This window comes from Lynx canadensis, chromosome X (assembly GCF_007474595.2).
Source record: "Lynx canadensis isolate LIC74 chromosome X, mLynCan4.pri.v2, whole genome shotgun sequence".
In the NCBI taxonomy this organism is placed as follows: domain Eukaryota; kingdom Metazoa; phylum Chordata; class Mammalia; order Carnivora; family Felidae; genus Lynx; species Lynx canadensis.
In genome coordinates this window covers 21,627,393-21,699,265 of record NC_044321.2, presented here as the reverse complement: position 1 = coordinate 21,699,265, position 71,873 = coordinate 21,627,393, and the positions used below count along the sequence as shown (strand labels likewise).

The window sequence follows — 71,873 nt, the reverse complement described above, 5'->3', positions numbered from 1 at the left end:
GCGCGGCCCGGTGATGGGCTCCTTGCTGGCGTGCTTCTCCAGCAGGAACCGCACCAGCATCTCGGCCTTGCGGCTGAGGGGGTCTTTGCGGGCGCCCGGGGCGGGGGGCGCGGCCGGGCCCTCGGCGCCCTGCTCACGTGGCGGGCTTGCGGCGCCTGCGCCGGGGGACCCGGGGGACCCGGGGGCCGGGGCACCCTGAGGCTGCTGGGCTGCACCCGCCCGGGGGGACCCCGGGGAAGCCTCCCCAAGGGGCTCCGCCGCCGCGGCGGCGGCCTGAGCACCCCCCACACCCTGCCCCTCAACCTGGCCCTCGTGGCGTTTCTGGCCGGCGCGCAGCTTTTTCTTCTGGCGGCGTGGCATGACGACGCTGGGCCCGGCTGGCAGGCAGCGAGGACACCTGTAAGGGCGGGGGTGGGGGGCAGGAGTTGTCCTGAGAGCCTTCAGCGGGGAGAGTCCCCCTGGGCTTCGGCCAAGGCCTCCCCTGCAGGGTCCTCGAGGGCACCGCTGTGCGACCCCCCAGGGCTCCCGACGTCCCGGTCAGCCTGCCCCCTCGCCCACCCCCCCACCCCCCCACCCCCGGCCGAAAACCCTGTGGAGGCACGTGGGGGGAGCCTTGGCCCCAGGCAGACAGCCCTGCCTGGGGGCCACTCGGGTGACAGCGGGGTTCCGAACTGACGCGGGAGAGCCCTGGGTCCCGGGTTTGGGGGCCCTCTCCGTCACATTCAGGCTCGGCACGGTACTTGTGGGCCCGACCCAGGCCCCCACCCCCGTCTCCTGCTCTGAAGGCGACCCCGCCATCTTCCAGGGGACCCACGGGGCCGAAAGGAGGGAGCGCCTCGGCCCCCCACGGAGTCAGGGGGCACCTGGTGCTGAATGAACACTCGTGGCAGGCCTTCTCTGTCCTGGGTTCCTTGGGTGCTGGGAATGACGCACAATCCCCACTTGGGCTCCGGGTAGGACCTGGGACCCTCCCTTCCACTGACTGCTGGCTGCAGCTTCGGGACACAGCTCCCCCCGGCCTCACACCTGGTATTTCTTAGACGTGGCGGGGCTGTCTCAGCCTGGCCTTCCTTTCCTGGCATTTGCAGGGTTGACACGAGCGGACAGGCCACGTTCCCTCTGGTCCCCGGGGCCCGGGCCCGGACCCTACCCCCCCCCCCCCCCCCGCCGGCCAAGGTCAGGAGCGGGGACGCTGCGTCGCCCCTGTCGCGGAGTACGGAGTCCCCCCAGTCCTCACGAGGGTCCCCTCCTTCCCTCCACAGGGCCTGGGAGGGATGGCTCCCTGTGCTGAGCCGCGCCAGCGTCCAGCAGCCTGGGGCCGAGGCCTGCAATCCCTGACACCCGGCGGGGTAAGCCAAGGCACTTGGGATGAACGGCCATGACGGGGGTCTCCCAGCCCCCGGAACAGGGGCGGAACGGGCCAGCGTCTGCGTGGGCCCCTCTTTTCAGGGGAGACGGGGCTGGGGGTGTCGGGGAAACGTCCCCGCGGTGGTCGAGCCAGGGCTGCTCTCACCTTGACCCCTGACGGGACGTGGGACCCCCTCCTCGTGTTCAGCCGAGGCAGCGGCTGTCCGACCAGGCCTCACTGCCCAGCGCCGGGAGGAAGTTGGAAGGGCCACTTCCGGTCATGTGGGCCTGGCCCCCAGATCGACAGCGGAGGGGGCGGGCTCTGGGGTTGGCGTGGGGGGATGCGCAGGGGGGCTGGGCTCCAGGGGGGCTGGAGTCCCTCCCGCAGGACTCGCACGCGGGCTTTGGCGGACTCTTAGCAGCTCCTGTGAACCCTCCCTCTGCTGTGCTGTGTCCGAGGGCCTCGGCCCAAGCGTCTCGTTTCCCTCTAAGCACCCAGCAGTGGGAAACGTTTGCGGGTCTGAGCTTAGCGGCCATGGCTGGGGCTCCCCCGAGCTGACGATGGCCAGGTGTTGCCTTTGGGGGAGCCCGTGTTCCGTGTGGGAACTGCCTCAATCCTCTCTCGGTGTCTTTCCTTGAGTCCTTTCGGGTGCTGGTCGATGTCCCTCTTCTGCCTTGAGGTCGATGCCATCACTGCCTGTGACTCGGGATATGAAGTGCGGCTACACCTCTCCTGGCTACTGCTGCCAGCGGCCTTCCAGAGACGGCTGCGGGAGGACAGAGTCCTCTGTGGTCCCGTGTTGGAGGTTAGAGATGTTGCACCGAGTTCTTCACAGTCCCGGGGTTGCTCCCGTTGGTAACTGAAGCCTCTCACCCCCACCATGGTATTGAGAACCCCACAGAGAAAGTCAGTTGCTTCTTAGCCTCATAGCTCTGCCTGTGTCTTCTCCTGACTGACATCACTGCCATTTCTGAAAGCTTCTGGGATACAATTCTGGCCTGTGCATAATTACTATGATACTTGTATTCTATTTTAACACTTTTGGGTTTTTTTGGATTTTTGTATCTTTCTTTTTTTTTTTTTTTGTATTTTTGTATCATTTGTATTTTTAACATTTTGTATTTTCATATCATTTCCCTCCCAGCCTCAAGTAGGGTGTTTTTGGGGTTCCGAGCTTAGCGACTCTACTTGGTGCCCTCCAAACAGGACAGGACAGGGACTATTTTGTTCTCTCCTATGTCGCGCATGCACCTCTCATTAGTCTCTCAATGTTTCGCTTCATTTCTAATAGTTCTTTGGTTACCTCTAATTAGCTGGCCTAAGGCCAACTCCTTATACCACAGGCTTTGACTTTGTGAGCCTCCTTTCATGAATTCCTTCTCACCAGGCCACTCCTGCCTGAGGCTTCCCAGAAGTGGCTGCCACAGAACGAGAATCCTGCTGTGTGCTCCTTTCTGGGTGGAGGAGCCCATTCGATTTCTCTCAAGGAACTTGGAGTTAGCAACTCTGGAGTTCTTTCCTTTGCTCACTTCATACCTCATCACACCCCCTATCAAGGCCCTTAGGAATCCCATGGAAAAGTGGGTTGCCCCTTAGCCTGATCACTCTTCCCGGGGTTTCTTTGGCTGACATCATTCTTACTGATCATGGTTTCTGGAACCAGTTTCCACCCTTATGTGCAATTATTGTGATACTCGCTAGTAGTCTGTTTTATTTTATGCGTTTTGTTCTCGTAAGATGTTAGTTAATAAAGGCCAGTTCACATTCACTGGCATATTTTCAAGTGGTTTTTAGCACAGCCTGTGGACTCATGCTTCCAATATAAACCCCTGCTTTGGTGCAGTCCTGGTATTTCCCCTTGGTCCTGGCACTTAGGCTCTGAGGAGCTGCCTTAGGTTCCTTTATTGAAGGTGTAGAAATTCGTTGTCCCAGGGAATAGTGAAAGGGTCAAGGGCTGGACTTAAAACGTTCCCTCCAGTCAGTTCTGTCATCTGCCTCTCTTGCAGGCTACGTACTGTCCTCAGTCACACGCAGGCCTCCGCCTGCCCACATAGATACTCTAGTTCAAGACAGAGTTAGTATTCCCCAGGGGCTCATCATTTTTGTTGTTTTGCTCTTGTTCATATTTGTTTCGTTTGTTTGTTTGTTTCTTTGTCAGTTTTTCCAGGGTTGGTTTTGATTATGGGAAAAAGCAACCTGAGTTGGTGTCATTTTTGTAGCTGTAGGTAAAGCCATAAATCTGTAAATACAGTAAAGAGAATTGACACTTTGCAGTGTTCTCTTTTGTATAAATAAACATTGTAAACTGCTTTTTTGAGTACTATTTTTCAGGAGTCGATCAGTAAGTTTTTATAGTTGTCTCCTAAAGAACTTGTAGGTGTCTTTTTGTTTTTGTTTTAGGTGTATCTTGGCTATTATTGTTGTTTTCAGTGATATGCTTTCCATTACATATTGTAATTTGTCAGTGATTTTGTTGGCCAGATTCCATAATTGACTATATTGATCTTTTATATATCATCTTTCCGAAGTTGCTTATGTATCTTACTAATTTCTGTACCGGGGCGCCTGGGTGGTTCAGTTGATTGAGTGTCCCACCCTTAATTTCAGCTCAGGTCATGATCCCAGGATCTTGGGATCAGGCTCCATGCTGAGCCTGGACTTGGCTTGGAATTCTTTCGGTCTCTCCTCTGCCCCTCTCCCCCACTTGCATACTCTCTCTTTCTCTTAAGAACAAAAAAAATTAATTTTTTAAAAATCAAAAAAATAATTTCTGTACCAATTATTTGGAACTTTTTAATTAAGAGATCATATTGTTACCACAATGTCTTTTCATTATTCTTTTGTCTTATTTACTTTGGTATTCTTATTCTTGTGTGATGGTTGTATACTGGGTATTTTTTTTCATTCACTCATAGACAGTGGATTTAATACCACTTATCTTTATCTTCTCAACCCTATTGCAGTGGTTCACATTTATTATATTCACGGTAGATTTTAGAAAATGAAAATTCTTACATATTTTGAAAAATATGGAACACTTTGCAAATTTGCCTGTCATCCTTGCATAGGGGCCATGCTAATCTCTGCATCATTCCAATTTTAGTATATGTGCTGCTGAGGGGAGCACAGAAATTCTTGTCTAATGCAAGTTTGCCAAAACTTAGTATCATCAACAAGTGTTATTTACTTATATATTTTGGGGGACGAAAGGCTTTTTCTTTATCCTCATACATAGTCCTGTCCCTTTCCCCCCTTTTTTGTCAACATAGTGATTTCCATTTGGCAGTGTCTTCTAATGTTGATTCTCTGCTATACTGGAAACACTATGAATTGATTTAGGGTGTTCGTGCAAGCGAGCTTGGTTTCGGTGTTGTTTTATTGAGGGATTCTCATCTGGTCTTTGTATCAACAAGAGGTAGCCTGTTAAAATGGTTGAATAACTGCAAATCTTTTTGTATAGTTTAAAAGAATTTTCATGAGATAATCACCTTTTCCTTTACCATTTTGTGCAGTAAGCCCCAAAGCCTGGATGGCCCTGAAATATTTTGATGTTGCCTTGGGTTGGACTGCTGTTTCAGTTTCTTATTTTGTTGATTGAATATTTCTGTTTTTCTGTGGACCTATTTAATCATATATATTATTAACCTTCAAAATAAAGCATGTAGTTATTTCACCAGGAAAATGGGTTTATTTGGAAATAGAAAAGAATTTCAGTTTGGGACTTGCAAGCTATGGCACAACTCCAGGCAAGTCCAAGAACAAAGTCGAGGAATACTCTGGTAGATGGAAAGAGGAGTTGGACGGAGCTCTTAGAAAGTCCATTGGAATAAACTGGGAGTTTAAAGTGGCTTTTCATTGGCAGAGTTGTGACCGTCTCTCATTGGCTGGGATGTTACTGGGCAATGAGATAGTCTTTTTTCCTCCTGCTCTTGTGGTGAAGTCTGAGCTCTTCCTGTTGGGAATGCATGTCTACCTGTCTGCAGTTGAAGACAAGTGGTAGGACATGAGAGCTCCCCGTTCTAGCCTCCCGACCCCATTTGAAATGAGTTTTCTTTTATTTAATTTCACAATATCTTGATTAAAATGCTGCGTTTTGTAGGCATATCTCAAAGACATTGCAGGTTTAATTCCACACTACCATAATACATACTGCAATAAAACAAGTCACATGAATTTTTCAGTTCCCTGTGCATTCACACTATACTGTAGTCTATTGTGCAAATGCATTATGTCTAAAAAAAAAAAAAAGAAAAGAAAAAGAAAACAGTGTGCACACCTTAATTTAAAAATAGCTTAAAAAAAATAGCTTAACGAAAACTCCAAACTCATGTGGTTCTGCTTATGTGAGAGATTAACTAAGTAAAATTTCTAAATGCTGTTTCAGGTGTATATGCATTAAACTGGTTTTTATTCATGATGCATGAGTATAAAATATGTGTTACTTTTCTGTAATTTGAATGAAGGATACTTTACATTTGAAAATATGTAAAGTAAGAAGATGGTAATCGCCATATTGAAATTGTACTGCAAATAGCTAGGACTTAAGAAGTTGTACTAAATATTCAAAGGTGAGTGTGTTTTATGTAGTCATCAAGGATAGTGTCCCGTAGGGGAAAAAAACTTTTCAAAGGATAACAGTTCTATTAGAAGTGAGGAAAATGAGAAGGAAATTGTCTTTTAACAATTTCTGGAGAAAATTAGAGCTTGTTGATGCTCAATAAATGCCTTTTGTATCAATTAATTGACTGGTTGCTTTATATGGTAAGACAGTGAGCTGAGATATACATGGTAAGATGAAGTACAGAGGCATACCTTGGAGATATTGTGGCTTTGGCTCCAGACTACTCCAGTAAAGCAGACACTGCAACGGAGAGAGTCCAGTGAATTCTTTGGTTTCCCAGTGCATATCAAAGTTATGTTACACTATATTGTAGTCTGTTAAATGTGTAATACATTTTGTCTTTAAAAAGTACGTATCTGGGGCGCCTGGGTGGCGCAGTCGGTTACGCGTCCGACTTCAGCCAGGTCACGATCTCGCGGTCCGTGAGTTCGAGCCCCGCGTCAGGCTCTGGGCTGATGGCTCGGAGCCTGGAGCCTGTTTCCGATTCTGTGTCTCCCTCTCTCTCTGCCCCTCCCCCATTCATGCTCTGTCTCTCTCTGTCCCAAAAATAAATAAAAAACGTTGAAAAAAAATTAAAAAAAAAAAAAAAAGTACGTATCTTCATTAAGTACGTTATTGCGGGGCACCTGGGTGGCTGACTCGGTTGAGTGTCCAACTTCAGCTCAGGTCACGATCTCACGGTCCCTGAGTTCGAGCCCCGCGTCAGGCTCTGGGCTGATGGCTCAGAGCCTGGAGCCTGCTTCCGATTCTGTGTCTCCCTCTCTCTCTGCCCCTCCCCCGTTCATGCTCTGTCTCTCTCTGTCTCAAAAATAAATAAATGTTAAAAAAAAAAAAAAGTACGTTATTGCTAATGATGGCTAACCATCATCTGAGCTTTCAGCAGTCATAATCTTTTTGTTGCTCGAGGGTCTTGCCTCAGTAGTGATGACTGCTGACTGATCAGGGTTGTGGTTTTAAAGGTTAGGGTGACTGTGTCAATATCTTAACATAAGACAACAGTGAAGTTTGTCACATGTGTGGACTCTTCCTTTCACACACAGTTCTCTGTAGCATGTGATGCTGTTTGATAGTATCTTCAGGAATAGATTTCATCTCACGAAACCACATTGCTCACCCACAGAAAGCAACTCCTCATCCATTAATGTTTTACCATGAGATTGGAACGTTTCAGTCATATCTTCAGGTTCCACTTTTTTCTAGTCCCATTCTATTTTCACCACATCTGCAATTGCTTCCTCCACTGAAGTCTTGAAATTCTCATAGTCATCCATTAGGATTGGAGTAACTTTTTCCAAACTCCTGTTAATATGGTCATTTTTACCTTTTTTCATGAATCATAAATGTTCCTAATGATATCTAGAATGATGAATCCTTTCCAGAAGGTTTTCTTTTTTTAAAATTTTTTAAATGTTTATTTTTTGAAATAGAGACAGAGCACGAGTGGGGGAGGGGCAGAGAGAGCAGGAGACACAGAATTCGAAGCAGGCTCCAGGTTCCAAGCCATCAGCACAAAGCCTGACACGGGACTTGAACTCACAAACCACAAGATCATGACCTGAGCCGAAGTCAGTTGCTTAACCCACTGAGCCATCCAGTGATAGAAGCCGAGCTGTCCCAGCCTGAGTGGCAGGGCCCGGGCTGTGGACGGATTGGTGACTGCAGGGCGGCCCACGGACAGCGAAGCTTCTTGTACTCCCGCTTTTAGGTAATTCGGCCTTAAAACTACCTGGGGTATTGTCTGTCTGGGAATGGCCCTCGGCCGGCCCCCTGGGAAAAGAAGCATCAGGGAAGAAAATGAGGTTCCGCCAGAAATTGTGAGGCCTTACGTTTAGCCCTTGCCATTCCCCATGGAGACTCCTCTACTTACAGGAAGGATAGCCTCATACCTGGGCCAGCAAAGAGGGCCTGTAAAGGAGAGACATACGGATTTGAAAGCCCCACTCCGGCAACTAAGGAGTGTATCTCTGGGCACCGGTGACTTCAACCCCTAGGCCCACCTGGCCCCCAGGAGGCATTCCAGATGATGACTGAACCTAGTCAGTTAAGCTACAGAATGGTCCATTGGTTCCTAGGTGCATGGTCTCTCTGAGAATGCATGGGGCATAGGTTTCTAAGGCTTTTTCGGCCCCTTCCTGGCACCTCAGACCGAGGCGAACACATTGTTCTTCTGGCCCCATGTGGTCAGGAGGTGACGTCCCTGTAACTGTTCCACTTGAGGTGTTGAGAAATGGAGGGCCTTTCACGAGAACGGCAAAGCAAATGCTTTGTAGATTATAGATAAATGCAGATGCATAATGGAATAATGTAAGAAATTAATCTATAATCAAAGGGTATGTGGGGAAGTTAGGGGAAAATCACCATGTTATTTCTTAAAGGTCGTTTACACACAGGAGCATTTTCAAAATTAGATAATGTTAGAAAAACATAGATGACGTATGCTACAAGGAAATCACTAGCATATATAATGCCACGTTTGCTACAATAAATCGGCCAGTTCAACACACTGCGGTTGTCTGTGTCCATTTTTATTTTAGTTTTAGTTTTTTATTTTCCAGTTTTTTATTTTAATTTTATTTTATTTTCACCGACGCCGTTCATCCTTCGGGAACCCCTGGATCTGCTGGGGCTGGACTCCGGCAACCCAGGTGTCCCATCCAGAAGGTTTTCAGTTGACTTTGCCCAGATCCATCAGGGGGATCACTAGCTATAGCAGCTATAGTCTTAGGAAATGGATTTCTTAAATCATAAGACTTGAAATTTGAAAATAACTCCTTGATCCATGGGCTGCAGAATGGATCTTGTGTTAGCAGGCATGAAAACAACATTAATCCCATTATACATCTCCATTGGAGTTCTCGAGTGACCAGTTGCATTGTCCATGAGCAGTAATATCTTGAAGGGAATCTTTTTTTTTTTTTTTTAAGAGCAGTAGATCTCAACATGGAGCTTAAAATGTTGCATATGTCATGTTGTAAACAGGTGTGCTGTCATTCAGGCATTGTTTTTCTGTTTAAAGAGCACGGACAGAGTATTTTTAGCATAATCCTTAAGGGTCCTAGGATTCTTGGAAGGGAAAATGGGCTTTGGTTTTAACTTAAAGTCACCAGCTGTCCTAGTCCCTAAAAAGAGAGTTGGCCTGTCTTTTGAAGCTTTGAAGCCAGGCCTTGAGTTCGTTGCTCTAGCTGTGAAAGTCCTGGATGGTGTCTTCTTCCAAGAAAGGACTGTTTGATCTGCGCTGAAAATTTATGTTTAGTGTAGCCACCTTGGTGACTTATCTTAGCTAGATCTTGAGAATAACTTACTGTAGCTTCTACATTAGCACTTGCCGCTTTTCCTTGCACTTTGATGTTGTGGAGATAGCTTCTTGACTTAAATCTCTTGAACCAACTTCTGATAGCTTCAGATTTTCTCTTGTGCAGCTTCCTCACCTCTCTCAGCCTTCAACTGAATAGAGTTAGGACCTTGCTCTGGATTAGGCTTTGGCATAAGGGTATGTACAATGTGACAGGTTTGGTCTTTTATCCAGATCACTGAAACTTTCCATGTTTTACTATTGTGTGTTCATTGTAGTAGTACTTATAATTTTCTTCAAGGACTTCTCCTTTACATGTAAAATTTGACTGTTTGGTGCAAGAGCCTTAGCTTTTGGCCTATCTTGGCTTTTGACGTGCCTTCTTCGCTAAGCTTAACAATTTCTAGCTTTCGATTTAAAGTGGAAGACTTGGAAATAAATCTTCCCTTCACTTAAACACTTCGAAGCCATCGTGGGGTTACTAATTGTCCTAATTTTAATACTACTGTATCTCAGAATAGGCCGGCTGGATGAGATGAGAGATGGGGGGAACGGCTGGTTGATGGGACAGTCAGAACACACACAGAGCAATTATTAAGTTTGTCATCTTATATGGCTGTGATTCTCGGCGCCTCAAAATAATTACAGTAGTACGTCAAAGATCATTGATCACACTACCATAACACATATAAGAATAATGAAAAATTATGAAACATTGCGAGAATTACCAAAATGTGACCCAGAAATAAGAAGTGAGGAAATTCTGTTGAAAAAATGGCACCGATAGTCTTGCTTTCCACAGGGTTGGCACACACCTTCACTTTGTAAAAAAAAAAAAAAAAACACAGTGTCCGAGAATGACCATAAAATGGGATCTCCCTGTATATCACTTTTTATATTAAAGACATGATACTTACATCATGTTTATATTTATAGAAGCCTTTTATCATAGGAATTCTCAAACAGATAACAATAGTGTGGAGAACAGAGGAATGAATGCAATTACCAAACATTCAGCAGCAGCAATTCTCAATATTAGAGGTAGAATCTTGTTCGCATTAAAGTTTAGGTGTTTGTTTATTGTCAGGCACACTCCAGAGGTAAAATTGTGCGCTACCATTAGGAGATAGCTGATGTCTGTTTTTTCCTTTATGGTAATGTTATCAGTCATCATCTTTATCCATGAATCTGTTAGAGGCGGCAGGATGGGAATTTTCTCATTCTGTAATTCTTGAGTTTTTTTAAATCTGAAATTCTCTAGGTAGAACTTATTTGTCCATCATTTATTTATCTTGAGATCTTGGTAATACTTATTGTGGTATTTTATAATTGCTATATCTGTTCCGCACCTTAATTTTGCCTGGTTTTATTTACCTAATATCACATATAACTGCTTCTTTCATTTATGATTGTAATACTTATAAAGATGGTTAGGTAAACCCTTTCAAAGTATTAGCTTTCATTACTTGGGTCTTCTGTCCTCTAATTGATCACTTTTGCACTCATCTGTATTGTTTCCTACCTTTGCTTCTTTGCGTTGAATATGCTGTTTGGTCGTTTGGATGTTGTAAACATTTTTGTCATCAATCTAATTAATACAATAAATATCACCCGTTAGTACCACTTGGACTGTTTCCAGCAGTAGAGTACTGTAGAGCTTTATTTTCAGTGCTCACATTTTTTTTTACAAGTTGACTCTCTCTCTCTTAATGCCTTTATGATATTTTGAGTATGTGTATGTGTTTATGCTTACAGGCACTAAAACTGAAACAGAGTTATTTAGAGGAAGTTTCAAGTTGCAGAGTTCATGGGGTGGTAGGCTTTGTTATATTTTACTTATTAATGATAGAAGAAATTTGAATAAATTTAACTGTAGTAAAAGAGTTGGGGTTTTTTCCCCCTGAAAGTGAAAGTAAGGTTTGGTGTGAGAAAATCAATAAAAATAATTGGTGAACTGCAACAGATTATCCAGGAAAACAGAAAGTATTCTGAGTATATAACTCTGAGAGGATGTTTGTTTATTCAGAAGCTTTATATTTTTCATGCTATTTCAGGTTTACAGAAAAGTTGGACAGAAGTACAGAGTTCCCATATACCCGCTCAGCCCCTTACACGGTGTCTCCTGTTATTTACATCTTGTCTTGCATTAGCCTGGTGCGTTTGTTACAATTAATAAGCCAATATTGCTACATTATTAGTAGCTAAAGTGGAGAGCATACATGAGGGTTCGCTCTTTGTGTGTTGATGTTGTATATGCTTTTTTGTTTAATGTTTATTTTTGCGGGAGAGTGCATCCACATGCGCGCGCGCACACACACACACACATACATGCACGTGAGAGAGAGTGCAAGAAGGGAAGGGACAGAGGATCCAAAGCAGGTTCTGCGCTGACAGCAGAGAACCCGGTGCAGGGCTGGAACTCAAGAACTGTGAGATCACGACCTGAGCCAAAATTGGACACTTAACTGACTGAGCCACGCAGGCGCCCCTGTGTTGTACATGCTATGGGTATTGACTAATGTAGCCATCATTGTAGTATTCCATATAGTATTGCACAGAGTGGTTCCCCTGCACTATAAATCCCCTGTGCTCCACTTATTCGCCCTCCCTCCATCCCCCTGAATCCCTCATCTTTTCTAATGTCTCCATAGGTTCACCTTTACCAGAATGCCATGCATTTGAAATAATATAGTATGTAACCTTTTCACATAGGCTACTTTCACTTAGCAGCATGCATTTAGCCTTCCTCCATGTCTTTTCATAGCTTGAAAGTTCACTGATTTATATCGCTGAACAGTCTTCTACTGTCTGGGTGTACCACAATTTGTTTATCCGTTCACCTGCTGAAGGACATCCTGGCTGCTTTCATCCTTTGTCATTTATGGATTATGCTGCAGTAAACATTTGTGTGCGGGTTTCTGTATGAACATAATTTTTCAACTCGTGGTTACACACTAAGGAGTGCATTTGCTCCATTGTATGACAAAAGTATGTTGACTTTTGTAAGATTGTTAAACTGCCTTTCCATGCGGCTCTGCCGCTTTTGCGTTCCCACCAGCCCCTAATGAGAGTCGCTGTTGCTCTTCATCCTTTCCAGCATTTGGGTTTTTCTGGGTTTTAGATTTAGCCGTTCTAATTAATAGGTGTGTTGTGGTATCTCTTTGTTTTAATTCCCAATTTCCAAATTCGATGTTGTGCTAAGCATCTTTTTATTTGCTGATTTGTAGAAAATGGGTATCATTTCCTCCTAAAGAAAATGAGCCCCTCTGGGATGGTTGTTTTCTCTTCTAGAAGGTTATTAATTATTGATGGAATTTCTTTAATAGAGATGGTTCTAGTCAGAGGATCTGTTTTTCCTTGTGACTGTTTGGTAGATTTTGTCTGGCAAGGATTTCGTCTCTTTCGCCCAATTTATCAAATTGTGAGCATAAAATTGTTCTTAACATTTCTTTATTTTCCTTTTAGTGTCTTCAAAAGCACTAGCAATGGTCTCTTCGTTAATTTTGGATATTTTTTGTGCCTTTCTTTTCTTATTTAACCTGGCTAGAAGTTCATCAATTTTATTGACATTTTCAAAGAATCGGCTTTTGCTTTTGTTTTTTCTCTACTGATACTTTTATTGTCATTGAGTTCTGCTCTAATATTTATTATTTCTTTACTTGTACTTAGGATTTTAATGTGGTGTTCTTTTTCTGCTTTTCCAAGGTGAAAGTTTAGGTTATTAGATTAGATCTTTCTTACTTCTCATATATGCATTCAAGGCTACAAATGTCCTTCCAAACACTGCTTTTGCTGCATTCCACAGGGTTTTTTTTTTTTTTTAATGTTTACTTATTTTTGAGAGAAAGAGAGGCAGAGCGTGGGAGGGGCAGAGAGGAGCAGGGGCACAAAGAGAGGGAGACACAGAATTGGAAGCAGGCTCCAGGCTCTGAGCTGTCAGCACAGAGCCCGACGCAGGACTTGAACTCACGAGCTGTGAGTTCATAACCTGAGCCAAAGTCGATGCTTAACCGACTGAGCCACCCAGGTGCCCCCAGGTTTTTATATATGTATTTTTATTTCATGTAGTTCGCATTAAAAAAATTTTCTCTTGGGAGTCCTCTGAGCCATCTTTTATTTAGAAGAATGTTGTTTAATCTCCATGTATTTGAAGGTTTGTGCTATTTTTCTGTTACTGATTTCCAGTTTCTTTTGTGGTCCTATAGCATACTTGTATCATTTCTGTTCTTTACATTTGGTGGTGTTTTATGCTGCAGAGTATGGTCTTTCTTGATGTTTGTTCCATGTGAGCTTGGAAAAAAGTATGTTTTCTGCTGTTTAGACCTTCATTGATGGTGCTCTTCAGTTTAACTATACTACTAAGAATTTTCTGACTGCTGCATTTGTCACTTACTGAGATATGTGTGCTTAAGTCTCTTACCTATATTCGTGGATTTGTCTCATCAGTGTTTTTTTTCTCATGTATTTTGACACTGTGTTTTTTGGTGCATACACATTAAAGGTAGTAATTTATTTTGGAGAACTGATTCCTTTATGGTGATGTACCTCTCTTTATCCCTGGTAATTTTCCTTGATCTGAATTCTGCTTCATCTGAAATAAAAATAGTTACTGTAGCTTTCATTTGTTTTTCCTAGAAAGGTGTATCTTGTTCCATCTCTTTACTTTCTTTAATCTGTCAGTATCTTTATATTGAAGGTGGATTTCTTGTGGACACTATGTAATACGGTCTTGTTTTTTTTTTTTTAATCTCCTCCAAGAATTTGTCTTTTAAGTAGTATATTTAGACCACTGATCTTATTTTTTAATGTTTATTTATTTTTGAGAGAGACAGGGCGAGTGGGGAAGGGGCAGAGAGAAAGGGAGACAGAGAATGCAAAGCAGGCTCCAGGCTCTAAGCTGTCAGCACAGAGCCCGACACAGGCTCGAACTCAGAAGCCGTGAGATCATGACCTAAGCCGAAGTTGGACGCTTAACCGACTGAGCCACCCTGGCATCCCTAGACCACTGACTTTTAAATTAATTATTGCTAAGGGTGCCTGGTGGCTCAGTCGGTTAAACGTCCAACTTCGGCTCAGGTCAAGATCTCATGGCTTGTGAGTATGAGCCCTACGTCGGGCTCTGTGCTGACGGCATGGAGCTTGATGCCTGCTTCTGATTGCTAAATCAATCATAATTGCTAAATAGATTGTTTCTGTTACTAATTTGAGCTCTTATCTATTAGATCAAATTAAAAAATGATTTTGCCTTTATTTATTCCTTCTCTGACATTCTTGTCTCTGTACAGGTCGGAGTTTCTGAGCTATATCATGTTTCTTCTCTTTGAAGAACTTTTTAAAACAGTTTTTTGCAAAGGAGGTCTACTGGTGACAGATTTCCTCAGTTTGTGTTTGTCTGTGACTATCTTTTATTCTCCTTCACTTTAGGAGATTCTTTCTCAATATAGAATTCTAGGTTGGTAGTTTTGTTTATCTTTTTCAACTCTTTCAAGCTTTAATTCAACTCTGTTCTTGCTTGCCTGGCTTGTGAAGAGAAGGCCAATGCAGTCTTTATCCTTGTGTCTCTCTAGGTAAGGTGTCTTTTTCTCTGGCTTTTTTCCCCCCAGAATTTCTCTTTTGGTCGGTTTTCTACAGTTTGAATATGATATGTCTAGATGTAGTTTTTGTTAATCATACTGCTTGGCGTTCTCTGAGCTTTTCATATCTGTGGTTTAGTGACTGTTGCTAATTTGGGAAAATTCTCAGTCAGTTTTATTTCATATATTCTGTTTCTTTCTCTCCTTCTCCTCCTAGTGTTCCCTTTACATGAATATTATACCTTTTGTCATTGCCCGCAGTGTTGGGCTTTTCTCTTCCATCTTTTTCATTCTTTTTTCTCTTTGCATTTCATCTGGAAGTTTCTCTTGACATGTTTTCAAATTCATTCATGTTTTTATTCAGCCATGTCCAGGCTTTTGATGAATCTTTCAAAGGCTTTCTTCATTTCTCTGGTACTGTTTTTGATTTCTAGCCTTGCCTTACGATTCTTAGTGATTACGTCTCTCTGCTTACATTACCCTCAATTTATTCTTATATGTCATTTCCCTTTTTCCATTATAGCCCACAGCATATTAATCATAGTTATTTTAAATTCCTGATATTATGGGGCATCTGGGTGGCTTGGTTGTTTAAGCATCCGACTTCGGCTCAGGTCATGATCTCACAGTTCGGGAGTTTGAGCCCCGTGTCGGGCTCTGTGCTGACAGCTGGGAGCCTGGATCCTGCTTAGGATTCTGTGTCTCCCTCTCTCTCTGCCCCTCCCCTGCTCATGCCCTGTCTTTCTTTATCTGTCTCCAAAACAAATCAAAAAATTTAAAAATATGAAAAAATGTAAATTCCTGATACGATAATGCCATAATGTCTGCCATATTTGATTCTGGATCTGATGTTTGCTCTCCCTCTTCAAACTCTGTTTTTGTTTTTTGTTTTTAGTATGACTTACAATTTTGTTGTTGTTGAAAGCTAGATGTAGTAGGTGAAAGATATTCTGATTTTCTGGCCTGGAGTTAAGCAGTGTTTACTGTTTGCTATAGCTGCACTTGTCAGAAACAAAATTTTCTCTGGTTTCCTTCTTTTCATCTTCTCTGTTTTCTTTTCTTTTTTTAAAGTTTTTGTTTTATTTTTTAAAGTTATTTATGTATTTATTTTGAGAGAGACGGAGACAGTGCAAGAGGAGGAGGGCAGAGACAGAGGGAGAGGGAGAGTATCCCAAGCAGGCCCCACACTGCTAGTGCAGAGCCTGACCCAGGGCTCGAACGATGAAACCACGAGATCATGACCTGAGCCGAAACCAAGAGTCAGAGGCTTAACGGACCGAGCCACCCAGGCGTCCCTTATCACCTCTGTTTTTCTTAAAGAAGATGGGACATGTACAATTATTTCCCTTGCATTCCTTTTTGACTATATAGGAGCTGTGCTGATGTGGTAGTAATGTCTGGAACATGGGGGAGTGTTCCATGATCTGATGATTCATTCTCAGTTCTGTCGTGAGCCTGTGCCCCTGGGCTGTGACTTCACAAGTGCTTCTCAGTTTTTTCAGTCCTTCAATGAAACTGGAAGTGAAGAGGGCCTATTTCTGGTATTTCCCTTCCTCCTCTTGGAAGGCTAGAGGGGCTAGGGTTGGCATTTCCTCTCCCCTAGATGGTTAAGGCTCTGGATAAAACTCTACTCGATTAGGCTCTGGTAATAATTTCTCTGTAGGCAAGCCTTCTTATGAAGGCTTTGGGCAGTCTTGAGGATGACTACTTGTTCCTTTCCCCTGCTGGAAGTACAGTGACATTTTTACCTGACTTTTCTTGTCACTCTAAGAACCTGCTAGGGCTCCTAGAAGTAAAACTTAGAAAAGTTCAGGGGTCCCTATTAGACTAGGCCCACGTAGAGCTTTTTTTCTTTAATTTTTTAATGTTTATTTATTTTTTGAGAGAGAGAAAGAGTGTGAGCGGGAGAGGTGCAGAGAGAGAGGGAGACACAGAATCCGAAGCAGGCTCCAGGCTCCGAGCTGTCACCACAGAGCCTGATGTGAGGCTCGAACTCAGGAACCATGAGGTCATGTCCTGAGCCAAAGTCAAACTGTGAGGTCGTGACCTGAGCCAAAGACAGACGCTTAACCGACCGAGCCACCCAGGCACCCCATACGTGCCTAGAGTTTTTAACTCGAGGCTAGTCTCCAGCGAGTCTCCAGCAGTTTGTGAAATACACTTTAAGTGTTCCGTTCCTGGTACCAGCTCCAGTACTGCTTTCTGCTCCTGGACTTAGGCTCCTGTGAGCTGTGATTCTGTTTCAACTGGTCTCTCTCTCCACTTTGGTGGGGACAGCCATTAGCCTTGTGACCTCAGTTCTCTGATGGATCTAAGATGAGTTGCCAATATTCACTTTGTTCATAGGTTTTCCTCTTGGGAGGAGGGGTGTGACCAAGTGACTTCCTTGCATGTTAGACTGGAAATGGCAGGTGACCACGAAAAATCCACTCTCAAGCTCATTTTGTTGGCCAGAATTAATTTCCTTTCATCTTTGGGACTTAGAGGGCTTTTTTTTGTTGTTGTTTTGGCCGACTATTATATGGAGACTAACCTCAGTACCTAAACCTAGCCTGCAATCCTGCCACTTTGCTTTCTCCACAGGCCTTTTGAAACATGGCAGATTTCTTCTTCAAGGCAAGCAAGATAGCAAGAGCATATCTGATAGTAAAGTGCTGTCTTATGCAATGTCTGTTATCAGACGAGTGTTGTCATACCTTTGACATGTAACTTAATGTGATTATGAGAGTGACATCCTAACGCTTTTGTCAGAATCTCTTCCTCAGATACCAGGGTATGAGTACCCAAATGCATGGCTACGAGGAGGCAGGGAATCACGGGCCCCCTGAACAGTTCTTTCTGCCACAATCTGCCCGGTAGGCCCCATTGTTTCATGTCCCTTCCTGATACCAAATACTTCTCACCCTTCTAAGATCCTCAAAGGCCTGATCCAAGGACATCACCTCCAAATTCCAAGCTTACATTTTTTAGTGTTTTTTTATTTATTTTGAGAGAGTGCACAAATGAGGGAGGGGCAGAGAGAGAGGGAGACACAGAATCCGAAACAGGCTCCAGACTCTGAGCCGTGAGCACAGAGCCCGACGCAGGGCTCAGACTCAAGGGCCGCAAGATCATGACCTGAGCTGAAGTCCACACTTAAACTTTGCACATGGTTCTGACAGGCGGTGGGACAGGTACACAATGCCTACCCACAATGCTCCAATTGAAACATTCTCCCAGTTTCTCAGGGAATCATGTGTAACTGCTAAGAGCTACTTTGCTTTCGTCTCTCACCTCAGAGACACACCATTTGAGGTTTTGGCACCAGTCCACCACTCCCATAGCCTTTACCTGTTGGACCACAGGGTGAAACTTGAACTGCAGTAACTGGAGAATGGCAGTTACTGAACTCCTGAGCAGACTTATCTCAGGAAATTTACTCTTAATTGCTCTTGCTTATGTTCCCACCTTCTATTTTCTTCTTTTAAATTATCCTTGTGCACTCCCATAATACCCCACCAATTTCCACTTGCTCTTATCACAGAAATCCTAGCATCCCCAGAAATAGCGTGGTGTTTTCCAAAAAAGCAGGTATTCCCTTAACGGTGAGGGAATGAACGAGTCGATGAACATATTATCTAATTTAGTGAAATTTAATTTCTCCTGCATTCTTGAATAAGCTGAGTCAGTCTGTGTGTGTGTGTGTGTGTGTGTGTGTGTGGGTATGTGTATGTTTAAATTTTCAGAACAAACTGAATGTTTAGGGAATTCAAGAGTTGAGCATTCATTTTTTGCTTTCTCTCTGTTTCTTTAGCATGACAGTTTTACTGTTCGGTTCGTTCATATTTCCAAAGAAGCAGTTGCTCAATTGCCATATTATTCTGTTTAAATCACCAAATAAGATGGAAAATTTACCAGTTTGTTATACAAAACAGCATAGCTCCTACTCCTCAACTTGATGCACAATGGTAAATGTGTGGTCAAAGTAGTGATTCATAAGCTTACATTCTGAAGCTGGATAAATTTTCTGTTGAAAGGAACAATGTTGAGAAACTAAGTGGGAAGAAAGAAGGATAGAAAGGAAGAATAAAAGGAAGGAAGGAAGGAAGGGTGGAAAGAAGGCAGAAAACCCTCCAAGTTACCCAGTAAACCAGGAGTATGATGGTGATCTATGTGTTCCCTCCTGCCCGACAGCAGTCCTTCTCTACGTCGGAGGTGGAAGGACCTATTCAATCAGGAAGCGAAGAACCTGCCTCAAGACTTCAGTAGGGGTAGAAAAGCTTCTGGCCATGACCCTGGGCCCTGCCCGAGCCCTGGCAGTACCATCGGCAGCTCTGGCTCAGGCTCTTCCTTCCCCATCTCCCAAACAGTTGATATTGGCGTAGCAGAAATGGAACCATATCATTGTCTTTGGTCAGAGATTTCAGGGCTTTCATCTTGCTGGTTTCTTTGAGCTCTTGGGCCCCACAGGAATTCACAGCATGTGGGATCACTATCAGGAGCATGCTTGAACCTCCAAGTTTCTTTCTTGTACCAAATGTCTAGTCATGAGTTTTCTGGCTTCTCTGCAGATGAAGGGCTTTCTCCAAGCATATATCTACATAATATTCAGGAATTCTCAGATCTCTCCTCATTGGTGCAGTTGCTCTTCACAAAGGTCATGCCTAGGAAGGTCATCAGGAGACCAGCCTTTGGCAACCCCTGGTAGCACTCTAATTCCCATCACGGGTGAAATCCACTGTGCTAACAAGGGCATCGCTTACTTGGGTCAGAATCCTTCAAGTCAAGGGCAAAGACCAACACCATGCATCGGAGGCTCTCCAGGGGATCCCGGGAAAATGGTCCCTGTGCTTTTTGTCAGCCTTTTTTCAGCATGTGTGCTTTCTGGGATGGGCTCTTTAATTTTATATATGAGCAAAAGGAACTGAATCACCTAAGCTGACTTCTTGGTTTAAGGGTCTCTGCGTGAGTTCTCTGTGGCAGATGGGGCTTATGAAGTGCTTCATATCATTTTCACTTCTGCTACGTGACGCATCAGCGGTCCTGTGGGTGGTGGTTGCGGGAATGTCAGAGGCCTGGAGATTGCTCTCTTTCCTAATGGCAGGCAACTTGTGGCAATACCCAGAAAAGAGGGGCGGAGGAAATGGATGATGCTTCTTGTCTTACTGCCGCGCCCTGACGTCCCTCCAGATCCTGAGTACCACCTCAGCGAAAGCTGAGTACAGCTGGCCTCTGAAAGCAGAGGCAGGGATGTAGTAGTGCTTATGCTCTGAGGTGTTTTGTTGTGTTTTGTTTAAACGTTTATTTATTTATTTGGAGAGAGAGAGCGAGAGAGCAGGGAAGGTGCAGAGAAAGGGAGATAGAATCCCAAGCAGGCTCTGCACTGTCAGTGCAGAGCCAGATGTGGGGCTCACCCCTACAAACCATGACCTCTGAGCCACAACCAAGAGTTGGGTGCTTAACCAACTGGGCCACCCAGGTGTCCCTATGCTCTGAGGTTTGTGGTCACTTTAGTCCTCCATCATGCAGATCCTCATATGTGATTACTGCTCCTTGACTACAACTCTCTACAAGCTCTGAGATTTTGCTCAAGTGGACCCTTTGTAAATAATAGGTAGGATCCCAGGCTAGAGATGAAGAACCTGCAACAAAAGGCATAGTGCCCAGGACAGGTGACAGGCTGTGTCCTAGTCCATTCGGGCTGCTATAATAATATACCAGACTGGGTAGCTTATAAACAACAGAAACTTTTCAGGTCTGAAGGGTGGGTGTCTAGGGTCAGGATGACAGTATGGGTGGCTTGGTGAAGGCTATCTTCTGGATTGCGGACTGCTGACTTCTCACTGCATCTTCACATGGTGAGGGATCTCTCTGGCGCCTTTTCTTAAATTTTTTTTTTTCCAACGTTTATTTATTTTTGGGACAGAGCGACAGAGCATGAACGGGGGAGGGGCAGAGAGAGAGGGAGACACAGAATCGGAAACAGGCTCCAGGCTCCGAGCCGTCAGCCCACAGCCTGACGCGGGGCTCGAACTCATGGACCGCGAGATCGTGACCTGGCTGAAGTCGGACGCTTAACCGACTGCGCCACCCAGGCGCCCCATCTGGCGTATTTTCACTAGAGCTCCTCCCTCGTGACCTAATCACATAGGTTTCAACGTAGGAATGTTGGAGGTGACACAAACATTCAGGCCATAGCAGGCTGTCAGAAAATAAACAGGGTTACCTGTCCCTTCTCTTCAGCCACCAGACTTGGTCTCTCTACATATCCTCTGTCTAAAAAAAAACTTCCTTTATAAAGGAAAAGTGCCAAACCAGATGATTCTGTGAGCTCTTGATGCTTTGACATTGTTTAGCGTTGCAATGTCAAGCACAGTGGCTTTGTTTGACCCTCAATTATAGTAAGTTATATACAGAATACTAAGAAAATCTGCCAACTATGTATGTGAGGGATTTTGTGTTCCTATATACGTAGACATCATCTCAAAAATTCCACGAAAAACTATTTAGTCTTACCATGTGATTCCCTGTGATAATAACTATTCTGTTTTTCATCCATTCTTTATACTTTATTGAAATGATAATTAAAAATTTTGGTATTTAAAGAGTTCTCAGATGTTATTTTAAAAAAAATTTTTTTTTTCAACGTTTATTTATTATTGGGACAGAGAGAGACAGAGCATGAATGGGGGAGGGGCAGAGAGAGAGGGAGACACAGAATCGGAAACCGGCTCCAGGCTCCGAGCCATCAGCCCAGAGCCTGACGCGGGGCTCGAACTCACGGACCGCGAGATCGTGACCTGGCTGAAGTCGGACGCTTAACCGACTGCGCCACCCAGGCGCCCCAGATGTTATTTTTTTAATGTTCATTTATTTTGGAGAGAGAGAGCGAGCGAGCACACAAACTGGGAAGAGGCAGAGACAGAGGATCTGAAGCAGGCTCCATGCTGCCAGTGCAGAGCCCAATGTGGTGGGGCTTGAACTCACAAACTGTGAGGTCATGACCTGAGCTGAAGTCGGACTCCTGACCAACTGAGCCACCCAGGTGCTCCTAAAGAGTCTTCAGGTGTTTGTTATATTCTCTGGAGTCAGAGGGTCTCCACTACCTGAATCCATGGTATGTACAGGCTGAGGTGCTGTCTCTGATTGCTTTAGTATAGCATGAAATGCTAGAATGCTACGTCATTAGTGTAGTGGAAATTCAGTGTTCCAAGGCTCACTGGGAAGAAGAGAGAGCAGAACTTTAAAACCTTGTTTTTGAAATATGAAATTTATTGTCAAATTGGTTTCCATACAACACCCAGTGATCATCCCAACAGGTGCCCTCCTCCATGCCCAGCATCCACTTTCCCCTCTCCCCTACCCCCTATCAACCCTCAGTTTATTCTCAGTTTTTAAGAGTCTCTTATGATTTGGCTCCCTCCCTTTCTAACTTTTTTTTCCCCTCCCCCGCCCCCATGGTCTTCTGTTAAGTTTCTCAGGATCCACATAAGAGTGAAAACATATGGTATCTGTCTTTCCCTGTGTGACTTACTTCACTTAGCATAACACTCTCCAATTCCATCCACGTTGCTGCAAAGGGCCATATTTCGTTCTTTCTCCTTGCCACGTAGTATTCCATTGTGTATATAAACCACAATGTCTTTATCCATTCGTCAGTTGATGGACATGTAGGCTCTTTCCATAATTTGGCTCTTGTTGAAAGTGCTGCTATACACATTGGGGTACAGGTGCCCCTGTGCCTCAGCACTCCTGTATCCCTTGGGTAAATTCCTAGCATTGCTACTGCTGGGTCATAGGGTAGGTCTATTCTTAATTTTTGGAGGAACCTCCACACTGTTTTCCAGAGCAGCTGCACCAGTTTGCATTCCCACCAACGGTGCAAGAGGGTTCCCGTTTCTCTACATCCTCTCCGGCATCTGTAGTCTCCTGATTTGTTCATTTTGGCCACTCTGACTGGCATGAGGTGGTATCTCAGTGTGGTTATGATTTCTATTTCCCTGATGAGGAGTGACGTCGAGCATCTTTTCATGTGCCTGTTGGCCATCTGGATGTCATGTCTTCTGCCCATTTCTTCACTGGATTATTTGTTTTTTGGGTGTGGAGTTTGGTGAGTTCTTTATAGATTTTGGATACTAGCCCTTCGTCTGATACGTCATTTGCAAATATCTTTCCCCATTCCGTCGGTTGCCTTTTAATTTTGTTGATTGTCTCCTTTGCTGTGCAGAAGCCTTTTATCTTCATGAGGTCCCAATAGTTCATTTTTGCTTTAAAACCTTTTCTTGATCTGATCTTATCCTCTACCTTCTGTTGCAGGCTCAGAGCAAGCACAGCGTACGGCATGCCCCTCCGCCCCACCGTCAAGTGTTTTTGCACCTAACTTTAGATCCCTAAAGAAGGCTTTGATCACTTGTACTTCATCAAAAGTAAAACCCTTTGGGGCGCCTGGGTGGCGCAGTCGGTTAAGCGTCCGACTTCAGCCAGGTCACGATCTCGTGGTCCGTGAGTTCGAGCCCCGTGTTGGGCTCTGGGCTGATGGCTCAGAGCCTGGAGCCTGTTTCCGATTCTGTGTCTCCCTCTCTCTCTGCCCCTCCCCCGTTCATGCTCTGTCTCTCTCTGTCCCAAGAATAAATAAACGTTGAAAAAAAAAATTTAAAAAAAAAAGAAAAAAAAAAGTAAAACCTTTTGCTTTACAAGAGGCACTTAAAAACAGGTAACAGGGACACCTGGGGGGATTGGTCAGTTAAGCGTCTGACTCTTGATTTTGGCTCATGTCTTGATCTCACGGTTCATGTGTTTGAGCCTCATATCAGGCTCTGTGCTGACAGTGTGGAGCCTGATTGGGATTCTCTCTCCTCCTCCTCCTCCTCCTCCTCCTCCTTCTCCTCCTCCTCCTCCTCTCTTTGCTCCTCCCATGCTCTATCTCTCTCAAAATAAATAAACTTACTTAAAAAAAATAAAGACAGGTAACAAAAACCATAAACAAGAAGATTTGCGCATGTTTGCAAATCACCTGACAAAAGACTTGTACCCAGACGAAACAAGAAAGAATATGTCAAATGGCAATAATAAAAAAAGAGTCCAATTAGAAAATGTGTGTGGAACTTGAAAACATTTCACAAAAGAGGACCTGTGAATGGAAAACAGGCTCATGCTGATATGTTCACCCTGAGTGTCCATTAAGGAAATATGAATTCACGCAACACTGACCTGCAGCGACACGCCTACTATAACAGTGAAAGTAGAAACCCCCGAAAATACCAAGCAGTAGTGAGGATTGCAACCAGTTGGATTTCTCGTCCATGGATGGTGAGAGAGTAAAATGATCCAGGATCTCTACAAATCAATTTGTCAGTTTTTTTGTAGTCAAATACACTCTTACCGTACGATCAAGCAGACTTTTCCTAGGAATTTAAAGAAAAGAAATGCCAAAGCATCCCAGACAAATGTACATAGCAGCTTTATTTGTAGCTGCCCAGGATTTAAGATAACCCAACTATCCTTCAATTGGTGAATGTATAAAAGACTGAAGTACATCCATACAATGGAATCCTTAGCATTAAAAAGAGAACCAATCAATGATACATGAAACATCCTGAATGGATCTTGGGACTATTCTGCTGAGCAAAAAATGCGACCTGAATATGAAATCTTACATACTGTAAAATCCCATTTATGGAATCTTCTCAAAATGGCAAAACTGTAGTGATGGAGAACAGATCCATGGTTGTCAGGTTTTAAGGTCTGGGGAAAGGCAAGACTTCAAATGGAGAGTGTTGGAGACATTTTATATGGTGGGAGAGCAGTTCTGCATCCTGATTGTGGTAGTGGTTATATGAATCGATACATGCGAGTGGCAGGCACCTGGGTGGCTCAGTCACTTAAGCGTGCAATTTCAGTTCAGGTCATGATCTCATGGTTCGAGAGTTTGAGCACCGCATCGTGCTCTATGTTGATGGCTCAGAGCCTGGAGCCTGTTTCGGATTCTGTGTCTCCCTCTATGCCCCTCTCCTTCTTGCACTCTGTCTCTCTCAAAAGTAAGCATTAAAAAAAAATGAAAAATACATGTGGAAAAAAAACTTAGGGAACTCTCCTCCCCTGTCAAATAGGTGCATGTTAAAATTGGCAATCTGAATTAGATTACAATTTAGTTAATAATCTTGGGCAGCAATGTTATTTTCTAAGTCTTTTTTTAAGTAATCTCTGCACCTAACATGGGGCTCAAACTCACAACCCCAAGGTCAAGAGTGGCACGATCTATTCACTGACTGGCTAGATGCCCCATTCAGGGCCTTGATAAATGTACGACTCTACGTAAACTCATATATCAGGCTAAAGCTGGGGAAAAGGAACTTATGTATGTATGTATGTATTTAAGAGAGCGCAGGTAGGGGAGAGGAGCAGACAGAGACAGAATCCTAAGCAGGCTCTACTCTCAGCGTGGACCCCGACACAGGGCTCAATCCCATGACCCCCATGACCCTGGGATCGTGATCTGAGCTGAAATCAAGAGTCAGACACTTAACCAACTGAGCTACCCGGGTGCCCCGAGAACTCGGTTTGTACTATTTTTACAACTTCTTGGCGAGGCTAAAATGATTTTATCCAAAAGGTTTAAAGTACAAGGGCTGTAACTCACGGTACACTGACTGGTGTCCACCAGTGTCCAGTTCTCCCCTCACAGGACGACATTTACAGGCCTCAGTGCAATTAACTGGCCACCTGATGAGAATATGCTTGTGATGGAGCCACTGATTCAAAGCAAAATGCAGAGCCCCACAAAGGCAGCCGGATATGATAACATTGTGTGTGTTAACATAGAAAGAGAGGCAGGGAATCATCCCTGAGCTTCAAGAGGTGGGAAAGGTAAAAAATTAGAGTATCTGCTAAAGGCAGAATATACCAACTTCCAAAAAAAAAAAAAAAAAGGAGGGGGGACCCTGGGTGGCTCCGTTGGTTAAGCGACCGACCTTGGCTCAGGTCATGAACTCACTTTCGTGAGTTCAAGCCCCATGTCAGCCTCTGTGCTGACAGCTCAGAGCCTGGAGCCTTCTTCGGATTCTGTGTGTGTGTGTCTCTCTCTCTCTGCCCCTCCCCTGCTCGCACTCTGTGTCTCGCTCTCTCAAAAATAAATAAACATTTTTAAAAATGTAGAGAAAAATAGAGACAAACTTACCACCTGTACCTTTTCTGGAGCAGCACTCTTACCGTGTTGGTGTCGCCAGCCTTGGATGCCACATTCTTAGTCCCTCAAGAGATCTCTGCACTCAGCAGTGACACCTCAAACAGGGAAAGAGGATTTACATTTTACAGTAGATCCTGTGAAGCCTGTGTGGATGCTTTAGAATCCGTTTTCTTAACTATCTACTTCATAAAGTCACGGCCATTACCGTAACACAGACGGGGTTTTACATCTCCTTTTTCCACAGCCACATAACCTTTTTCTGGGATGCATTTCCTCCTTCTGGACACAAGAAAGATGAAGCTAGCCTAAGTGCCCTCATTTAGGAAACTGTAGGGCAGGAAGGATTGTGTCCCGTCAGGACACTTGTCAGGAAGAGCTCTCCCACAGGAGGAAGGATGGGGCCAACGTGGGAGGATACAGGCAAAAGAAAAGTGAAGGCAGGGGAGCCTAGGAGATGAGGAGAGTCTCCTCAAAACCTCGGCAGAGTGGGAGGAATGTCACTTGGGAGACAGACTGGCTGGTAAGGTACACAGTCCGTGCGTTCCTCTGAGCCACCGAAGCCACCGGTGGGTGTGAGCCGTGCTTCTGGGGGAGAGCCGGGAGGCTTGCTGCACTCCCTGGGAGGAGGAGGCCAGAGCGGTGTACGTGTCCCTATGGGTCTCCTCCTCGTATGTTTAAGGAACCAAGGGAAATGGATCTCTCTCTTTTTCTGTTTCTCTTTCCTTCACTTTGGTAGGATTAAAAAGAGCTGTACCAGATAATGATTTGAATTATCGTTTTATGGGCCTTAGAAATTACTAATAAATATTTTTTTATCTCCTTTTCACATCGGATATTAGAAAGGATAGGACCAAACCTAGGACCCGAACAAACAGGGGTACATAATGAACATTTTATGTACTGCCTCCTTGTTGAATTCAGCTTGGCATTTCTCATTAAAAAAATGTAGGGGTGCCTGGGTGGCTCATTTGGTTAGGTGTCTGATTCTTGATTTCACCTCGAGTCATGATCTCGCGATTTTGTCAGTTTGACAATTTATGTGAATTGTTACATCCTTAAATTGTTCCTGGGACTAATAGGACTGAATTATATTGATGAATAAATCAAGCAGTGTTACAAAGGAAAATTAAAATGTGTAATAAAATGACATAGAAACATTTTTTTAGAGGAATACAGATGTAAAAGATGCAGTTTTAGATAGGAGGAGGATTGTCATACCTTGATGTTCAAATCAGAATAAAATGAAGATGAGTTAGGAACTTTGTGAGAGATGGGTTTTCGGGGACATGGAATCTGAAAATCTAAAGTCAGTCTGAGAAATTGACAAAACAGAATATTGAACAGACGTTATTTTCCGTACGGCAAAAGTAAGGATTCTCCCCATGTTCAACAAGGACTATATAACACAGAAGTTACAAGGAGGGCAAAAATGACAGAACGTATGTTATAATCATGTAAAATAATAACTGCTATATGATCCACTAGGAATGTGTAACTACGTAAAAGAAAGAAAGGGGTGGGTTGCCTGGGTGGCTTATTCGGTTAAGCATCCAATGCTTGATTTTGGCTAAGGTCATGATCTCAGGGTTCGTGAGTTCGAGTCACGATTTCATGGTTTGTGAGTTCGAGCCATCACTGGGCTCTGCGCTGGCAGTGTGGAGCCTTCTTGGGATTCTCTCTCCCTTTCTCTCTTTCTCTGCCCCTCCCTGGCTCACACACACACACACACACACGCTCTGTCTCTCTCAAGATAAATAAATAAACTTTTTTTTAAAAGTGAGAATGGGCAACATATTTAGATCTGCAGCAAAGGCATACTAAAGAAACAAGATGATAAATTGGAAAGAGAAGGAAGAGTTTCATTTGCAATTATGAGAAGCTGGTTTAAATATATAATGGTATTACGGAAAATACTGGTGTCTCTTCATTCTTTTTTGCCGTTTTTAGAGAATACAGGCAAAGTTTTAAAAAGAAAAAGTAAAATAGTATGAGAATTGCACAGTAAACTGGTATTTATATGCCTCGTGTAATGGAAAATCTGCAGAGTCACCTTTGGATCAAAAGCATGCCGTAAAACTTAGGAATTGATGAGTTCTGGGAAGAAAGCCATGGTTCAAAAGCTAGGAAATAAAACATGTTCACTGGAGAAGAGAGAATATAATTCTTTAATAAAGGAAAAGAAAATAACATGGAGCACATAGTACAATGGGGAGAAACTTAGGCATAAAATAATATGAAATTATATCAATGTGAAAAAAATCATTAATGCCTTTGTTACCAGGACAATTTTTGAATGCAAACTTTGTAGCAGAAGAATGTCACAACCAGAGCAGGTATGTGGTGTGTAACTAACCACTCAGAAGGTGACAACATTGAAAGTAGAGGAGAAGAGTCAAGTAAGTCATGAATCTCACTTCTCTTTACATGGTGTTTACTTTGTGAAAGATACGCACATGTTAACTTAGGAAGCATCGTCTTAAATAATAGTCTGTGATGGAAAATATACTTTACTGACATTGTTCTCATGAAAGTCTCTAAGCAAAAAAGTAAGTACATTTTTCAGTTACTTCTTGGAATTGATGGCAGCACTGAAAATATTACGTGTTTTTAAATAGCACAATTTCTTTATATAAGCCTGGATAACAAAGATAGAAACACAACATGTGTAATACTGAAAGCAATCAATGTTATTTGTTGTTGCCCTGTTAGTTGTATACAGTCATTCCTGTAAATACTGAAAATAGTAACTGAATCCGATCATGTCCGGGAAGATTTGTGTAAGATACATATATAATTTCTGCTTCTGAGATATAACTTAAAACTTTCTGGAGGGAGTCTGTTAAGTTGTTTGAATGGACATAGCCTAATACTTGGATTTTAACTTTTTTCCTAATTATTGAAAGGTTACATCAGAGAACGCGTGTTTAGTTTTGGTGTCGTGATGGTTAGATGTATGTTTCGGTTTACCTGGGCCATGGCGTGCCGTGGTCAAACATGATTCTGGGTGCTTTTGTGAGAGCATTGTGGGATGAGATTAACATTAAAATTTGTTGACTGAGTAAAGCAGATTGTCCTTCCTAATGAGGGTACTCCTCATAGAATCACTTGAAGGCCTGAATAGAACAAAGTATGAAAGAGAATTCCTCCTGCCTGATGTTTCTGAGATGGGGCATTGGTTTTTTCTCATCTTTAGACTCGAACTGAAATGTCAGCTCTTCCGGGGCTCCGTCTGGTGGTCTTTACACTGGAACTGCACCTTCTGCGACCCTGGGTCTCTGGCTTGTTGACTCCTCCTGCAGATCTTGGCACTTGCCGGCCTCCATAATCACGTGAGCCAATTACTTATAATAAAACCCGATAGATACATAGATGCATAGATAGATACACAGAGATGTATATACATACACACACACATACACACACTTCCTATTGGTTCAGTTTCTCTGGAGAACCCTGACTAATGTCGGTATATAAATCATATTTTGAATATTTAATAGTATTTTATAAACATAACGGAAATGCATGTGTGTTTTATCAGTGTTGGAAAATATGGAAGCCATAAATAATACAGTAATCATGTACCTTTCCACAGAAGGAGAGGAACATTTTTTTTATTTTGCCATGCATGTTTAATGTTTATACTCTACTAGTTATATGTATGTAAATGTGTCTCTATGAATACACACACACACACACACACACACACACACAGACACGGGCGTGTGTTCCACAGTCTTTCTATTCAAATTTTATTCTAATGTGTTTTATTTTTTTTTAATTTTTTTTAATGTTTATTTTTATTTTTGAGACAGAGAGAGACAGAGCATGAACGGGGGAGGGTCAGAGAGAGAGGGAGACACAGAATCCGAAGCAGGCTCCAGGCTCTGAGCTGTCAGCACAGAGCCCGACGCGTGGCTCGAACTCATGGACCGCGAGATAGTGACCTGAGCCGAAGTCGGACGCCCAACCGACTGAGCCACCCAGGTGCCCCTATTCTAATGTGTTTTAAATGTTGATGGCTTGGAGTTTGAAGGCACTTGTTTGTCACACAAATGTAGTTTTTAAATTTGGACTATACTACTTATGTTTTTGGAGAAGATGAAATACTAGGAGATGGATCTGGCCACCTGCCAGAAACAACCAAGAAAACAGGAAAAAGTGCCAAAATGTATATGACAACCATTTTCAATACCATGGCCATCAGGCCAGGAAAGACAGTGACTCCCAAGAGATTGAAAAGAAAGAAGGTGAGCCTAGAATTGCGCCAGCTTGCTGCCTCGAGCCCATAGCGCACAGACTGGCAGTTCAAGTGAAAACCTGGCAGTTCAGGAGTTGAGAAGAAGAGACTGAGGGTCAGGGGAGAACCAGGAGGCTAGAGTTCACAGGACAAAGTACCAGAGTGAGAGAGCTACACAGAAAAAGAATTTCCGAGTCCACATGGGCTACTTCCTGCTCCCACAAGTCAGAAGGGAAAACTGTATCACGCCCAGGGCATCAGAGAGAGGACATAGAGAGTTGTTTCTGTCATAAAGCAGGATTAGTCGTAGATTTATGTTGCTTTGAAAGTACCTAACCTTTAGAGCAAAAATGGAAAAGATATGAGTGTTTCTAAGAAACTTACCTGAGTTACAGAATAAAGTTCTAGAATATGTAGGTATTGACAAAACAATATTCAGCACACTTGTGCTTGATAAGTGTGAACAAGGCCAAATTCACCATGTTTGGCATCCAGTCAGAAAGTGCCAGGCATGCAAAAAAGCCGGGAATATGTCCACTAGTGAGAATAAAAACTAATCCCTCAACATTTATCCAGAAACTATATGGCTAATAGAAAGAGTAGACAGTGGGGCGCCTGGGTGGCTCAGTCGGTTAAGCGTCCGACTTCAGCTCAGGTCACGATCTCACGGTCCGTGAGTCCGTGAGTTCGAGCCCCGCGTCGGGCTCTGGGCTGATGGCTCGGAGCCTGGAGCCTGCTTCCGATTCTGTGTCTCCCTCTCTCTCTGCCCCTCCCCCGTTCATGCTCTGTCTCTCTCTGTCTCAAAAATAAATAAACGTTAAAAAAAAATTAAAAAAAAAAAAAGAAAGAGTAGACAGTGACATCAGAAGAGTCATAACTATATTCCATTTTTTCTGAGAAACAAGAGTACAAATACAACATGTTAAATAGAGACACGTAAGATAAAGAGAAACACAAATGAACTTTGTGGTACTGAGTGCAATGTCTGAGATAAAAACACACATTTTTGCACGAATGACAGAAGTAAAGATAAGTGTATGTTAAAATCACAGTATATTTTTATAGTACATCTACATATCTAAAGGAAATGAAAACATTAACTCAAAATGTTCTCTGGACTCCCATGTTCAATAACTGAGACATGGAAGCCACCTAAGTGTTCACTGACGGATGAATGGATAAATACAATGTAATATATGTAAAATATTATACACTCATAAAATAAAGGAAATCTTGTCGTTTGCAACAACACGGATAGTCCTTGAGGGCATTACACTACATGAAATAATTCGGAGAAAGACAAATATCATATGATCTCACTTACATGTGAGAATCATTAAAGAAAACAACTCCACCACGAAAACGGTCCCAAATGAATACATACGGAGGACAGACTGGTGGTTGCAGAGGCCAGAAGTGGTGGTAAAGGTGTTCAAGAGGTACAAACTTCCAGTTACAAAATAAATAGGGGCGCCTAGATGGCTGACTTGGGTAAGCGTCCATCTCTTGGTTTCAGCTTGGGTTGTGATCCCAGGGTCACGTGATGGAGCCCCACATCGGGTTCCACACTGAGCATGGAGCCTGCTTAAGATTCTCATTCTCTCTCTCCCTCTCTCCCCCTCCCCCTGTGCCCCTTCCCCACTCATGCCTGTGCATGCTCTCTCGGAAGAAAAAAAAAAAAAAGTCCTGGGAGGGCAAAAGGATCATACGATCATTTTTAGAATAGTAGCTGCTACAGGCTAATTTTATTCACCATGGAGGATGTTGCTGAATTTACTAGGCATGATGTAAAGCAGGCAATTGTGATTTCTCTTTATTGTTTGTATTATTTTGCTGCAAGAACCTATGCACTGTTATCTTGGTAATTGAGATATTTAAACAAGCCTAACAGAAATAGCAGCTGTGTGTTAAAGTAACCGCTAGCTGGTGTGACAGACACACATGAAATCTGAATGGCTTAATGGAATGAAGGCTCCTTTCTGGATGTGGGTTGGAAGGGGCTTTGTACTATCACCTGACCCAGGGATTCAGGCTCCTTCCATCATCTAAATAGAGAATCTTAGCGTTTGCCCTAGAGGGGAAGAACAGAGTGTGGAGGTGGGATACTGTCTGTCAAATGTCTAGACCAGGCAGTGACAAAAAATGCTTCTAGTTACATCTCAGTGGCAAGCGTAGTCATGTGACCCTAAGTACAAGTGAACTGGGCAGTGTAGCCTACCAGTGTGCCAAAGAGGAGGGCAAAACACCTGTGGTTGAGTGGTTGTAGTCTCTCCCATAAGCTTACATAGTAGCTATCCTGTAAAGGAGCAGTTATTAGAATTTATTATGAGACCAACCCCCTCCATTCCTGGTGGAGTTTCTGGCGAGGCTAAATCTGCCTTGGAATTCACAGTACAAGATCACATCACGTTATCAAGAGGATCCTGTAAAGCTTCAGCAGGGAAGGACCACCCTCTCTCAAATGCTTCTTTCTGGACTAACCGTAAGTTCCGGATTCTCAATAGGAAAAGAATGTTCTCTTTTCATTGACGTTTGGTCAAAACCTTAACTTGTGAGTCTGGGCAACCCTCAGCATGACTGAATGTGCCGAACACTTTACAAGTGCTGTTAGGCACAAGGGAAAACCAGGATATTCCTCTGGGGCGAGCAGTGAGATAAGAGGCAGCAGAAGGAGGACGGATTATTTTAATCTGTGCTGTTCAGTCTACCAGGAAACCATTTTCCTCTCCTAGATACACTCTGGGTTCTGACGAATTCTGCCATGGTAGGTGTTTGCTGCATAGTGAAATCCATGGTCTCTCCTCATGCCCAAATTGCGAGGGTGGCTTTGGTTATTGACCACTTAGTTAAGCTCGCTCATCAGTGCATTTGTTCAGAGGCCAGTCTCAAATAACACACCATTAAAGATATACTGCATGTATCAGGATGCTTTCAAAAACCTTTTCTACCTGTAGGATCATATCCCCAAACCGGTAGCTGTGCGAAAGCAAACTCTACTCACGAGCCCACTTAGGGCCTGTTTTGAGAGTGTAGTGAAGAGACACAGGGGTTCTAAACTTCAGTGGCTAAAGTGATCTTTTACATGGATGTGTCTAAACCTGTCTATAATCACCTTTTGTATGACAGGCTCTGTGGCTATCATAGAGGTTCTGGGTTTGATTGGGGTTTTTTTGGTTTGCTTAATTTTTTTAAATTTATTTTCGAGAGAGGGAGACAGAGCCTGAGTGGGGGAGGGTCAGAGAGAGAGGGAGACACAGAATCCGAAGCAGGCTCCAGGCTGTGAGCTGTCAGCATAGGGCCCGACGCGGGGCTCCAACTCCTAAACTGTGAGATCTTGACTTGAGCCGAGGCCGGAGGCTCAACTGACTGAGCCACCCAGGCGCCCAGAAGTTGGAATGTTGTAAGTCAGGAGGAAGGCAGGTGATTCTGGACCGGCTTTACGTTGGCCACAGGGAACGTCCTTTAGAGAAAAAGATGGCGAAGAACTGCCAGCAGGTCAGCTTCCAGAGTTGGACAGCGGGTCACGCTAGGAATGACCCAGGAGGACATTCTAATGTGGCAAAATGCTGGAACTGAACAAAAGCCTGCACCTTGGGCCGAGTCAGCTCTCAAGAAACCCTGGGGTGAGGGAGAGCAGAATCCTAGTAAATGAAGCCCACAGACAATCCCTAAATTGTGGTTTATTCTCCTACTCACCTTCCTTCCTTAGGCCTGCTTCTGATGTTTGGCTACAAAGTCTTCTTATTGCCTGTGAGTCATTGTGGAATAAGAGGAGCCTAAGGGGGAGGCCCTGAGGGAGGAGTGGCACAGCGTGGGCTCCAGAGCAATCAGACCAGGCTCTGCTCCCTGTTCTGTCCCTTCATCAGCCACCTGAACTGGAGAATATTTTGAGTTCTTCCTCTGTTAAGTGTGTTGGATAAGATCCAGCCTGCAGGACTGTTGGAACTGTCTGTAATGTGTGTGAAGCACTCAGTAAGTACAGTGATGGGCAAATATTGGGTCTCTTACGAATGACCATTATTACTCTGAACATTTTGGTTCCAGATGATACCACCCACTTCTTTGTAATATTTTTGTTTGCTTTGATCCAGCATATGTCAGAGATGATGCACTGTACGATAGAGAACACCAAAATAGCCAATAGTTGCCTGGCAGGAAAATTGTCCTGCTAGGCCCCTCTGCTGAATGGGGCCTCCCCTGTTAGGCCAAGCATTTCATGTCCCCTAGAGCATCGATAGCTCTATTAATTGCCAGCCTTATGAACTTGATATCTTGCAAGTTATTTATCTGTAAAAGGAGTCTGGCAAACCCTGTCTTGTCGGAATGTTGGAATATACACAATATATTGTAAAGCACTTGGCATATTTATTGGGGAATACTGGATCTTTACTGATTGATAGTGATCATGTGATTATTTTGAAACCCCCAAATTACCAAATCCCAAGTAATTTTTTAAAATTAATCCAGTAGATACTAGAAAATAAACACTGTTCTTCAACAAATATTCTTTATTAAGCTATGATATTCCAGGGCAGATATCTTTTAATACTAGAAAACCAAGACTAAACACAACAAGGCAAACAAATAATTGAACACATTAAACATTTTAAAGTTTATTTTTTTTTCATGTACTTTGTGACCTCATCTATTTTCCTGTTGTATTCTTTCACATCTCCTTGAATCCTGTTCTGGTACCATGTCATCTTGTCTGGATATTGAACAAAATACTGAATATATTTGAATTCCTTTACAAATAGCAAAACTGAGACTTTAAAACCTTTTGAAATGCAAAAAAATGTGAGCCTAATGTTGGTCATACCTTCATATCTTGAAGCAAAGTAAACTTTATCTTAAAAAGAAAAACATTTGAAAAAACATTAAATATCTCGAGCTAATATGTATCTGTGTATTTAACTTTACCTAAAATATAATTATGTGAAGATCAAAAAGAAGATAGGTTTTGTTAAAACAAAGCCACTTAGACCCCCACTACTTAAAATGTTCAACTGAAGATTTCTTAACTGTTAGATCTACTTACTTCCCTCCAGCCCCCCGACTCTGCACTACCTGGAAGGTCAAGGGCCCCCTTCCGCCCCGAGCAGGAGGAGCAGCCGCCCCACCCGCCTCGCTAGATTCGGCGGCCGCGGCCGACCCGGGCCCGGGACGGCTCCCCGGCTCCCGAAGGGCCCGCAGCCTCGCCGGCGGAGGCCACCGTGGCTGCGTCTGTGGGGCTCTCGCGCGCCGCCTCTTCCAGCAGGGCCTCCTGGTACAGCTGGGGGAAGCAGCTGGGCACCGTGTCGTTGATCTTGGCCAGCACCTGCAGCACCTCCATCTTGCTGGTGTGGGCGCGGGCTCTCGGGCCCCACAGGAACTCGTAGCGCTGAGGTTTGCTGCCCGGCACGTGGCGGTACTCCAGGTACTTCTGGCGCACCAGGTCTTGGGTGATGAACTTCCTGGGCTCCCCGAAGATCGGGTGCCTGCGGCCCGCGTACACGCCCAGCACGTTGAGGAACTCCCACACCTCCTCCTCGCTGGCGCGGTTGCCCTTCATGAAGATCACGCCCAGCAGCGCCAGGACCAGGCCGCTCTTGGGCGGCCCCTCGTCGCCGCCGTCGCCCTCCAGGCCCGGCTTGCTGACCAGCGCGTAGGCCCGGCCGCCGGCGTCGCCCTCCCGGAGCTCGAGGCCGAAGAGCAGCTGCAGGCGCTCCGAGGTGCGCCTGAGGATCTCGGCCCAGTGCGCCTCGTACTTCCTGCTGACGATCTTCAGCAGCGCGGCCCGCGTGATGGGCTCCTTGCTGGCGTGCTTCTCCAGCAGGAACCGCACCAGCATCTCGGCCTTGCGGCTGAGGGGGTCTTTGCGGGCGCCCGGGGCGGGGGGCGCGGCCGGGCCCTCGGCGCCCTGCTCACGTGGCGGGCTTGCGGCGCCTGCGCCGGGGGACCCGGGGGCCGGGGCACCCTGAGGCTGCTGGGCTGCACCCGCCCGGGGGGACCCCGGGGAAGCCTCCCCAAGGGGCTCCGCCGCCGCGGCGGCGGCCTGAGCACCCCCCACACCCTGCCCCTCAACCTGGCCCTCGTGGCGTTTCTGGCCGGCGCGCAGCTTTTTCTTCTGGCGGCGTGGCATGACGACGCTGGGCCCGGCTGGCAGGCAGCGAGGACACCTGTAAGGGCGGGGGTGGGGGGCAGGAGTTGTCCTGAGAGCCTTCAGCGGGGAGAGTCCCCCTGGGCTTCGGCCAAGGCCTCCCCTGCAGGGTCCTCGAGGGCACCGCTGTGCGACCCCCCAGGGCTCCCGACGTCCCGGTCAGCCTGCCCCCTCGCCCACCCCCCCACCCCCGGCCGAAAACCCTGTGGAGGCACGTGGGGGGAGCCTTGGCCCCAGGCAGACAGCCCTGCCTGGGGGCCACTCGGGTGACAGCGGGGTTCCGAACTGACGCGGGAGAGCCCTGGGTCCCGGGTTTGGGGGCCCTCTCCGTCACATTCAGGCTCGGCACGGTACTTGTGGGCCCGACCCAGGCCCCCACCCCCATCTCCTGCTCTGAAGGCGACCCCGCCATCTTCCAGGGGACCCACGGGGCCGAAAGGAGGGAGCGCCTCGGCCCCCCACGGAGTCAGGGGGCACCTGGTGCTGAATGAACACTCGTGGCAGGCCTTCTCTGTCCTGGGTTCCTTGGGTGCTGGGAATGACGCACAATCCCCACTTGGGCTCCGGGTAGGACCTGGGACCCTCCCTTCCACTGACTGCTGGCTGCAGCTTCGGGACACAGCTCCCCCCGGCCTCACACCTGGTATTTCTTAGACGTGGCGGGGCTGTCTCAGCCTGGCCTTCCTTTCCTGGCATTTGCAGGGTTGACACGAGCGGACAGGCCACGTTCCCTCTGGTCCCCGGGGCCCGGGCCCGGACCCTACCCCCCCCCCCCCCGCCGGCCAAGGTCAGGAGCGGGGACGCTGCGTCGCCCCTGTCGCGGAGTACGGAGTCCCCCCAGTCCTCACGAGGGTCCCCTCCTTCCCTCCACAGGGCCTGGGAGGGATGGCTCCCTGTGCTGAGCCGCGCCAGCGTCCAGCAGCCTGGGGCCGAGGCCTGCAATCCCTGACACCCGGCGGGGTAAGCCAAGGCACTTGGGATGAACGGCCATGACGGGGGTCTCCCAGCCCCCGGAACAGGGGCGGAACGGGCCAGCGTCTGCGTGGGCCCCTCTTTTCAGGGGAGACGGGGCTGGGGGTGTCGGGGAAACGTCCCCGCGGTGGTCGAGCCAGGGCTGCTCTCACCTTGACCCCTGACGGGACGTGGGACCCCCTCCTCGTGTTCAGCTGAGGCAGCGGCTGTCCGACCAGGCCTCACTGCCCAGCGCCGGGAGGAAGTTGGAAGGGCCACTTCCGGTCATGTGGGCCTGGCCCCCAGATCGACAGCGGAGGGGGCGGGCTCTGGGGTTGGCGTGGGGGGATGCGCAGGGGGGCTGGAGTCCCTCCCGCAGGACTCGCACGCGGGCTTTGGCGGACTCTTAGCAGCTCCTGTGAACCCTCCCTCTGCTGTGCTGTGTCCGAGGGCCTCGGCCCAAGCGTCTCGTTTCCCTCTAAGCACCCAGCAGTGGGAAACGTTTGCGGGTCTGAGCTTAGCGGCCATGGCTGGGGCTCCCCCGAGCTGACGATGGCCAGGTGTTGCCTTTGGGGGAGCCCGTGTTCCGTGTGGGAACTGCCTCAATCCTCTCTTGGTGTCTTTCCTTGAGTCCTTTCGGGTGCTGGTCGATGTCCCTCTTCTGCCTTGAGGTCGATGCCATCACTGCCTGTGACTCGGGATATGAAGTGCGGCTACACCTCTCCTGGCTACTGCTGCCAGCGGCCTTCCAGAGACGGCTGCGGGAGGACAGAGTCCTCTGTGGTCCCGTGTTGGAGGTTAGAGATGTTGCACCGAGTTCTTCACAGTCCCGGGGTTGCTCCCGTTGGTAACTGAAGCCTCTCACCCCCACCATGGTATTGAGAACCCCACAGAGAAAGTCAGTTGCTTCTTAGCCTCATAGCTCTGCCTGTGTCTTCTCCTGACTGACATCACTGCCATTTCTGAAAGCTTCTGGGACACAATTCTGGCCTGTGCATAATTACTATGATACTTGTATTCTATTTTAACACTTTTGGGTTTTTTACACGTTATTTTGTATGCATATACATGCATTAACACACACACACAATGTGATGTTTTCATAGATGCATACACTGAAATGGTGATCACAGATTGTTCCACATATCACCTTCCATAGCTACCATTTTTGCATGTGTTGTGACAAATTCTGCCGTTTTCAATAACATGGATGAATCAGTAGGGTATTACGGTAAGTGAAACTGGCCAGACACCAAAAGACAAATATTATAATGATTTCAATTATATTTGGATTCTAGAAAGGAAACAGATATATATATAATTCATAGTAATAGAGAATGGTTGTTACCAGAGGCTGGGGTGGGTGACAGAAGAGGGGAGATCTGATAAAAGGGTACAGTCTTTCAGTTATGAGTAAGATCTAGAAACCTGTATAGCACAGTGAGTATAGTTAATAATTATTATTTACCTGGAATTTGCTAAAAGACTGTATCTCAAGTGTTCTAATTTTATGTGTGCCTTATAGTGTATTCAGATGACCACAAAAATAAAGGCCCAGTCCTCACCAACAGAAGAGATTTCAGGTAGTTTTTAGGACGATCTCTGAACTCACTGACTCATACCACGTCAACTAACCCAAACTTTGGTGCCGTCCTGACATTACCCCATGGTCCTGGCACATGGGCTCTGAGGAGCTGCCTCAGGTTCATTCACTGAAGCAGCAGAAATTCACTATCCCGGGCACAGTGCAAAAATCAAGGCTACACTTCAAACCTTCCCTTCCCACCAAGTCTGTCTTCTACAAACCTGTCTGAACTTCAGAGCCTCCTCCCACACAAGTACTAGTTCAATACATACTCAGTACCCCTCAGGGGTTTCTCAGTATTGTTTTACTGTGATTGTTGATATTGTTTTGTTTATTCCTTTAGTTTTTCCAAGGGTTGATTTTGGGCACAGGAAATAGCAGCCCGAGATCAGTTTTCATCTTGGAAGCTACAGGTAAGGCACTAAATCCTTCAATAATTTAAGGAGAATTGATATCTTTCTGAAATTCTCTTCCCCTGAATAAACATATTTTACAGCTCTACGGGGACATTTTCTTTCTCTTACTCTATCAGTACATTTTTTAGTTGCCTCCATAAAGATCTTCTGCAGTGTTGTGAGGTTTCATCTTCAGTACATTTTAGATACTGTTGCTATTATAAATGGCTTATTGTCCATTACGTGTTCTAATTCGGTGTTGATTTTGTGTGACCAGGCTTCCGATTTTGCTATAGTGATTTTTTTTACACACTAGCAATTTGATGATCCTTATATATTTGAATGTTGCATTTGCTTATTACTTTGGATATTTAAAAAAAGTTGTTTTAACACTTATTGATTTTTGAGAGAGAGACAGAGTGCAAGGTGGGGACGGGCTGAGAGAGAGGGAGACAGAATCTACAGCACCACGTGTCAGCACAGAGCCTGACGCAAGTCTCGAACTCACAAACCGGGAGATCATGACTTGAGCCGAAGTCAGATGCTTAACTGACTAAGCCACCCAGGCGCCCCACTTGGGATATTTTAGTTATAAGATGAGATTGGTACTATTATCTGTTTATTTTTATTATTCACATCTCATATTTATTTTAGTATTCTTGTGCATGGCTGTGTCCTGCTATACATTCACATCCAAAATCATTCTTAGAAGTTTACTAAAAGTTACTACCATGAAATTGTGCCGAATTTTTATCAAAAGCTTTTTCTTTATCCCAGCACGTTGTCAGATGCTTTCCCTCCCACTAGAGTAGTGAATTCTGGTCCATTTTTTTGATGTTATACAATCGTTGCATCCTTTTGGCACATCTTCCTTCTTTATTGACCACTGTACTGCACATATATGCCATGAAGTTGTTTATGTTACTCGTCTCTGGGAGTGAGCCGAGCTCAGGCACTCTTTGTTCAGTGTATCTGGATATGGTCTTTGTATCAAGGAGAGCTAACGCATTAGAGTGGGTGAGTCATTTCCCTTCTTTTTTTGTATGGTTTGGCAAAGTTCATATAAAAGTTTTACTCATTTCTCCTTCACCATTTGGTGTAAGAAGACTTCAAGTTTGGCTGGCTCAGGAACGTTTTGAGGATACCTTGCGTTTTAGCTAAGTTTTCTGTTTCTTTATGGACCTATTTAGTCATTTATGTTTCGCTGAAAAATATTCCATTTCTCTTGGATTTTTAAATTTTATGTCATGCTCTTCAAAGTAAAATCAGATTATCATTGAAATTCAAAAAACATGTACAACACAGTACAGAGAATAGTGAACCCAGTGTACCTGGCACTCAGCATCAACAATACTCTGTAGAAACAGGAAGATGCCTTATCAGATCTAACTTTGTTTATTAGTAACACTACTCCAGAGGGGACCCTGTCCACTTCCACGATGAGATACATGATGTCTGTGATCCCCTTCGTGGTGGTGTTGGCAATTAGGAGCATCACCCTCATTGATTAATCCATTAGGGGCTGCTGGACGTTAATTCGATCATTCCTTTGTTTCTGTTAGCTAAAAGAATTGTCTAGGTAGAATGTTTTCCTTTTCCACCGTTCATTATCCTGAAATAATGGTAGAAGTATTGATAGTGTTACTTGCAGCCTGTAAATCTCTTCTACATGTATACTTTGTAGAATTTTATGTAATATCCCTTGTTTCTGCTGCTTTTTTTTGTAATTGACAAAACCTACAGAAGGTGTTACAGAAATATTTGCGAAGAACCAGCTTTCATCAGTTGGCTCTGCTGTCCTAATTTCATCATTTCTGCATTTCTCTTCATTATTTTCTACCTTTTAATTATCTGGGTGGAATATGCTGCTCTTTTTGTAACTCTTGAGTCATTTGGATATTTTAAGCATTTTTTTCTGATAAATATATTTAGTTCTATCAAATCTAAGCACTATTTGGGCTATTTCCCCCAGGTACTACTGTAGAGCTTTAGGAGTAGTGCTTGAAAAATTTTAACGTCCAGTAAGTGTCTCCATTATAGTCCTAGAATTTTTTAGTGTGTTTGTGTGCACACACATATGTGCTAGACCTAAGGTTTTCCTAGGAAGGAAAGGATTTCACATGAAAAAAAAAATCAATATAATTGGTCATCTGTATTAGGGATTATCCAGAGGTTACAAAGAGAAAAGTACATTTATTGAAGGACCTTGGAGCTAGGAAGGTAATACAGTCACTGAAGGAGAAGCCCCCTGCGTTAGAGAGGAAGAAGATGAAAAATTCTGGGCACTTCCATCCCCCTGATCTCTCACCTCCATCTGTTGCCGGTCCTTGGCTTAACTGACCTGGCATCCAGGTGTTGTGTGAGCAGAGGAAATAGCAGTCGGACATGTTCCAGAAGAGAACACAGGGCTGCATACCTCGTGGACAGATGAGATGAGGAAAAGTCACATCTACATGGCTAGAGAGTGGTGTTTTATCAAATTTATCACTCATTCATGATAAAAGAACATATGTTATAGTAAAGGGTATCTGAAAACAATAGCTAAACTGTTATATCAGTAAAAGTATTGGTAAAAGATCAATATGTAAACATAGATTTTATCTGTGCAGCGACAAGCAGTTTGACCATGAAATTAAGAAACTATAACTTATAAATTACTGTACCAAATATCTGGCACTTATATATGTATTTATATGTAAAATACATGATAAAAATGAAACATATACAGCTGCTATATAGGAAATTAATGAAAATCTAATAGAGGATTATCATGTTCATAGAGTACTCAATAGTAAACATGTTACTTCTCCCCCATATTTAATCTACAGTGTATATTAATACCCAGTCCCCCCCGTCAAAAGAAACTATATAGATTTTTGTATACAAAACTTGACAACCTGATTCTTAACTTTACTTTCAAATGACCAAGTGCTCTTGATAAACATAGAAAAATATGAGGACTTACTCTGTTAGATATTGAGAATTATTTAAAAAACAACTGTAGTAATTGGGGTGCCTGGTGGCTCAATTGGTTAAGTGTCCAACTTCAGCTCAGGTCCTGAGCTCCTGGTTCGTGGGACAGAGCCCCAGTCAGGCTCTGTGCTGACAGTCCAGAACCTGGAGCCTGCTTCGGATTCCGTGTCTCCCTCTCTCTTTGTCCTTCCCAGAGTCTTGCAGTCTATCTCTGTCAAAAATAAGTAAACATCAAAACAACTGTAGTAATTAAAACTTTATGCTGTATTTGCCACTATAAACAAATAGACCAATAGAGCTGAATAGTGTCCCACAACACCCACTTACACATACACTTCATATTATTAAAACTGTCACTGGGGCGCCTGGGTGGCGCAGTCGGTTAAGCGTCCGACTTCAGCCAGGTCACGATCTCGCGGTCCGTGAGTTCGAGCCCCGCATCAGGCTCTGGGCTGATGGCTCAGAGCCTGGACCCTGTTTCCGATTCTGTGTCTCCCTCTCTCTCTGCCCCTCCCCCGTTCATGCTCTGTCTCTCTCTGTCCCAAAAATAAATAAAAACGTTGAAAAAAAAATTAAAAAAAAAAAAACTGTCATTGCAGAGGAGAGAAAGAACAGGTTTTTTTACTGAGATACGACAGTGGAACATCTGGAAAGGCAAACTGAAAACTGACACAACTGGAACGCTTCCCTCATGCTGGACACAAAATGCAATTCTAAGGGGGATTAAAAAGCTCCCACTCCATATATTGTAACCATCCCAGTGAGAAGAGCACAAAGATTTTGTATATTCTATCAACTAGAAAGACACCAGCATGGGTCAAGTAGGACATTTGGAGGCAAAGAGATGAAAAGACTTGGGGACAGCAGGCCCTTGAGTAACAGAAAGACTGGGGAAGGTGTGAGCTGGAGAGGACGAGAAGAAACGGCAGCTCTTTGAGCCCTCTGTGTCCTGCTTATTTGGCCTGGATGCCATCCCGGGCCTTCATTTTCAGAGAGTAGTACTCCGGTACTTAGCACTGGCTTAGAAGAAGACTCCCTGGGTCAGTGCTCCGTTCATTCCACCTCCCTCTGTGCTAGTCCCCGACCGACCTGTCAATCTTGGGACCTTCAGAAAGCCTAACCTGGACAGTAGCGTTCAAGACAGTAGTGACCAGGGGTACAGCACTGATGACATACTGAAGAGAACTAAGACGTTGTTAGGAACTCAGAGACAGGCCTGGCTTGTGCAGATGTGATGGGAGCAGTGTCCTACCTCCTTCTGCACCAGAATGAGGACTCCTGCTATGGGGGGGGGGGGCGGAGAAAATTGGGAGCCTGGGATACTCCCCCCTCCTTTTTTTTTTTTTTTTCAACGTTTATTTATTTTTGGGACAGAGAGAGACAGAGCATGAACGGGGGAGGGGCAGAGAGAGAGGGAGACACAGAATCGGAAACAGGGTCCAGGCTCTGAGCCATCAGCCCAGAGCCTGACGCGGGGCTCGAACTCCCGGACTGCGAGATCGTGACCTGGCTGAAGTCGGACGCTTAACCGACTGCGCCACCCAGGCGCCCCTCCCCCCTCCTTTTTTGTAACACTCTTTTGAGTGTGGTCGTCATACAATGTTCCATTAAATTCAGGTGTACATTGTAGTGAATTGACAAGCTTATAGATGATGCTGTGCTCACCACAAGTATAGCAACCGTCTATCCCATGACATCACTATTACAGTATCAATGACTAGATTCCATATGCTGTGCCTTTTATTCCTATGATTTATTTATTCCACAACTGGAATCCCTTAGTTCCCCTTTACCCATCCCCCACCTCCTCCCCTCTGGCAACCATCCGTTTGTTCTGTTTATAGGTGTGATTCTGCTTTTTATATGATCATTGGTATTTGAATTTTTTTTTAAGATTCTACTTATGAGTGGAATCATATGGTATTTGTCTTAGTCTGAGTTTATTTCACTTAGCATAATACTCTCTAGGTCCATCCGTGTTGTCTCAAATGACATCCTTTTTTTTTTTTTTTAATTTTTTTTTTCAACGTTTTTATTTATTTTTGGGACAGAGAGAGACAGAGCATGAACGGGGGAGGGGCAGAGAGAGAGAGGGAGACACAGAATTGGAAACAGGCTCCAGGCTCTGAGCCATCAGCCCAGAGCCCGACACGGGGCTCGAACTCACGGACCGCGAGATCGTGACCTGGCTGAAGTCGGACGCTTAACTGACTGCGCCACCCAGGCGCCCCTGACATCCTTTTTTTTAAAAGAAAACATTTATTTATTTGAGACAGAGAAAGAGAGAGAGCATGAGCAGGGGAGAGGGAGAGAGAGAATCCCAAGCAGGTTCCGTGCTGTCAGTGCAGAGCTCCTCGAGGGGCTTGATCTCATGAACCATGAGATCTTGACCTGAGCTGAAATCAAGAGTCAGATGCTTAACCGACTGAGCCACCCAGGTGTCCCTCATCCTTTTTATGAATAAGCATATTACAGTGTGTGTGTGTGTGTGTGTGCATGCGCACCCCGTATTTTCCTTATTTATTTGTCTGATGATGAACACTTAGGTTGCTTCCTTATCTTCACTGTTGTAAATAATACAATAAGCAGGGGCTGCATATATCGTCTTGAATTAGTATTTTTGTCTTCTTTGGGTAAATCCACAGTTGCTGTCCCCTTTTGCATTCCCACCGACAGCACATGATGGTTACTTTTTCCCCACATCCTCCCCAACACTTGTGATTTCAGCCATTTAACAGGTGTGAGGTGATCCCTTGCTGTGGTTTTGATTTGCATTTCCCTACTGATTAGTGATGGTGAGCATCTTTTGAGGTGTCTGTAGACCATCTGGATGTCTTCTTTGGTAAAATGTCTATTGAGGTCTTTTCGGGCCTCTCCCCATTCGTTTGCCCATGTGGAGTTATCCTGCAGAGTCTATTTATCAGGGGCGACCTCACACAGAGAGCCACGCCGGGGTTTACGGTACTTAGGGTACAAGGAGGAGATCTGTCTCCTTGTTGTCATCAGGGCTAGTCTGAGCCGAGGGAAGTCAGGAAACAGCGAGTGATGGTGATTCCACGGTGATGGCGGGCAGACAGCTGTGGATATGTTCACCGTGAGTGTTGCCTCCTCTAGCAAGTGTACTCCCACCAGTCGGGGCAGGTTGTGCCCCGGACGTGTGTAAATGGGGACTTTCCACCGTCTAACTGGTATTTGGAATTGTAGTGAGAAAGACTTTATTCTGACAGTCTATCCTTCAATGTGCAAAGACTCACCCAGAAACAAGTCTACAGGGTCTGAGGTTAAGGGGAAGTGGAGGAGGAGGACGCTGTGTTGGTTATCTCATTGACACACTCAGGATGGTAGGCAGCTCTCAGCCCAGAACAAGGCCTGCCTTCACCTTCGGTTAGTGGATTTCCCTGCACAAGGGGACTAAGGCCTAACTTTATTATGCTAATAACAAAGAACAGCAGGTATGCTAATTAATCACCTGCTGTGTTTGAGGACACAGGTTCTTGTACCTTATGCGCCCTAGCCTGGGTCCACTTTTACATCTTAGTCAAGATTCTGCCTACACAATTCCCATGTCATCCACACACCAGGTAAACAGGAAGGCATTGACGATAAACATTATGGAGTCATTGAGAACTTGAATATAAGACCATGCCCTCATGTGAAGGCACCAGGATCAAGAGTAGTTGAACTAGTCACTTGGAACAAAGCAAATAAAAAAAAGGTGTTAAGCTGGGGCACCTGGCTGGCTCAGTTGGTTGAGCCTCCGACTCTTGCTGTCGCCTCAGGTTATGATCTTGTGGTTCATGAGATCAAGCCCTGCACTGGGCTCTGCACGAGCCTGCTTAGGATTCTCTCTCTCAAAATGAATAAATAAACTTAAAAAAAAAAGGTGTTAGGCTGATAAATGTCAATATGCAAAAGTTAACCAAAAGACCATATGATTTCCATTTTTCTTCAATATGAGAAAAACCAACCCTTCCTATTGGGATCAGCAGTTTTTTGTTTGTTTTTGTTTTTTGAAGGGAGGGTAGTCACTTAGTGGCTATGAGAAGCATGAGAGCTGGGCTGCAATCTGAGGTAAGAGGCAGGCTGTGGACTGTAAGGCCCACACGACCTGGTGTACCTGACCTAAGAGGTGGGGCCTCAGGGCCCACCCAGCAGGTACTGGCCCCTAAAAAATCGATTACTTATGAATAGAGGCATCAGAGGACAGAGCAGATGTCACCCCACTCATCTTGGGGTGCAAATCGTCTCCGGCCCCAATATATACAGATAAACCAATGCTGTCTGGTATTCAGAAGGCTTGTCGTTGAGGCTTAAAAACAGAGTCATGTACAGTAAAAACTGGAAGTTCGAACTGTGCCCTTTGACAGGAATCTTTTTTTGAGAGAGAGGTGCACATTTGTATGTGAGTGGGCAGGGGAAGATCAGAGGGAGATAGAATCTCAAGCAGGCTCCCCACCCAGGGCCAAGCAGAAACAGGGCTGGATCTCACACCCAGAGATCATGACCTGTGCAGAAGTCAAGTCAGATGCTTAAGTGACTGAGCCACCCAGGAGCCCCTGACAAGTGTCTCTTAATAAGATTTTGATACTAGATAATGGCCATGGGTGTCTGTTTCACGTGTGGGAAAAAGTCTTTGGAGCTGTTATTGAAGGGCCTAAGCCCTCATGTAGATGTTACTTCTGTGACTAAGGGAAACTCAGGAGAAATACAACTCTTAGTTAAAAATTTAGATCACGAGGCTCTAGAGTTAAGCTCCCCTTAGGCTTGGATTGGGTAATATTTTATAAGGAATTACTAAATACTACTCAGATAGTTAATTATTTGAAAGCTTAGGCAATAAAGCACCACAACAGTTTGTAAAATTAATGTATGATGAAGTTTCACACGTTGATAATCAAGAATATGCTTTGACTATTAACTATTAGTATGATATATTTAAAGTTTTTCCCCCAAGGCAAATAATGTACTGAATTTATCCTACCTTATTCTTATAATTGCATCGCTTTATAATTTACTAACGACTTGTTGGCTGTATAGATGGCTGCAATTTGCCCAGAGAAAGGTAGAAATGGCAGTGAGATGATTTCTAAAACTGTACTTCTACTGGTTTTCAGTAACAAAGGGGGGTATTATCAGGGTAAGTAAAAACTAAAAAGTTTTATTCTTTTTGTGTCGAAAGGGAATGAGACTTCCCCTGCCTTTTTTTTTTTTTAAGTTTACTTATTTTGAGAGAGCAGGGGAGGGGCAGGAGATCCGAAGCAGCCTCTGTGCTGAAAGCAGAGAGACGGATGTGGGGCTCAAACTCAGGAACCGTGACATCATGACCAAGCCAAAACCGAGAGTCAGACGTTTAAGCAAAGGAGCCACCCAGGCGCCCCTGACCCACCTCTTTTTAAATAGCACTTACTGTAGCCTTTAGAAGAAAAAGGTTTTCTATTTACACTTTTTCTAAAGAAGCTTCTTACCAATTTTACATCCCAGAAAAGTACATTTAGGAAGAAATATGTGTGACCAATGGAGACATCAAGTCCTCTTACTTGGGGATTAGTTATCTTTTCTCTTAAGAACATGTGTATAATGGGTTGTATCTGCGTGGCAATATAGAAGAGTAAGATTTCTTTTTGGCTTTGTCTGCTTGCCTGGGATGTACATCCTAGTCTGGCTTAATACTTATTCATTAATAAAACTTTGTTCTTTCCCACATGATAATGTTGAATGTTACCTGAGCCCTCTGATCCGGGAAAACAGTCAAATTGAGGCAGTTCGCACGTTCTTTGTGTTCCAGGAAACCGCTTGCTTCAAAGATCCATCCTCCATATCACTTAGGTAAGACTCAGGGCGCTCCTTTGTTTACCTCTGCAAGGCCAGACACAGATCCTCAAAAATCCCGTTCTTGGCCTCATAAATAGTTAGCTCAAGTGCTTGTCGACACTGATCCCATTGAAACAAAATGCTTATTAGCCCAACATTGGTTAAGCTTCTCTTCCCCTCCATGCCCACCCTCACCAGAGCCAGCTACAACCCTTCTTGTGAACAGGCTGGCCTCAGAGTAAAATATTCTCTGATCTTCCATCCATTCACACCACCCTCTGTCCTGCTTCCCTGTATCCAGTTCTCTCTAGCTTTGTGCACTCCTCTCTCCAAAAGGAAAACTCTTTTTGCCTAACTATTGCTTGACATTCTCCCTACTGTAGTTCCCTTTCCACCTTTGCATTAATTCTTTATGAAGAAAGGTCTCTCCCTACTCAGTCCAATTGGCTTTTATTTTATATATATTTTGTGGAGACAAATTTTTGAGTCCGCATAATAGTGTGTTTCTAATTATTTACCCAACACTTATAATGTGATGTAATCATGGGGATGACATCTGATCGCCTTCGTTATAAGGGGATTGTGTCTGCCACAGTCCACCCTGTGGGGCCCAGTATCTCATGTCCCTACTTTATGCAAAACTTGCCCAAGATCCCAAAGTGTCTTATCCCATTACATCAGCTCGAAATCCAAGTCTCATCATCTAAATCTCTAAGTGTAGCTGTAGATGAAGAGGCTCTTGGGAGGAAGTTTATTAAGCAGAGTAAAACCGTATTTGTGGACCTCAGAAGCAAGGAAACAGGTCATCTGTCCTGACACATCAATGTGCACTGGCAGGATCGGAGACACTCTTGTTCAGAAATAAGCAAATGGGAGGTACAAGAGGCAGTGGACAGTAGCACTTCTGAAATACCATTGAGTAAATATTGTCAGTTCCTTATTAGATTTCAAAGCCTACGGATCATTTCCCTGGCTATCACCTCCATCTTGTGGGTTCTTGCATCCACCCTTGGAGCTAAGTAATCTCTATGCCCAACATGGGGCTCTAACTCACAACCGTGAGATCCAGAGTCACATACTCTACCACCTGAACCAGCCAGGCGCCCCTTATCTTTCCTTTTTTTATGGAAGATAGCATGTATTTGCAGTTGAGAATATAAAACAATTACTTCACTCACCGTGATCAAATGCATGAGACAAGTACTTATAGCATCTACCTTGCTTCTTCCCCCAATGGAAACTTTCTTTCTAGTTTATCCGGAATTCAAGAGTAACTGGTGGGGGGGGGGGGGCGGGTGCCTGAGTAGCTCAGTCAAGCATTTGACTTTTGATTTTGGTTCAGGTCATGATCTCCTAGTTGTGGGATGGAGCCCTACGTTGGGCTCTGCATTGAGAGTGGAGCCTGCTTACGATTCTCTCTGTCCCTATCTCTTTCTCTCAAAATAAACAAACATTTAAAAACATTTTTAAAACAGAGTATGAAGAGCCATTCTACATTTTATTCTTTAAATCTCTCTATGCTGAGCCACACAATCTGAGGGTCTCCCACAGCCTGACCTCACCTACCACATAGCTAAGGTTGAAGCATCCCTTCCACTGAAAAACTGGTTTCCCAAATGTCCAGAAGGACACTTAGCTGCTCTCACCTGGAATTGAATCTCTTCCATCCTTTTTATACTACCCTGACACAGCTTCCAACTGCTCTTAGACACAAAATCCATAGCGACCCAAGAATACCTACATGTCTTCCAAAGAGCACATGTTCAGTGACTGTTTAGAGAATAAATGAGCCAATCAACATGTTAACTAATTCAAGTTTTAATTTCTCCTACTTTCTTAGATAAAGCTAAGCCAACTCACATATGCATCTTTTAATTTTACAGAGCGATGGACTGAAAGTATTAGGAAGCCATGAGTCAGCGATCTTTCAAGCAGAACAAATTTCCAGAGAAACACCTACTCAATGCAGGCAATATCCTGTTTGAGATCCTAAAATAAGGGGGAAGAGTTCCCAAGTTTCTTTTGAAATTACTGATCTCCTACTCTTAAACCCGACACCCAGCAATGAGAGTTCTGGCCCAAGATGGCAACACGGAAAGACTCTGAACTCACCTTCTCCTTGGAGACACCTAATCTACACCTACTTATAGAACAGTTCCTTCCTAGGCAGAACTAAGAGTTGACTGAACATCTTCTGCATAACAAAAGACCACAAAGAGAATGGCAAGAGAGAAGAAGAGAGGTAGTCTATTGTTTGTGTGCTGAGAGGGACACTGTAGTGTTGGTGGGGAGGGAAGGGGAGAGAAAACACGAAACTATAGTATAATGTAGTATCTTTGTGTGGAGAAGGGAAGGGAGACCGTAACGTGTGTGCATAGAGAAGGGAAGGCAGGAGATGCCGTACGTGTGGTAGGGGAGGGTGGTAAAGAAAGTTCGTGTATAGGATGTATGTTGGGGGCAATAAGCGACAGTATAATGTGTGTATACGTGGAAAGAAGGGCCAGGAGCAGACAATGTAGTATGTGAGTGTGGAGGGGGAAAGAGAAGGGATAGTGGAGTGGGGGGGAGCAGAGAAAGAAGGAAAGGGATACTGTGGTGTCTTGTGTGTATATAGGAAAGGAGAGAAGTGAATAAATAGGGTAGTGTGTGGTTTGGGGAAGGAACAGTGTATGTATGTGTGGTTAAGGAAAAGGGAACAGAATGGATGGGGGAGCGTGTGTATGTGTCTGTAGGAAAGGGATAGCATAGTGGTACGTGTGTGAAGAAAGGGAATCGCAGGGAAGGGACAATGTGTGTGCAAAGGAAAGGAGGGGCGTGGAATGCACAATTTAGTGGGGGGGGCAGGGATACTGCAGTTTGGGTGAGGGAAAATGGAAAAGTACATTGTAGTGTGTGTGTGCAGAGAAGGGAAGGAGTAGTGGGGAGTGTGTGTTGTGCGGAAGAAGGGAGGAAAGGAAAGCTAGAGTATAGGGTCTGCGTAGAAAACAAAAGGTGACACACGAGAGGGAAGGAATAGCACAGTCTCATGTATGTGGGGAAGGGAAAAATGGGAAGAGAGAGTAGTTCGTGTGGAGAAGGGAAGGGAGAAGAACAGCGTAGTGTGTATATGTGGGTGGATGTGGAGAAAAGGTGGGAAGGGAAGACAAGTTAGAATATGTGTGTAGGAAAAAAGGAACATAAAGAAAGCGAACGGAGGGGATAATGTAGTGCGTGGAGGTGGGAATGGATAGTGTAGTGTGTGACTGTGGAAAGGAAGGGACGGGGTAGTGTGCGGGGGAGAAGGAGGGAGGAGTAAAACAAGTACATGGAGGATAGTGTGGTGTGGGGAGGGGAGGGGAAGGGAGAGAACAGAGTAGTGTGGGTGAGAGGGAATGGAAGGGGAAATGGGAAAGGACAGTGCCCTTGTGTGTTAGGATGAGGGGTGGGAGGGTAGGGTGTGCATGTTGAATGGAAGGGAAGGAGACAGGAAGTGGAGTGGGTAGAGAAGGGAAAGGAAGGGATTCTTTCTGCACTCGTCCACACATGCACACTAGAACTCTTCTAGGGGAGGAAAGGAAAGGGAGAGGATAGTGTTGTCTGTGCATGTAGAAAAAAAGAAGGGAAGAGAATAGAGGGAATGGGCCACAGTAGCTTGTGGGGAGAAGGGAAAATGAGAAGAGGCCATGTAGTGTCTGGGGGGGGGTTGTGTGGAGAAGGGAAAGGGCAGTGCATTGTGTGTGTGCAGGAATACTATAGTTGTGTGGAGGGGGGAGGAGGGAGGGATAAAGCACAAAGAGAAGGAAAGGAATGACAGGGGTAGTGTGTATGTGGCAAGGCAGGGAAGGGAAGAGATGAAAAAGGAAAGTGCAGTGTGTGACAAGGGAAGGGAAGAGAAGGAAATGTGTAGTGACAGGAAAAGGAGGATGGGAACGGATACTGTAGCTCGTGTGTGGAGGATGGGAAAGAGGGGAAAGTGCAGTGTGTGGACACGAGGGAAGGCGAGGGAAAGGAGAGAGACGGGAGGGGATATTGCACGCACACGGAAGGAAGGGGCAGGGAGAAGATGGAGAGCAGAGCCCTGTGCGTGTGTGGACACAGAAGGGAAAGGGTAGTGTGGTGTGGTGGGCTGCTAGAGAAGGGAAGGGGTGTGTGTGGGGAAGGGAACCCCGAGACGGCGGTGTTCAACCACAAACTACAAAAACTGAAAAAACCACTTTGGAAAGCCTCATGATATTGATATGGGAAGGAATAGTGGACATTGTAAGTGGCCTTCCTCAAACCTCCAGGACTTGACTCTTTCCGGTCTCCACATGGGCTCTCGGGCCCCACAGGAGCTCGGGGCATGGTGGATCTCTAGCCGGCACCTGGCGGTACCCCAGGTACTTGTGCGGCACCAAATCTCTGGTAGTGAGCTTCCTGGGCTCCCAAAGAAATGCCTCCTCCCAGCCTACGCCCCCATTACATTCAGGAATTCTAGATCTGCTCCTCAGTGGGGTAGTAGCTGCCCTTCATGAAGCTCACAGCCAGGCGAGTCATCCGGAGACCAGGCTCAGGCAACTGCTGCCACCATGGAACCTCCCACCCGTAGTGACATCTAGTTTGCTGACAGGGCCATAGAAGTGCTCGACAGAATACACTTCTCTGAAGTCCAGGCAAAAGCCTAGCTCCATGTGTGCAGAAACAGCCCACAAGGTCACCAGGAAGCGGTCCTTGTATTATTTTCATCGTGTCTGACTTGGTAATGCACACTGGCTTTGCATTTGAGCAAAAGGAACCGCACCGACAGAGCTACCGTCTTGGTTATAAAGTCTCACCGCGACGGCACACACACAAGTATCTACCAATTCTGTGAGTTAGTGAGAATGCATGCATCTGTATATATACACCATCTCACGAGTTTGCTGAGAAAATACTAGCCTTACTAAGTGTGATTTACACTACATGGAAATAATAATAAAGGGCCGTACTGACCTCTAAGGAGGTTTCAGATGTGTGTACATAACCCCGTGGATACTGATACCAGTGGTCGCTGGCGCTCTCTCACCTTCACACAATGAAGCAGTCGGAACTGGTTATCCCCGGACACACTGGGAAGATAGAGGGGCAGAACTTTAAAAATTTTTTCCTCTGTTGATGTTGTCATATGCATTTATTGCAGGCTACAGAACCGAACATCTTTAAGACGCACAGCTCACCTCTGCCGCATAGTGGGGGAAAATATTTGCAAATCACCTATGTGATCAAATATTTGCATCTTCCTGCACACACCTCCCCCCGCCTCCCAAAAGGTCTCTATATTTAACAGTAAGAAACAATCTAATTAGAAATTAGGTGTATTTGTGAGTTCGAGCCCTGCTTTGGGCTCTGCACTGACAGAGCAGAGCCTCCTTGGGATTCTCTTTCCATCTCTCTCCTCCCCTCCCCTGTGCTTGCTCTCTCTCTCAAGATGAATAAATGAACTTAAGAAAGAAAATGGGCCTAAGGCTTAAACACACCATTCACCAAAGAGAATATATGGATTGTAAACAAGGAGATGAAAAAACACATATCATTATCCATTGGTAGAATGTAATTTTAAGCCACGATGCCATACTACTACATACCTACTTGAATAGGTAAAATAGAAATTACTGAAAATCTCAAGTGCTGATGAGGATATGGAACAGTTACCTAGATTTGTCACTCATTGATGGTGAGAAAGTAAAATGGTCTAGGATCTCTGGAAATCGATTTACCAGTTTCTTATAAACTTAAACATATACTGGGGCACCTGGGAGGCTCAGTCGGTTAATCATCCGACTTCGGCTGAGGCCATGATCTCATGGCTCGTGAGTTTGAGTCCCACGTAGAGCTCTGTGCTGACAGCTCAGAGCCTGGAGTCTGCTTCGGATTCTGTGCTCTGTCTCTCTCTCTCTCAAAAATATAATGGTCATTAAAGAAAAAAATTAAACATATACTTACTGTATGACAGAACAAGCCCTTTCTGAAAATTTACCCTAGAGAAATAAAACTAAGTGTTCACACAAGACACCAAACACAAATGAACATAACAACTGTATTTGTAATAGCCCCAACTACAGAGAACTCCAGTTTCCTTCAATGGCTAAAGGGATAAACTGTTGTACTGGGAATCCCATTCAGCAAGCAAAAGGGATATAGTATTTCTCCTCTCCACTTGGGTATCTCTCAAGTACATTATGCCAACTGAAAAAGCTCATTTCATAACATTATGTAGTTTTTAATTTCATTTGTCTAACACTTTCCAAAAAATGATACTAACATAGACTAGGTCAGTGGTTGCCAAGGATTATAAAGAAGGAACATTAAAAAACAGAACTACCCTATTGTCCAATAATCAGCCTACTGGATATTTACCCCCAAAATATAAATATACTAAATCAAAGGGATACACGCACCCCGATGTTTACTGCAGCATTATTTACAATAGCCAAACTATGGAAGCAGCCCAAACGTCCATCGACTGATAAGTGGATAAAGAAGATGTGGGGCACACACACAGGAACATTATTCAGTCATAAAAAGGAATTAAATCCTGCGTCTTTAATGACACAGACGGAGCTAGAGTATCATGCTAAGTGAAATAAGTCAGAGAAAGACAAATACCATATGATCTCACTCATGTAGAATTTAGAAACAAAACAAATGAGCAAAGAAAAAAAAGAGACACACCAAGAAATAGCCTCTTAACCATAGAGAACACACATGGTTACCAGAGGGGAGGTGGGTGGGGGGATGGCCGAAATAGAGGATGGGGATTAAAGAGTACACTTATCATGATGAAAAAATATAAACAAACCCCAAAAGAAGGAACATAGGGAGTTTCTCTGGGTTTCTTAGGAATTTCTGTGTCTGTATTCTGGTAGGATTCATACAGATTTATACAAGTGAAAAAAGTGTCTTTAGTTATATACCACACCAAAGAAAACAAAACCTAACAAAAAGGAGCGATTGCCTGTTTGAGTCTGGTGAAATCCGGATTTGACAGCAGTTAAATACTACTCTATCAATGTAAATTTATGAATTCTGGTAAATGCACTATCACAATGTAAATAGTTTTGTTCGACTGAACTTTGCTGTAAGAGCCACAGGAACTCCCTGCACTAGTTCTGCAATTTTTATGTAAGCCTTACATTATTTCAAAAGAAAAGCTTTTAAACAGGGAGGCTGTAACTTCTACAATTATTCGTGACCACCAGTGTGGTCCAGTTTTCTGTCCTCAAGGGACACAATGTCTGGGGTCGATTGCAGTTGGTTGGGCCAACTGATAATAATATGCTTCTGACAGATGCAGTGACTGAAAATAAAATGCAGAGCTGTGTAAAGACTGTGGATATGAGACTTCCTTATGCAAATGTGGAAGGAGAGGCAAGGAATAACGTGTGTTACAACTGGTGGAAAAAGATGAAGCAGCAGTCACAAATAAAAGGGGAAAAACTGTTAACAGGAGAATATACAACATCTATTAAATTTCTAATACAGGCAAGTAAACCTAATTTCTCGTCCCCTTCACTGTACATTACTCTCACTCAGTTGCCACTTAGGCTAGATATGCAACTTAGAAACACAAATCCTCCCCATGCTACACCAGTGGGTAGTGATTTACACTGTGCTACAGATCGTGTGATAACCTGGGGACGGCTAGCACCGAATTTTTTTTTCAAGTACATCAACTCTAGGTTATTAGAACCATAAAGACAGAGCTCCGGATTCCACATATCCCTGTCATCCATGGTCAATTTAATAAACCGTGCCAATGTGACAGATTCTCCATCCGCCCTACTCACGTCTGCATTCTGAGTCAACCTCTTACCCTAAGAGATACCTGGTGGCGATAGAGGCTGCCGAATACAGCCGTGGGGCATCTGGCCTCTGGTGTGCCAGGACCTCAGGAACCACGGAGGACACTCGGAGGACACGGAGATCGAGATACCTCCTGGAGCATCTTTTCCAGACGTGTCCACACTCAGCCCTTTATCTGTAGGATCATGGAGGCAAATGGCCTAAGAACACCTCCCCTCAATCTCCACCTCCTTGCAGTGGGAGGCGCCTTCCTCTGCCCACTGGTACTCCTGGCCTGTTTCAACTGTCAGCACTTACCAAACCTGCCCACTCATACTGCCCCAAACTCAGTGGACAGGGCACTGCAGACCGGGAGAGACGCCCGTCTCCTGCAGCACCGGCTAGGATGCAGTGAACCACCACAGTAGCCAAGAGAGCATGTGCAGCATCACTGGGTGATATTCTGCCTGACTTTGGGCCAGGAGACTTCAGAGGCAGGGTGGGGTGTCTGGCATGCCTTTAGTCCTTTCATGCAGTAGACCTGCCCATCGAGACCACCTCACAACTTCAGCTGGTGGTGGCATTTCAGAGACTTGCCAAACCTGTTAACGGAAGTTCTTGGACCCTCTAGCCAGATTTCCCACCTCCACTCCTTACGGTTCTTTGTGCACTTTCAGCTCCACTCCAGATCCAAAATGCTGACCTCCAGCCTGCCCTAGGCTCTCCAAATGAGTTACCCGTGGTCTCTGTCTCATGGACTCAGGCAATTGCTAGGACCTCTGACCTTCACTAGCTAAGAGTGTCCTGCCTGGCTCCACTGCTCAGCAGCTGATCATTCTGTCAAGTTCTTGCTTTTCAAAGTAAAGGAGGAATGTTTTACTGGTATTTCAAAATATAAAGTACGCCTAGAAAAATCTAGGCACTCAAGACATTAATGCAGAAATCCCAGTCTGTATTAATTAAATTTTATATTCAACCCGTTTGGAAAAAAGGAAGTAGAACAATCATGAGACACTATCTTTTATCCTAAAGTTTGACCAAAATTTCAAAGTACGATGAAGTAAAATGCCTCTGAGGACGTAAGGCATTCACACACATTAACTGGCCAGGCTATGAAGTGGTATGGCATTTTTGGAACAGAAGTTCAACATTACTTATAAAAACTCCCAATCTTTACACTCACCTGCTTTAATCAAGCTTGTACTTTGCTACATCTTTCCTACGAGAAAGCATGCACACTTGCCCAAGGTTTCACATTCAAAGATGTTGATTTCAGTCCTGTTAATCATAGCAACGAATGAAACAATTATATGTCCGTGAGGAAACAATTTATATGGCCATTAGGAGGAGAATGGTTAAATTAATTATTGCACGAACATAAGTAGGATGATCCTTACCTGTTCTTTCTTTTTGGGGGAGGGCTTGGAACATGAGGATTTGAGTTCCCACGATTAATGTCTTTGTATAATCAAGACTTGCAATGCCCTGATTGCTCCTATCTTCTTCTTGACGATCTCTCCTTTAAGAGGCCAAAAAGTCTAAGAAAAGATTCTCAACATCACTAATTATGAGGGCAATTCAAATCAAAACCACAATGAAATATCACCTCATACCAGTTAGCATGGTTATTTAAAAAAAAAAAAAGTAAGTGTTGGCAAGAATGTGGCGAAATTGGACCCTTGCGCACTGTTGATAGGAATGTAAAATGCAAGCCGCTATAGGAAACAGCATGAAACTCCCTCAAAAAATTAAAACTAGAACTATCATATGATCCAACAATCTCATTCCTGGGTATAGAGACTCAAAAGAATGGAAATCAGGATCTCAAAGACCTATCTGCATTCTTACGCTCCTTGTAGCAGTATCCACAATAGCCAAGTTATGGAAATAAACTAAACGTCCATTGAAGAGAAATGGATAAAGAAAATATGATAAATATATATATTTTAATAAATATATATACATGCATCACAGAGTTGATGAAATAAAGGAACATTAACATTTACCAAGGTCAAAATGACTCAGCAAAATCTTGAAGCATGAGCTCTATTTCTGGCCAGAACACTATACATCTGCTTCACTAAAACAATGAAAAGAACATTCCAAACATAAAGATAAGAAAAAAAAAAAACACCTCCCTGGTTCCCACAAGATTAAATTCACACAGCCTTGCACGTACTGAAAACATAGGTAAAGTCTCTTTCTATAATGTCCTTTGTCATGATGATCTGTAAGTATGTAAAACAAAATAACACAAAACAAAACAAAACAAAACAAAACAAAACAAAACATATAACCCTGCACCAAATGTTCCTTCCCTGGAATGATCTCTTCTTCGTGAAGATTGTGTATCTGGGGCAGCTGTCCAAACTGGGGCTCGAATAAAAAACTCTGTTCTTTAAAACTTAAAAAAGAAAAAAAAAGGTTTGTTCATTTTGCATCAACACAGTAGTGTCTTATTCTGCTTTAAAGGGCAAATCCTGGGGCACCTGGGTGGCTCAGCTGGTTAAGCATCTGACTCTTTATTTCTGCTCAGATCATGATCTCACAGTTTGATCTGTAAGATGGAGCCCCAGGTAGGGCTCTGAGCCAACAGCACAGAGCCTGCTTAGGATTCTCTCCGTCCCTCTCTTTCTGCCCCTCCCCTGTTCGCTCACGTGCTCTCTCCAGCTCTCGCTCGTTCTCTCTCTTGCTCAGAATACATAAACAAACATTTTAACAAGTAAAAAAAAAAAAATAAAGGGGAAATCCTGCCATTTGCAACAACATAGGTAAACCTGAAGGACACTATGCTAAGTGAAATAAGCCAGCCACAGAAGGACAAATACTGCATGGTTCCACTTACACGAGGTACCTAAAATCATCATACTTAAAGAATCAGAAAATAGAACTGTGGTTACCAGGGACCAAGAGAAAGGGTTAAGGGGGAGTTTTTCTATTGATATAAAGTTTCAGATACGCAGGCTGAATTAGTTCTAAAGATCTGTTGTAGATCTAAAGATCTACAACAAACATTGTACCTGGAGTTAATAATACTGTATTATGCACTTAAAATTTTGAGACATTTCATGTGAAGCGCTTTTAGAAAAACAACCAAAGGGACACAAGGAACCTTTTGGAGGTGACACGTCTATTACCTTGATCATGATGATGATTTCACAGATGTATACATATGTCCAACCTCATCAAACTGTACATTTTAAGTATGAGCTGGTTTTTGTATAGTATATCCTAATAAACCTATCTTACTAGTTTTTTAATGTTTATTTATGAGAGAGAGAGAGACAGAGCACAAGCTGGGGAGGGGCAGAGAGAGAGGAAGACACTGAATTCGAAGCAGGATCCAGACTCTGAGCTGTCAGCACAGAGCCTGATGTGGGGCTCGAACCTACGAACCATGAGATCATGACCTGAGCCAAAGTCGGACGCTTAACCAACTGAGCCACCCAGGGGCCCCCCAATAAACCTACTTTAAAAGAAAAAAGAATTGGAGAGAGTCATGAAAAGAGGGTGATGGATCTGTATCTGCTGTCATGGAAATATCTTGCATTCATTTTATTAAGTCAAAGTCAAGAGGCAAAACAACATGTACACTGTTAATTGCAAATCTTAAAAATTCAATGTATTTTTATAGCACATCTACATATGAAAAAGTCTCAGATGAGCTTTAACCTGACATGCATCAGATTGTTAACTGTGAATGCCTCTGAAGAGGGGACTGAATTTTGAGGAAAGAGGATATTGTAATTTGTCTGTATCGTCAAAATTTTTTACAAGAACATATGTACTATTGTCTTTGTTATTAAAATATTTAAATATACCGAACCACTTAGATAGTAGCTGTGCATTAATCAGATAAAGTGACTGATAGGTGATAAAACAGCAAACCCGCCAGGGCTTAAAACAACAAAAGTTTGGGAACGGCTCAGTCAGAAGGGACTCTGGCTCAGGTCATGATCTCACGTTTCAGTTCCTGAGTTCCAGCCCCGCATTGTGCTCTCTGCTGTCGGCACAGAGCCGGCTTCAGATATTCTGTCCCCCCACTCGCTGACTCTCCCCGGCTTGTGCGCGCACTCTCTCTCAAAAATAAACAAACATAAATAAATAAACAAACAAACAAATAAAATTAGGGGCACCTGGGCAGCTCAGTCGATTGAGCATCCGACTTCGGCTCAGGTCATGATCTCGCGGTTCATGAGTTTGAGCCCTGCGGCAGGCTCTGTGCTGACAGCTCTGAGCCTGGAGTCTGCTTCGGATTCTGTGTCTCCCCCTCTCTCTGCCCCTCTCTTCTCCTGCTCATGCTGTCTCTCTCTCTCAAAAATAAACATTAATTTTTTTAATCAATAAATAAAATTAAAAATCATAGCAACAACAAAAGTTTGTTTCTCATACACATAAACTCTGACGTGAGTTGGCAGGTGTCCAGGCTGCTCCCATGATTCCACTTCTCAACAAGGGTCTCAAGGTTGGCTGCTGAATGAAACAGAAAGCATGGATGAGACACACTGGCTCTCAAATACCTTGGCCTGGAGGTGACAAATACTGTTTCTGGTCCCATTTCAGTGGCAGCAGTAGTCACATGACTCTCCCTAAGTGAGGATGCAGTCTCCCTGTCAGCCCAGGAAGAAGAGTGAGACATGGTGTCCAGGAGCGCTTGCAGCCTTTCCCATAAACTGTAACTTAGTAGGTGCTCAACAAAGAGATACACAGCAATTATCAAAGTTTGTTGTGAAAACAACCCTCCTCTTGGAGTTTCTAAGGAGGCCAGTTTGCCTCGCAATTCTGCAAATTTTTCCAATCCTGCTATGTGGCACGTTCTTTGAAACACTGGATCACATTTAATTTTCAAAAGGATCCCGTAAAATCGCAGTAAGGAAGGCTCACCTTTTGCACTCAATAGCACCTTTCTGAACTCACCTTTTAAATGAATTCTAGAATCTCTGTAGGATGAGAATGTTCTCTTTCTATTGAAGCACGGTCAAAACTTTCACTTGTGAGTCTGGGCAACCCTCAGCATGACTGAACATGCAGGACACTTTTACGGATGCCATGAGGCACAAAGACAACCCAGCATTTGCCTCTGGGGCAAGTACTGAGATAAGAGGCAGCAGAAAGAGGGCCAATTATTTTAGCCTTTGCTGTTGAAAGTTAGTGTGTCTGTCAAGAAACCATTTTTTCTCCTGCTAGAAGAACTCTAGGTTCTGAGGAATTCAGCGTCAGTAGATGTTTGCTGCAGAGTGATTTCCATGCTTAAAAAATTACAAGGGAAGCTTTGATTACTGACCATCTAAGTAAGCTCAGTCATTGGTTTATGTGTTCAGTGGCCAGCAAAATAACACACTCCTGCAAAATCCTACTGACAATATCTGTGTCCTTTATACCGACCTCCCCCCCCATCTAACTTCATTTAAATCCCAAGAACCCGTATTTTCTTTGTATTTTCTTACAAAATAGGACTCTAGTGACCAGCTCATTTGGGACATACTTTGATACTGTTATAGGGATGGGTGGCAGTGCTGTAGTAATCAGGTATATAAACTTCACGGTCTATGGTTCCACTGAGGGACAGGACCTCCCAGGTACACCTGCAGAGAGGTGGAAGGCTCTAAGGTGGAGGGCAGGTGATTCGGGACTGTCTGTATCACAGGAAGCTGGGTGCACCCTAGAGCAGACACAGTGAAGAGCTGGTCGGCAAAGGAGGTTCCAATTAGGACAGCAGGACACACTGGGGAATAGTCAGGGGACAGATGTAAGGCTGGAAAGGGCTGGGACAAGAGGCGACTCAGTAAACGAGGCCCACAAATAACACCCCAACTGTGCTTTATTCTCATATTCACCGTCCTTCACGAGGACTGCTTTTAGCACTTAGGCCAGTGTCCTGGTTTTTAATTACCTGTGATACATCTTGGAGTAGTGAGAAGAATAGAACAAGAAGGGACGGAAGGTTGCCTCAGGCTGGAGGAATCCAAAAGTATGGGCTCCAAATAAAATTGACCAGGGATCTAGTCCCGGCTCTGCCAGTATCGGCCATGTGAACTGGAGAAAATGACAAGTTCTTTAACTGCAAAGTATGCCTGATAAGCTCTATCTCGTAGGACTGTTGGACTAAATGTAATGCTTAGGAAGCGCTTGGCAGAGTACTTGGAAAACAGGAGGTCTTCAATGAATGGTAATCATCACGGGATTTGATTTTTTTTAACTGCAGACAATACCACCGTCCCCCTGGGGAGATTTATTTATTTCAATGTTTGTTTATTTTTGAGAGAGAGAGAGAGAAAGAGGAAGCAGGGGAAGGGCAGGAAGCGAGGGAGACAGAGGATCCCAAGCAGGCTCTGCATTGTCATCACAGAGCGCAATGTGGGGCTCGAACTCACAAAACTGTGAGATGGAGACCTGAGCTGAGGTCGGGCGCTTAACCAAATGAGCCACCCAGGCACCCCTATTTTATTTATTTTTATTTTTAATTTATTTTTATTTTTATGAGGTTTTTAAATTCAGCAGTTATCAAAGAATATGCAGCTTTCTCAGACAAATGACACCCAATTCATCCATAATGCTGCTTAGCAAGTACAACTAAAGAAAATTTTTCCCAGGTTCAGGATGTGTTACTTAACTTGGGTGTGGAAGAGTCTCCCCCAGCCAGATGCGACTTAGATGTCCTAGAATGTGTCAAGGACCAACGCCTTCGCTCCCAAGGGCCTTTCCATCCAAACCACCCCTATTTTCATTCATTACACCAGCACCAAAAATCTAATCCTCCCTTAGAATTGGCAAAATCACACTCCTGATAATCCAATTAAAAGGCCATTTAAATGCGTTTGGACCTGGTTCCCCACCCAGTTCAGAGCAAAGACAGACAACATAGTAAGTTCTCAACATCCCACCTCAGAGTAATACCACCCTTATTAGACATTCCCTGGAGATGCTGTGCCTAAGACAATGAGATTGTGCCATGTGTCCAACTGCCCGTGAGGAAGAACTCCGGCTACCTTCCATTTCTGCCCATGAAGGAGGTTTTCCTCCGGGATACTGATGATACCAAAGTAACTCAACAGCAGTTTTGCATTCCTGGGTTTTGTCCTTCAACACCGAGAAACCATCTGTCTGGCTGGCCCCCGCTCACCAGCCCCACAGCCTCCCGTGGCCCACCAGGCAGCTTAAATTAACAGCCTGGCCCACCAAGGAACTTGTCGTTTCCTAAAGCCCCAAACTGCCTTTCCTCGGGGAATGTGTGTCTTACTGCTCTTAGCTAGACACCCTCCCCATCCCACCTCTCCCAACCCCCCCCCTCCCCCCCCCGCCTCTTAACCTCTTTACTCGTTCTTAGTGGTCCTTTAGGTCTTAGAGGGTCTTTCACCATCCTCCATATGCGATTACTGTTCCTGGACTGTCACATTCTAAGGACAGGAGTGTTATATTTATATCCCAGCTTCCCCATTTCTAGCACTGTGACTTTCAAAGAGCAGACGCTTAATTAGTATTTGGAAAATAAATGAGCCAGCAAGCATGAATTCTAGTGTTTCAACTTTTTATTTCTCCTACATTCTTTAATAAGCAAATCCAAGCACGCCATCTTGTATTCTTACAGAACAAGAGACTAAAATGTATACGGAAAACCAAGAACAAATGGCTTTCACGTCTATCCTCTCCATTTTTTGATCCTAGTAATTTTACTGCTAAAGTGTTTTGCATTTCCAAGGAAATGCTTGTGACAATACCATCTTTTACCGTTCTTTTTTGGTAAGCGTGAAAGGTTTCCCAATGTGTTTTACTAAATAATAAAACTCCTTCCCTGAAGCCTATTAAACCGCAACAAATATGCAACCAAAATCATTAATTTAGATTTGCAAATAATGTAAACTTTCTATTAAAGAAATAACACTTGAAATAAAAAGAAAAAAAAAGAGTGAAAGAAAGAGGAAAAGAAAGAAAGAAAAAAAAAATAAAGGACTCTTAAGTTTACCATATAGAACAAGAACACCAAGATGATATTCACTGTGTTCCTTCCAGACCTACCCTGGCCACTGCCATCCACTATTTAGAACGTTGACTGCTTTTTTCCACAAAGAAAACGAACTGCTTCAAACTTCAACATATGAAATACAACCTAAAAAAAAAGAAGGTGACATTCCAAGTTACCAATACACAACAAGAACACAGATGATACACACTTCTCCGGCCCCACCCTGCCCCTCCACTGTTAGAATGGTGACATACCTTTTGGACCAGCCTGAGACTTCACTTTGAGTGGGATGAGCTGGAGGCCATGGCCCTGGCACGTGCACTGGCCATGGCAGTGATACGAGCCCTGGCTGCCGCTCGGGCTCGGGCTCGCTCTTCTTCATCTCTCAAAGCCTCTTCATACCAGGCTGGGAAAGCACTGGGGACGGTATCGTGAACTTTGGCTAGAAACTCCAGGATTCTCATCTTGCTGGTCTCGGCGTGGGCTCGGGGGCCCCACAGGAACTCATAGCGCGGAGGGTCGCTGTTGGGCACCTGCCGGTACTCCAGGTACTTGAGCTGCACCAAATCTTCAGTGATGATCTTCTTTGGCTCCCCATAGATGAAGTGCTTCTTATCCGAATATATGCCCATCAGATTCAGGACTTCCCAGACGTCCTCCTCCCGGGCGCAGTTGCCTTTCATGAAGATTACCCCCAGCACGATCATCAGGATGCCGGTCTTGGGCGTGTTCTCTTCTTCATGCACCGTGCCATCGACGCTGAGGTCTAGTTTGCTGAGGAGGGCATAGCAGTGCCGGATGGGATCCACTTCCTTCACATCAATACCAAAGGCCAGCTCCATGTGCTCAGAGGCTCTCTTGAGGATATCATTGAAATGATACCTGTACTTTTTGATGACATACTTTAGCATGTCTGCCCTCGTAACTGGCTCTTTCTTTTGATACTTCTGCAGCAGGAACTGTACCAACAACACTACCTTCTTGTTTAATGGATCTCTGCGTGACAACTCAGTGCCCTTAGAGGATTGTTGGCTTCCCTCATCTTGGCTTTTGGCGCCTTCACCTGAATTGGTGCATGAAACAGCTGCACCAGCACTGGCGGGAGAGGAGCTCCCCTCGGCTGCCTGAGGACTGCTGGATGTCGCAGCGGCAGGCAAATTCTGAGCTCTATCCCCAGAGAGAGGGCAGGCAGGGGAGGGGGACTCTCCTGCTGCTGTGGCTGCTGCGCCTGCTGGTGCTTCTGCAGTAGCCTCAGGGCCCTCCAGACCCTGGGTCTCACCACGGGCCTGGCGGCGTCTCTCACGGGCACGGAGCTTACTCTTCTGACCTCTAGGCATGGTGATAGCAGGTGGGAGTGCAAGCAGTTCGGCTAATGAAGAGGTCACCCTAGAATGTGGAGGAAGAGATGGAGTGCATTGGTAGGGATATTCTACCTGCTCTCCGAGGTAAGCTGCCTCCGCTTACTGCTTTGTGGGTACTGTTTTAGGAACCGACAAAACACGGGCGGGCAGGACTCTGGATCTCCACTCTTCCTCGGGGGCTTGTAACCTCAGTTCTATTTCAGAATACTAAACTTGGCTCCTGACTGGTCCTTTGAAACCTCCCTCTGCGGCCCCTTCAAGGATAGTCCTCCCATCCCAACCGTTCCCAACGTGAAAGTACGAGGGCATTAGTCCTAACAGCTTGTGCCACGAGTTGGTGGCAGTGGGGGTGGGGCATACCAGAGGAGAACGGGGCCCTCTCTGGGGCACCTAGGGTCTGAAAGGAGTGCAACCCTTCAGTTCCAACAAGTTACTCACCTCAACACCTGCCAGATCGTGGGCCTCCTCCCTCGGCCACCCGTGAGACCACACCGCTCAGACTAGACCTCAAGTTCCACAGCAGCGGGGTGTAGTGGAAGTCAGGGTGAGCACTTCCGGCCACGCCCACATGGGCTCCCTAGCATAAAAGCCCGGGTAGATTTCTGGGTTGGGGGCCTTCCCTGAGTTCTGGTGTCAAGGGAATTATGCTGAACTCAGACATGGGTCTTTCCTGACTTCTGACAGGGAGGGGCCGGGACTTCTGACAGGGAGGGGCCGGGACTTCTCCCTCTGGTGAATTTAGTAAGCGCACCTCAGACCAAGCCTTTCATTTCCATCAGAAACCCCCAGTAGCAAGTAAGGCAGGAGCAGAGCCTAGCAGTTGTCACAGGGACCTTCCTAGAATGACAGCAGGAGGGGGGGTGGTGTGGGGAGGAGGTAGAGGGTGGGTTGAAGGGGGGTGTGGAGGAGGTTGTGTGAGGGGAACCTCTTTGTTGTCCCTTCTTTTCTGGTAGGTTCTCCCCTCATTCCTCACTATCATACCTTGATTCCTTGTTGGTGCTTCGATACCTCTCTTCTGCTAACTGGAGCCCAGCAGAAATCTATAAGGCAGAAATCTGTAAAGCAGAAATCTGTAAATAAGAACTGACATCTGTAGGATATTCTGTTCACCATAAATAAGCATGGTATATTGCTCTATTTGAGACTTCTTTTACCTAAGTCTGTTAATAATTTTTTTATATTTTCTTCCATAAAGATCATGTATATATTTCCTAGTTCTTTTTTTTTTTTTTTAGGTATATTTTGGATATTGCTACTCTTTTGAATCGTATATTTTCCATTACATAACCTGTTATTTATTTTGTGTGGCTAGACTTATTTTTTTACGTTTATTTATTTGAGAAAGGGGGGGGGCAGGGTGAGGGAGAGCGAGAGAATCCCAAGTAGGCTCCACTCTTTCAGTGCACAGCCAAATGAGGGGCTCAAACCCACAAACTTTCGGATCATGACCTGAGCCAAAGTCAAGAGTTGGATGCTTAACTGACCAAGCCACCCAGGCACCCCGACTTCTGATTTTGCTGTAGTGATCTATATCAGCTTCCTAAAGTTCCTTATACATTTAAATATTGGACAGCCAATTTCTTTGGAGTTTTTAATTAGGATATCTGATAATCTCTTTTCATAATCCATAACTTATTTTGGTATTGCTACATATGGCTGTATATTAGCTATGCAATAGACTCTCGACTTGAACAGTAGAAATGGTACCACACCTCTCTGTCTTGTCCTGACCATACTGGGAATGTTTTAACATTTCATCCTTTACATATATGTGCTGTTGATTTTACAATATGGAAATTCCATTCTAATATGTTTGCTAAAAGTTACTAGCATGAACTAGGGTTGAATTTTTATCAAAGGTTTTTTACTTTCAGAACAGGATAAAATGCTTTCTCTTTTCTGTTAACATAGTGAATTCCAAGTCACAGGTTTTTTTCAATGTGATATGATCTTTGCATTCCTTGGACACAGCCTATTTCATTTAATTTGCTGCTGCACTGGATATGCTATGAATTTATTTAGAATATGTATATGAGTGAGCTTCACTCAAGTTTCCCTCCCCCCCCCCCCCCCCCCCACCTTGGGGCATACTCATCTAGTCTTTGTATCAAGGACAGTTAGCCTGTTAAAGTGGTTGAGTAATTTCCCATCTTCTTGTATGGCTTATAAGAGCTTACCTAATGTGGTGATTAGCTTTTCCTTCATCATTTGGTGTAATGACCTTTCAACCTGGCTGGTCATGGTACATTTTGAGAGCAAAATTTGCCCTGAAAATGTATCAGGACTACAATTTCAGGTTGTATTGTTCAATTAAAGTTTTATATTTCTTTATGGACCTATTTAGTGATTTATATTTTGCTAAAAATTGTTTCATTTTACTTGGGTTTTCAAATGTAAAGAAATGATATTTATAATAGAAATTGCCAATCACATGCAACACTACAAGGGATAAAATAACTCAATATACTTGACAGTCAGCATCAATAATGTTCAATAGTTATAATGAGAAGCTTGTTCAGATTAAGGTTTATTGATTTGTCTCTGTTGGCAAAATCACTCCTGAAGTGACAATGTGTTAATTCCATTAGGAGGCACGTAACATCTGTTGTTTCCTTTGTAGTGTTGTTGGCAGTCACTGAGGATGGTCAGTGTCATCCATTAATCCATTAGGGGCTGCTGAATTGTAATTCTTGAATTCTGTCATTTCTTCTGAGATTAGCTGAAATATATCTAAAGGTAGAACCTTCTGTTATCTTCCATTTTGTTTTCTTGAGGCAAGCCTTTATAATTGGCCCATTTTACTGCCTAGCGAGACAGATATATGGATAAAGAAAGCTAGATCTCTTTAATTCCAGTAAACTCTTTAGCTCAGAATTGTAATTTTTTGTCATTTTAAATAACAAAAAAATCTTGTTGAGAACTCCATCAGTTAATAACTGGCTGAATAATTAATCGGTTAATAATTATTAATGAGTAGCACTGGAATAATCCATGTTCAGGCCCCAGTCTTTGTCACATGACATAATACTTGTGCCTACAGATAGTTCTAATTTTAGAAAACAGAAAATTTTACTGTAATTTATTCAAAGCTAGTTTTCTTTGCAGGAATATACTTTCTGTGTTCTTTCTATGTAGCTAATCTGTCAGTATGCCAGTTTACTTTTTTTTTTCTTTTTAACAACTAATAATTTATTAAAAAGGTTGATTTAATCATCTGCAATGGTGACTTCAACCTCAACTCCTGGCTGAATGCTGGTGGAAGTAATCTGTTTAACAATCTCAGAAGGACTGTGCAAATCAACGTTCATTTATTTTTGGGACAGAGAGAGACAGAGCATGAACGGGGGAGGGGCAGAGAGAGAGGGAGACACAGAATCGGAAACAGGCTCCAGGCTCTGAGCCATCAGCCCACAGCCTGACGCGGGGCTCGAACTCCCGGACCGCGAGATCGTGACCTGGCTGAAGTCGGACGCTTAACCGACTGCGCCACCCAGGCGCCCCAGGACTGTGCAAATCAATGAGTCACTTGTAGATCCTCATCTGAAAAGGATCCCAAGTGTTGGAACCTTCACCGCAAGGAGTTTTTCTTGTATGAGTCTCAGAGTTTTCGTAGGCATCCAAACTGGTCCTTTTCACCATGAGATTCTTTTCCTTTGCACCTCTGATCAAGTCAGCACATACCCTTCTCCAAAGATTTTACCAGGTTGGCTGCTTAGACTAATTCTAATTTGGTCTACCCCAGAGCTTAAATTTTGAGCTCAGGGTAAATGCCTCACTTGCCTTAACCTAGCCCCAGTGCTGGTAAGTCTTCAGTGTTTAATACTGATCCTGGCCTCACACACTAAGAGCATTAATATTTAATTATACCTTGCCTTGTTTTATTTGTTTATTTATTTATTTATTTAATTTTATTTTTTTCTTTTTTTAATTCACATTAGATAACATACAGTGTAGTTTTGGCTTCAGGAATAGAATCCAGTGATTCATCACTTACATACAACACCCAGTGCTCATCACAACGAGTGCCCTCCTCAATTCCCATCACCCATATTCTGCACCCCCATCAACCCTCAGTTTGGTTTCTGTATTTAAGAGTCTCTTATGGTTTACCTCCCTCTGTTTTTATTTATTTTTCCTTCCCTTCCCCGATGATCATCTGTTAAGTTTCTCAAATTCCACATTTGAATGAAACCATGTGATATCTGTGTTTCTCTGACTGACTTATTTAGGTTAGCACAATACCCTCCAGTTCCATCCACATTGTTGCAAATGGCAAGATTTCATTCTTTCATTGCTGAGTAGTATTCCATTGTATGTGTGTATGTGTGGTATACACACAAACACACACACACACACATCTTCATACATATATATGTATATATGTATACCCATATATACCCATATATATATGTATACCCATATATACGTATATATGTATGAAGATGTGGTGTGTGTGTGTGTTTGTGTGTATACCCATATATACATATATATGTATGAAGATGTGGTGTGTGTGTGTATATCACATCTTCTTAATCCATTCATCAGTTGATGGACTCTTTCCATTATTTGACTATGGTTGATAGAGCTGCTATAAACATTGGGGTGCATGTGCCCCTTCGAATCAGCACTCCTGTATCCTTTGGAAAAATTCCTAGTAGTGCAATTGGTGGGTCGTAGGGTAATTCTATTTTTAATTTTTTGAGGAACCTCCATACTGTTTTTCAGAGGGCTGTACAAGTTTGCATTCCCACCAACAGTGCAAGATGGTTCCCCTTTCTCCAAATCCTCACCAACATCTGTTGTTGCTTGAGTTCTTAATTTTTAGCTACTCTAACTGGTGTGAGGTGGTATCTCACTGTGGTTTTGATTTGTATTTCCCTGATGGTGAGCAATGTTGAGCATCTTTTCATGTGTCTGTTTGCCATCTGGATGTCTTCCTTGGAAAAGTGTTCATGTCTTCTGTCCATTTCTACACTGGATTATTTGTTTTTCAGGTGCAGAGGTTGGGAAGTTCTTTATACATTGTGGACACTAACCCTTTATCTGATATTTCGTTTGCAAATACTTTCTCCCATTCCGTTGGTTGCCTTTTAGTTTTGTTGACTGTTTCCTTTGCTGCGCAGAAGCTTTTTATCTTGGAGAGGTCCCAATAGTTCATGTTTGCTTTTATTTTCCTTGCCTTCAGAGACATGTCCAGTAAGAAGTTGCTGCGGCCAAGGTCAAAGAGGTTGCTACTTGCTTTCTCCTCTAGGATTTTGATGGTTTCCTGTCTCACATTTAGGTCTTTCATCCATTTTTAATTTATTTTTGTGTATGGTGTAGGAAAGTGGTCCAGTTTCATTCTTTTTCATGTGGCTGTGCAGTTCTCCCAGCACCATTTGCTAAAGAGACTGTCTTCTCCGTTGGATACTCTTTCCTGCTGTGTTGAAGATTAGTTGGCCATACATTTGTGGGGCCATTTCTGGGTTCTCTGTTCTATTACATTGATGTATGGGTCTGGTTTTGTGTCAATACCATACTGCCTCAAATGATTACAGCTTTGTAATACAGGTTAAAGTCTGGGATTGTGATGACTCCAGCTTTGGTTTTCTTTTTCAACATTACTTTGGCTATTCGTGCTCTTTTATGTTCCACACAAATTTTAGGATTGTTTGTTCTATCTCTGTGAAGAATGCTGATGCTATTTTGATTGGGATTCCACTGAATGTGTCGATTTTTGGGGGTAGTATCGACATTTTAACAATATTTGTTCTTCCAATCCATGAGCATGCAATGTTTTTCCATTCCTTTGTGTCTTCTTCAATTTCTTTCATAAGCTTTCTATAGTTTTCAGCATACAGATCTTTTACCTCTTTGGTTAGGTTTATTACTAGGTATCTTATGGTTTTTGATGCAATTGTAAATGGGATCAATTCTCTGTTATCTCTTTCTGTTGCTTCCTTATTGGTGTATAGAAATGCAACTGATTTCTGTACATTGATTTTATATCCTCTGACTTCGCTGAATTCCTGTTTCAGCTCTAGTAGTTTTTTGGTGGAGTCTTCCAGATCTTCCATGTAGAGTATGATGTCATCTGTGAACAGTGAAGTTTGACTTATTCTTTTGGATTTTGGATGCCTTTTATTTCACTTTGTTTTCTGACTGCTGAGGCTAAGACTTCCAACACCATGTTAAACAGTGGTGAGAGTAGACATCCCTGTTGTGTTCTTGATCTCATGGGGAAAGCTCTCAGTTTTTCCCCACTGAGGATGATGTTAGCTGTGGGCTTTTCATATATGGCTTTTATGATGTTAAGGTATGTTCTGTCTAGCCTGACTTTCTTGAGGATTTTTATTTAGAAATGATGCTGTATTTTGTCAAATGCTTTTTCTGCATCTATGGACAGGATCATATGGTTCTTATCCTTTCTTCTATTAATGTGATGTATCACACTGATTGATTTTTGAATACTAAACCATCCCTGCAGCCTAGGAATGAATTCCACTTGATCATGGTGAATAATTCTTTTAATGTACTGTTGAATTCCATTTGCTAGTATCTTGTTGAGAATTTTTTCATCCATGTTCATCATGGATTTTGGCCTGTAATTCCCCATTTTAGTGCCATCTTTGTCTGGTTTTGAAATCAAGGTACTGCTGGCTTCATGGAATGAGTCTGGAAGCTTTCCTTCTGTTTCTATTT

At 44.2% G+C, this 71,873-nt stretch overlaps 2 protein-coding genes and 2 non-coding genes across 4 annotated transcripts; 1 reads left to right on the top strand and 3 right to left on the bottom strand.

Annotated features, from left to right (window-relative positions):
• Window positions 1–4,371: 4,371 nt before the first annotated feature.
• LOC115507921 lies at window positions 4,372–4,475 on the bottom strand. The gene has a single exon (XR_003966844.1). It is a non-coding gene; the product is annotated as a U6 spliceosomal RNA (small nuclear RNA).
• Window positions 4,476–35,363: 30,888 nt separating this feature from the next.
• LOC115506731 (melanoma-associated antigen B1-like) lies at window positions 35,364–36,356 on the bottom strand. The gene has a single exon (XM_030304786.1). It carries the CDS (start codon window positions 36,354–36,356, stop codon window positions 35,364–35,366), a length of 993 nt encoding a protein of 330 aa, XP_030160646.1.
• Window positions 36,357–57,243: 20,887 nt separating this feature from the next.
• Window positions 57,244–57,372, top strand: LOC115507962. The gene has a single exon (XR_003966873.1). It is a non-coding gene; the product is annotated as a U8 small nucleolar RNA (small nucleolar RNA).
• A 6,727-nt stretch (window positions 57,373–64,099) lies between these two features.
• LOC115507796 (melanoma-associated antigen B18-like) lies at window positions 64,100–65,168 on the bottom strand. The gene has a single exon (XM_030306293.1). It carries the CDS (start codon window positions 65,166–65,168, stop codon window positions 64,107–64,109), a length of 1,062 nt encoding a protein of 353 aa, XP_030162153.1. The 3' UTR covers window positions 64,100–64,106.
• Window positions 65,169–71,873: the final 6,705 nt, after the last annotated feature.

What these genes read in the sequence shown, in the direction of transcription:
- LOC115506731 (XM_030304786.1), bottom strand. Translation starts at nt 36,356, where the DNA reads ATGCCACGCCGCCAGAAGAAAAAGCTGCGCGCCGGCCAGAAACGCCAC.
- LOC115507796 (XM_030306293.1), bottom strand. Translation starts at nt 65,168, where the DNA reads ATGCCTAGAGGTCAGAAGAGTAAGCTCCGTGCCCGTGAGAGACGCCGC.